The sequence below is a fragment of the Neofelis nebulosa genome, chromosome 3 (assembly GCF_028018385.1).
Source record: "Neofelis nebulosa isolate mNeoNeb1 chromosome 3, mNeoNeb1.pri, whole genome shotgun sequence".
Lineage (NCBI taxonomy): Eukaryota > Metazoa > Chordata > Mammalia > Carnivora > Felidae > Neofelis > Neofelis nebulosa.
In genome coordinates, this window is record NC_080784.1 from 185,073,379 (window position 1) to 185,145,467 (window position 72,089).

The 72,089-nt window shown below is 38.9% G+C and overlaps 1 long non-coding RNA gene across 1 annotated transcript; it reads right to left on the minus strand.

Moving 5' to 3' along the window:
• Window positions 1-26,540: 26,540 nt before the first annotated feature.
• On the minus strand, window positions 26,541-46,944 carry LOC131507718 (uncharacterized). Its single transcript, XR_009259646.1, has 3 exons — window positions 46,859-46,944; window positions 37,195-37,328; window positions 26,541-26,684 (listed from the first exon to the last, which is right to left on the minus strand). It is a non-coding gene; the product is annotated as an uncharacterized LOC131507718 (long non-coding RNA).
• Window positions 46,945-72,089: the final 25,145 nt, after the last annotated feature.

Below are 72,089 nucleotides of genomic sequence, written 5' to 3' on the forward strand. Positions count from 1 at the left end.
CTGGTGTGTCAGTTATCTCTTCAAATATTCAAATTCTCTTTCCCCACAGCACTGATGCATGTATGCCATTCTAAAAAGTTGTAATTACATTCCGCTTTAAAAAGGAGTTTGTATGTAACACTTTCTCTTCCGAGTACTTGAGCTCCCTATCTGTTCGTAGCTTCTGTGTATCCCCATTAAAGGAACTATAACTTATTTTTTCTTTATAAGCCTTTAGAATGTTATACACAGTGAATGAAAAAAAAATATTGTAAACCTTGATTATATAATGAAGGGGAAACACTGAGGTATTCAGTTTTAGTGAGTATGCAGTTTTGACCACACCCCGTGTCCTGCAACATTCTTAGTAGAAGATTTAGAAGATGTGATCAGTTCTGGTGATTACGTAGATGGTGCGTCTTACAAATCCAAGCTTCTCTCTCCACCTCTGCCATCATTACCTTGGTTCCAGGCTCCAACTTTTTCTATTCAGATGACTGCAAAGCCTCTATGATGGAGTGCATTTTCCAAAGATGGCTGTAAATTCTCCTATCCCACACATGCTTTTCTGGAACCTTGCTACTTACTCACCAACAGGGGCAAACCATTTCCCCCTTGCTTGAATCTGTGTGCTTTTTTGACTTGCCTATAAGCAATAGAATGTTATGTAAAGAACCCTATGTGGTTTCCAAAGCTGGATCATAAAGCATGACTCAGCTTCCACTTGTTTGCTAAAATACTCACACCGTACTCGGAGCCCTGAACCACCCTGTTCAGGGTGGAAGTCACACTGTCCTCAGGCAGCCATACTGCAAGGAAATTGAGCCTAGGGAGAAGCCACAAATAGGTACTCCAGTAGGCAGTCCTAGTCTTTTATTCCTCACGGTCCAGGGACTGGCGATGTGAGTGAACAAGCTTTCATGTGACATCAGCTCCCTGCCATCGATTCACCCGCGACACCTGCAGCTTGCAAATTTTTGAAGCCCAGATGTCATGGAACCTGACGGAGCCATCCATATTGTACCCTTTCTGTATTCCTGACCCACAGAATCCATGATTATTTTAAGCTACTGTGTTGGAGGGAAATTGGTGATGCAGCAAGTGTGACAGGAACAGCTTCGAAACAAGATGCAATGGACTGAATGTTTGTGTTGCCTCAAAATTCGTATGTTAAAATCCTAAGCCCCCAGTGTGACGATATTAGCAGATGGGCCCTGTAAGAAGTGAATAGGTCATAATGGCAGAGTCCTCCCGAATAGGATTAAGGATCTTAGAAAGTGGACCCTAGGGGCACCTGGGTGGTTCATTTGGTTAAGCATCTGACTCTTTATTTTGGCTCAGGTCATATCACCGTCATGAGACTGGCCACCACAAAGGGCTCCATACTGAGTGTGGAGCCTTCTTGGGAATCTCTCTCTTCCTCTTTCTCTGTCCCTGCCCCATTCGTGCTCATGCACATGTGGGCTATCTCTCTCCCTCTCTCCAAATAAATAAACATTAAAAGAAGAAGAAGAAGAAAAAGAAGAAGAAGAAGAAGAAGAAGAAGAAGAAGAAAATAAAAGGGACCCAGAGAGCTCTGTCACCCCCTTTTTACCATGTGAGAATACAAGGACAAGTTGGTAATCTACAACCTAAAAGAGAGGTCTCACCAGAACCTGACCTTGTTGGCATCCTGATCTTGACCCTACAGCCTCTATAAATGTGAGAAATAAATTCCTGTTGTTTATAAGGCAACCAGTCTAAGGTTATTTGTTGTAGCCATCCAAACTCAGATACAGGAGGTCCTACTTCTGATCCGATCTCCCTGTGACTTATTTCCCACAAAGTTGTCAGTACCGTCTATTCTTCAATGATGAAAACTTAACCACGCTATTCCCTACTTGACTTTCCTTTATCAGATCCTCATTGCTTGCCCCTGTAAATTCTTTGTCTTCACCTTCACTTGGATCCTCAACATGGAGCAATAATCCTTCATTCCTTCCATGGTCAATAACCTGTCTCATTGTCCCAGGGTTATTCTAAATATTTATCATGATCAAGTCACGATTTCCATAACTATCAGTCAGGTATATTGCCATTTACCTCAGCAAGAAAGCTAATGAGGGGCACCTGAGTGGCTCAGTCAGTTGAGCATCCAACTCTTGATTTCGGCTCAGGTCATGATCCCAGGGTCATGGTATCAAGTCTACATCAGGCTCCATGTTGTACATGGAGTCTGCTAAATATTTTCTCTCACTTCCTCTCTCTCTCCCTCTGCTCCTTTCCTCCATTTGCATGTGTGCTCTCTCTCTCTCTTTCTCTCTCTCTCTCTCAAATGAGAAAGAAAGAAAGAAAGAAAGAAAGAAAGAAAGAAAGAAAGAAAGAAAGAAAGAAAGAAAGAAAGAAAGAAAGAAAGAAAAAGAAAGAAGGAGGGAAGGAAGGAAGGAAGGAAGGAAGGAAGGAAGGAAGGAAGGAAGGAAGGAAGGAAGGAAAAGTGAATGACATTCAGGGGATAATCAATTGTCAATGCCCCATCCAAATTTAGTTACATACACACATATCTTTGTTTCTTTCCTGACTCAGTAAGTAGTCTCTTTCCTCTGCCTAATGCAGGATAATCAATCCTGTGCCTTTGATCCCATTTTCCACCATTACTTCTGGAAACTTGTTCCAACCAGTTACTCTATTGCCAAAACCTTCTAACTCTCCTTAACTCTTGGCCCTTTAGGTGAATCTTTAAAAATACTCATATTTCTCCCATCCTTAAAAAAAAAAAAAAAAAAAAAAAAAAAAAAAAGGAAAGGCAAATGCCCCCTCAGGACAAAATAGATAGCCTAGAAATAAGCCCCACATTTATATGGTCGATCTACAACAAAGAAGGGAAGAATATACAATGGGGAAAAGACAGTCTCTTCAACTAATAATGTTGGGAAAACTGGACAATAACATGCAAAAGAATGAAACCGGGCCACTTTTTTACATCATACACAAAAAAATTCAAAATGGATTAAAGACCTAATTGTGACAACTGAAATCGTAAAAATCCTAGAAGAGAGCACAAGCAGTTATTTCTCTGACATGAGACGTAGCAACATTTTTCTAGATGAGTCTCCTGAAGCAAGGGAAATAAAAGCAAAATCAAACCAAAATAAAATCAAATAAAAATAAAAGTTTTTGAACAGTGAAGGAAACAATTGACAAACGACAAGGCAACCTACTGAATGGGAGAAGGTATTTGCAAATGATATATCTGATAAAGGGATTCTATCCAAAATATATAAAGAATTTATACAACTCAACACCCCCTCCAAAATTAATAATAATAATAATAATAATAATAATCTCCCTTAAAGATCAACAGAGGACCTGAGTAATATTTTTCCAAAAAAGTGATAGTGATAGCAGATAGACACATGAAAAGATGCTCGACATCACTAATCATAAAAGAAATGCAAATCAAAACAACAATGAGAAATGATTTTACACCTACCTAGAATGGCTAAAATCAAAAATATAAGAAATAACAAGTGTAGGCAAGGATGGGGAGAAAAAGGAATTTTGTTCACTGTTGGCGGGAATACAAATTGGTGCAGCCACTGTGGAAAACGATGTGAAGTTTCCTCAAAACATTAAAAATAAAACGGCCATGGGGCAACTGGGTGGCTCAGTCGGTTAAGCGTCTGACTTTGCCTCAGGTCATGATCTCACAGTTCGTGATTTTGAGCCCTCTTTGCTGTTGGTGTAGAGCCCTCTTTAGATCCTCTAGCCCCACCTCTCTCTGCCCCTCCCCCATTTGTCCTCTCTCTCTCTCTCTCTCTCTCTCTCTCTCTCTCAAATAAACATTAAAACAATTTTGTTTTAAAGAAAATTGCCATATGATCCAGTAATTCCAATACTGGATATTTATCCAAAGAAAATGAAAACACTAATTTGAAAAGATATATGCAACCCTATATTTATTACACCATAGTTTATAATAGCCAAGATATGGAAGCAACCCAAGTATCCATCGATAGATAAGTGTATAAAAAGATGTTGTATGCATATACAGGGGAATGTTACTCAGCCATAAAAAAGGATGAGATCACCACTTGCAACAGCATGGATGGACCTATAGGGTATAATGCTAAGTGAAATAACTCAGAGAAAGACAAATACTATATGATTTCAATCATTTGTAGCATTTAAGAAACACAATAAAAAAAGAGACAAACAAAAAAAGACTCTTAAGTACAGAGAATAAATTAGTAGCTGTCAGAGCAGGGTGGGGGTAGGTAAAATAAAGGGGATTAATAATACCCTTATCTTTTTGATAGCTGAGCAATATTCCACCAGATATATATACCACATATTCTTTATACATTCAACATTTGAAGGACATTTCAGCTGTCTTCATAGTTTGGCTATTGTTGATAATGCTGCTATAACCAGTGAGGTGCATTTGCCCCTTTGAATCTGTCAGCCACCAAAATGATCAATATCTTGCCATTTGCAACGATGTGGGTAGAGCTAGAAGGTATTATGCCAAGAGAAATCAGTCAATCAGAGAAAGATAAATACCATATGATTTCACTCATATGTGGAGTTTAAGAGACAAAATAGATGCACATATGGGAAGGGGAAGGAGAAGAGAGAGGGAAACAAACCACAAGAGGCTCTTAACTATAGAGAACAAACAAGGATGATGGAGAGGGGGTGGGTGGGAGTTGGGCTAGATGGGTGATGGGCATTAAGGAGAGCATTTATTGTGATGAGCACTGGGTATTGCATGTAAGTGATGAATCACTGAATTCTACTCCTGAAACCAACATTGCACTGTATGGTAACTAAATAAAACTTAAATAAATAATAGTAACAATTTTTTAAAAAGCAAAAAAAAAAAAAAAAGAGTACCCTTATCTTGACGAACACTGAGTAATGTATAGAATTTCTGAATTACTATGTTGTACGCCTGAAACTAATACAATACTATGTTAATTATACTTCAATCCCTTCAAAGAAATAGACAACAACAACAAAAACAAAAACAAAAGAACTCCCCCTTAAAACCCTTCTCTCTTCTCTCCTAGATATCAATCTCTAGTAAACTGTAGAACTTGACTACCAAATGTTCCCATGATTGCATGTACATCACTTTGCCATGAGATTTTGACACTCCTCCACCAGTAGAGAGAGTCTACATAGAACAGCCTTCTCTTGCAATGATGTCATCTTGTGAACACGCTTGATTGTCTTGAGAATAAGAGACTCTGTGTGAAGACAGAAGTCTATCTACCCCAAATATCCTATACACCCGAGCTGATGCTCCAGGCACAGGAGTAGCCTCAGCATCACAGGAAGCAAAAAAGACCCATCTTGTCTGAGCACAGCTCAAAATGTCAGCCCACAGAACGGTGAGTAAATTAAAATTGCTGTTTTACGTCCCTATGTTTGCGGATGATTTGTTATGCACCAATAGATAATCAATACAGTCCTTCTTTGTATCTGGTAAGACTAGCGTCTTAAAAGAGCTTTATTTTAAATCCATTACTTTACTTCCCTTTTTCTCTGCTTTGTTTAGAAACTTGCATCCACGTGCATGGTTTCGAAGCTGCAAATAATAATATCGTATCCAGATGTCAGAGAATCCATACCTCTAAGCACTCCACTTTGAAAAACTTGTTTTTTTTTCCTCCTGTGCAATGGGACGCATGATGGCAGTGCCTATCACATACAATTTATCTTGAGACTTAATTGAACTAATACATAGAACATACTTTTAAAAGGTACCTAGGGCATAGCAAATGCACGAAGTATGTTGCATATTGTCTACTAATCATTATTATCCTTATCGCTAACCTCGTCCTACTGTTAAATTGTGTATTTTAGTATCATCCATAATCTGAACTTTTTAACTAGTAAAGGAAGTAAATTAAAATATAATACTAGAAATCGCGAAGTTTATGATAGTCTAGGAGAGAACTTTTGAAAAACGGAGAATTTTCTTAGAAGGATCCTAAATTAGGAACTAGATAAGAGCCAGTCTGCTAATAATTTGTTTCTGCATTGACTTGTATGCTAGTCAAAAAAAAAAAAAAAAAAAAAAAAAAAAAAAAAAAAAAATCATTACTGTTGTCAAGCTAGAAAGGACTCTAGAGATATCCAGCCTAAATCGGGCAGGCTGATATCCAAAGAGAATACATGATTTGTTTGAGAACACGCTGGAAGTTACTCTCAGGCTTGGCACTGAGACACAAGTACCAGCTGGGGACGCTGTGCACGATGGTCTGTTTCTTTCACTGCCCTAAACCCAAACACCGAACCTCATGCGATCATCAGAAGTAGTGTCAAGGCTAAAACATTTCTGCGGGGTGTTCTAGATTCTGCTCGAGATGCAACAAGTTGCAAGCACATCTCTCCCACTCTTACAAAAAGAAAGCAGCCTGGATATATGAATTCAAAATTTTCTTGACCCTCCTTGAGAGCTGAGTTCACAGGGCAACCCAGCTAGCGGGGAAATCTCAAAATAGACAAATCCCAGCAGGGAGAGGCAAGACAGTTGCTTACCAGAGACACTAATAAACATAATTCAGCTGGTAAGGACAAAATGTTGGCTACTGAGAGAATATAGAACTGTTGGAGGGAGGTGCAAATACAAATGGAATTCCCAGCTACTTCTGGGTCAACACAAACATGTGGAACAAGAGACCTGAGAAAGTGTCTCCCATGTCACAGTCTGGTTGTAGGAAAACAGTCACCATGAAAAAGGATCAGAACCCTACTCGGTGGCTTCTCCCCTGTGCCCGCATGGAACAAAAGCCTTAAACTGATGGGAAAGAGGCAAATATTTCTGTCTCTTGAGGATACTAGTGAAAACTCATTCCAACAGGGGCAGAAACAGAAAAAAAACCCTCAGTACCCGGAAAAGGGATAAGTTGTCCAGAACTACAGCCAGGAAAGGGATAAAAGCACCGATCTGATTACATCCCCAAGATCCAGGGGTGCCTGCTCAGGACTGAGGCTTCACTAGGAGAAGAGAAGAGAGGTCCCGCCAGCCTGCACGTGAGTCTAACCAGCATCCAGCAAGAAAGAGAGGAACACCACCCACCAGCCATGGTGCAAGACCAGAAGCAAAAGTGAATCAGAAACGGGGGTTCTTAAAGCTGAGGGTAGAACTGACATGGAAGGAAACCCCGTGAAAGGGCCACTGCCCCTAGGAAAACAAGGGAGAACCAGCGAATTTGATGGCTGTAATACGCTGAGATTAACCAGAACAACCAAATATCTCAAATGCTGATTAACTCCTGGCTAAGTTGCCCCATACTCCACAAGTAAAGGACTAGAAGGAGAGTCATGCTCATTTCCAGGCATAAAATCTATTTACCTCCGCATCTAGTACCCTGCATAAGATTCTTGGCTGTATTTTCCCGGGTTCTCCAGAGAAACAGAACCAATAGGGTGAGCGTCTGTGCGTGTGTGTGTGTGTGTGTGTGTGTGTGGATAGGTAGATAGATATAGATAGATAGATAGATAGATAGATAGATAGAGATAGATAGATGATAGATAGAGATTGCTTATAAGGAATTAGCTGATGCAATGATGGAGGCTGACAAGTCCCAATATTTCCAGGGTGAGTCAGCAAACCGGAGAACTAATGCTGTAGTTTCAAGCACAAAAATTTACAACCTCAAGACCCAAGAAGAGTTGATGTTTCAGTTATAGTTTGAAGAAACAACCATAAATTTTCCAAAATTAATGGCAAACACCACACCCCAGATATAAGAATCTTAGAGGACACCAAGCAAGAAAAGTACCAGAGGGGGAAAGAAAGAAAAAACAAATAGACAATAATAATAATAATAAGCCTTATGTGGATATATCATTCAGACTGCTAAATCCAAAGACAAAATCTTAAAGACAGCCATAGAAAAAAGACACGCCGTCCATAGGAGAATAAAGATGGGAAATACACAACACTTCTTGTCAAAAACTAAACAAGACAGAAGACAACGAAGAGATATCATCAAAGTGCTAGAAGAAATAAATAAATTAATGAAAATATCTTTCAAAAATAAAAGAGAAATCGAGACTTTCCCATATAGACATAATGAAGAAAATTAGTTGCCAGGAGATCTGCATTACAAGTACTGTTAAAGGGAGTTTTTTTTTAAGAAGAACTATGACAGGAGACAGAAATCTGGGTACAAAGAAACGACAGGAAATGGAGCAGACAAAGTAAAATAATTTTTTTTTTTTTACTCAAACTGTCTTAAAAGATAACGGACCATTTAAAGAAAAAAATGGTAGCGATGCGTCGTGTATTTATAGCATTTATAAACATAAAACGCGCAATAATAGCACAACAAATGAAAGAATTTGGAACACACTGTTCTAATGGTTCACACTACATGTGAAGCATATAAACCATTTGAACATAGACTCTGATTAGAGATGTGCATTGTAAATCCTAAGGCAACAACTAAAACAACACAATTCAGTGTCCTTCCTATCGTTTTTGGTTTTGCCACAATAATAAAGTATTTAAATATCTAGGCATAAATGGATGACTATATGCCTAATTTTTCTACCAGATATTTACTGCTTGTAGGTATTGTTTATTTGTATAAACTTCTTAACTATATCTAACTCGTGCAAATGCTTCCAATTAACATGCCTATCTATACCAAATAATTAAGCACTTATTCAGTTATTATCTAAGGGGGAATTGTCTTTTTTACAAAGACTGTAATTTTCCTGATATTAGGAGCCTTGCTTTGCTTTTTAAATCTTAAATCTACCCAGGGTTCTCAGCACATGACATGTGTTAAGCCAAGTGTTATTTATAAATGAAAGCCCTGATGGTAGATGGTGGGTTTTTCTTTACTTTTTTTTTTTTTTTTTTTCTTCTGTGTCCATTCTTAGCTCTGCCCAACCCTGACCTGTAACCCCCAGCACCAATGCTAACATAATGCAGTCTCATCTGTCACAGGGCCATACATGTCAACCCTAAATGCAAATTCAACTTATATTTCTCATCTTCGCCCTACCTTGCTTCCTCAACAAAGAAGATAAGCTTTTGTTAATGGTATCAGTCCACTTTGTTTCCTTTTGAAGTCCAGCGGGGAATCAATAAAACAAAACTGGATGTCAAGGAATGTCGTGATGCTCTTGAATGTAAGCGGGAAGCTAGTTAGACTGGATGAACTGCACAAGCGCTTTTATGTCTAAAATTCTGCAATTTGCTTTTTCTATGTCCATCCAAAATGGCAACCCATGCCACGAAGAAAATCTCGCGGTTGTAACGGAGACAATGAGCTGTTAACAAGGTCTATCCTTATAGCCAGGGACTTGACTGATGGCTGAGTTTTTATTTGTTTGTTTGTTTGTTTGTTTATTATTTATTGGCGGAGGAAGTCAAATCTTCTCCAAGTGGAGGCACATGAAACATACTCAGTTTTTGAACCTCGGGTGGCTTATACAATAGATGGAAACACGACTGGGAACCAAAGACAGAGGATAGAGAGTTTGGGGGCTAGGTTGATACATTTTATTATCTAACACTAGAAAGGAATGCTGGCAGAAACCAAAAAAGGCAGACTAAAATTTTCATTTGTCTATTGAATGCAAATACTGAAACAAATGAATATCAACTGATGAAGGAAATACTAAGAAATATGTGAACTTAGACATGCTTTTCTCCACCCTGGCTGTGAAACCACAAAATGAAAATTCATATTTTCAGGAATGAATAAAGAAGAAGAAAATAAAAGCTCTGATTTTTAGAGGAGCAAACTTCTTTTTTTTAACATTATATTAATAAGTTAAAACATTTATCAGCTTCTGATATATTACTCTAATTGTGGTTATTTTAAGACCACAAGTTTCTAAATTACTCACATAAAACAGATCTTGCTAAAACTTAACTTTCAAAAAGTAAAGCCGTTAAATCTCTCAAAATGCATGTTTTTTAATATATTAATGGCCCATTCTTCTATGAATCTTACTATGTTTGACATCTTAATGATAATGAAATCAATTTCCTAAACTTGTTTTCTTTTTTACTGTGTATTCCAAGACCATTCTAATGAGATATGTGAAAGATACAGAGATAAAATGTGTCAAAACGGAGAAAAATTGTGTTCTATGGTTATGCCAATTATCAGTTCTCCAGCTACTATCTTTGTCACTCCTTTGTATTATCAATATTACTTTGGAGGTATTTAGACACATAATATCTTAATAAAAAATAGAATTCTAATATAGCTTCCCCTGCTATCTGAAAATAGAGCATTCCTATGAAAACTTTCTTATGCTAAAATGGCATAAAGTGAAGAGTATTCCCTGCTTTACACCCCCTCACTTTTTTTTTTAATTTAAATTTTAGTTAACATTCAGCACAATATTGGTTTCAGGAGTAGAATTCAGGGATTCATCACTTACATACAACACCCAGTGCTCATCACAACAAGTACCCTCCTTAATGCCCATCCCCCATCTAGCCCATCCCCCACTTCCCTCCATCAACCCTCATTTCGTTCTCTACCATTAAGAGACTCTTAATGTTTGTTCCTCTCTTTTCTTTTTTTTTTTTTCCCCTCCCCATGCGTTCATCTGTTTTGTTTCATTTCTTCAATTCCACATACGAGTGAAGTCATATAATATTTATCTCTCTGATTTACTTATTCTGCTTAGCATAATACATTGTAGCTTTATGCACGTCATTGCAAATGGCAAATTTCATTATTTTTGATGGCTAAGAAATCGAATGTAGATATATATATAGAGAGAGAGAGAGATAGATCTCGGGGATCATAAGATAGTCCTATTTTTAGATTTTTGAGGAACCTCCATACTGTTCTGCAGAGTAAGCTGCACCAATTTGCAGTCCCACCAACAGCGCAAAAATTTTCCCCACTCTGCATCCTTGCCAACACCTGTTGTTTCTTGTGTTGTTAATTTTAGCCATTCTGACGGGTGTGAGGTGATATTTCATCATGGATTGGATTTGTATTTCCTTGATGGTAAGTGATGTTGAAGATCTTTTCATGTGCCTGTTCATGTCTTCTGCCCATTTCTTCACTAGATTATTTGTTTTGGGGGTGTTGAGTTGTTAAATAATTTAATAGATTTTGGATACTAAACCTTTATCTGATACACAAATATCCTCTCCTATTCTGTAGGCTGTTTTGTTGATTGTTTCCTTTACTGTGCAGAAGCTTTCTATCTTGATGAAGTCCCAAGAGTTGATGTTTGCTTTCGACTCTTTTGCCTTAGGTAACATGTCTAGTAAGAAGCTGCTATGGCCAAGGTCAAAGAGTTTGCTGCCTGTGTTCTCTAGGATTTTGATGGTTTCCTGTATCACATTTAGGTTGTTCATCCATTTTGAATTTATTGTTGTGCATGGTGTAAGAAAGTGTTCTAGTTGCATTCTTTCGCATGTTGCCATTTTTTAAAGCCCTACATTAGTACCTGGTTTTTGCTAACTGAAGGGGACTTTTGCTTTTGTTAAAAAAAAAGGGCCTTTACCCTACTAATGTCAGTACCTAATTCTAAGTATAGTTACCCACTCTTTAGTAGCACAACGTTATAAAGAAGCCCGATTAATAAATTCCTTTCCAGAAAGTGCTTGGTGTAGTGTTATATGCCTAAAAATGTAAAGAAATACTCTAGCAAGCTTCCACACACACAACACCCACACATAACTTTGTCAAGGCTTGCCTGTACCCTTATTTTTGTTGCTATCAGTATGAATTCAATCCAAAATTTACATCCCTATAAATTCCTGTGACCAGTGGCCTCAAAACAAGAAGTTACAATTGGATCTTCAAGGACCTCCCACAGATACATTTCCTCAGAGATGCTTTTACAATATGTATTTAGTTCCTATAGGTTATTTCTTTGGTAATGGTGGTTTAGAAATTAGCTCTAACATTACTGTTACCTCACTGATCGGTAATGTGATTTGGGCCATTAGCAAAATCATAATTGTGCTATTATTTACAGGTTGATTCAGCTACTCTTTACTAAATGCCTATGATGCAGTCAGCACTATGTTAAGCAATTGAAATACAATGTTAACCACATAAGACGTTTTTTCACGGTCTCTGATCTTACACAGGATGTGTGGTCAAAAAGACAATAATGCTGAGAAAAAAATGTTAGTTTTTTGCTAGATAATGGAGCATATATCAGTGGGGACCCCATCTAGCCTAAGAGACCGAGGAAAGACTCTCAGACAGTGTGATATTTAAACCGACATATTAAGAATTTAGCTAGGTGAAGGGATCAGGGGAGTAGAGGAGACAAGAAAGCAATACATTCTTAGCAATTGAAAAAGTATTTTAGCAGGATCAGAGACAATACGAGTTAAATACACTAAAAGGTGGGGAACACAGAAACAAGAGTCTATAAGAATGAACCAAAACAAACTATTTACTGTCATGTAACTCATGCTAAACAGTGTTTTATGCTAAGTAAGAGTACTGAGTGGCTTCATTCAGAAGGATGATATAATTAAATCGACATTTTCAAAAGATTTTTCTCTGTGCATCAATTTTTCATATGCAAAAGGGCTAACGTGGTCCCTTGTAGCTTTCAAATTCTGTGAGACACAAATTACAAGTCTTGGCAGATTTGTTCAGCAATCCGTATATTGGAGTAATTGTCATTCCAAAAGACCATTGGCTTGGGTAACAAAATCCATTATCGGAGAATGCCTATGGTGAACTGATTCTGGAAAGAGACATGAGCTCATCTCCCACTTCCCTTGGGCAAGACAGTGATGGCAGGAGAGTGGATCTGTCCAAAAGTAATTCTGTACATTGTCTCCCACCCTATTCTCATTCCTATTTTGGCCTTGCATGCAGGGTGTATATTTTTGTTTTCATTAAAAAACAAGAGGCTATGGTCCTGAGTCCTTCATACCAGGGAGATTATAAATGAAGATCATAATGATAATATGAATAATATTTTAGGGCAATGTGCCAGGCACTTTGTTAATTATTTTTTGATAGAGTTCTCATTGGAGCTCATCAACCACTGTAGGCACTGTGCACTGTCATTATTCTTCCCATTTTAAAGATAGGCAACTCATACATAGAAAGTTACTTCTGTTGCCCCAGTTCATTCCTTGTGAGGTTCTAGCAAAATCTGCATCCCAGCATTCTCTAGCCCTTTGGAACTTTATGCTCTAGGGCATCCAATAACAATAGATGGGGTTCCTCACATGCACACTCTTGTACCATTTAAGTTATGTTTTGTGGAGTGAAGCAGAGAGGAGTGCAAAGGTGTCTCTGAAAACATGGGGTCCATCAGGCCTCACCTATATGTACAGAAGCCACTGCCTTTACCCTCGTGATCCCTGTTCCCAGCTCTGCACCTCAGTGTTTATTAGGAAAAAAGGCACATTTAGGGATCTGACTAGTATTTACATTCCCAGTAATAAGCTGGTTTACAAACAATGAAGAACAAGCCCTCCTTACCATAAAGTTCAGAATTTTATCCACCCGAATCATTTTCTTTTATCTGGAGGGGACTTCTCACTGGTTTTCCAGATGCTGAAGCGATTTGTATCGGCTCAGGTTTTCCTGCGGGTGACAGGGTAGCATCCTGGCAGAGAAATGGTGAGGAGGAAAAGAAATGCTCATTAAGAGGAAATTCTGTTACATGTGTCACACGCATGCTTTCACATCCACACTGAGAAATTTTAAAGTCTGAACGAGGATACTTTGCCTGCTTTATCTCTGCTTTTCCTCATCCATCCCTGCCTCTCTGAAAATACAAGTCAGTGGGAAAGTAGGGACTTCACATGCGCTACGCAGCGTGAATTAACGCACTGTCGCTTATGGGTAAAAAAATACAATTTTGATAGGGAAAGAGGAAACGGAGACTTGGTAGAAAATTAGGGCTGTAAGAACCGGAATCTTAGAGCAATGAAATTCTTCGCTTGCGGGATCACAGTTGTCCCATCTCTGACCCTTTCTTCATTCACAAATTAGGAAAAATAATAGTACTGTCTCCCAGGTAGTTTTAAGGACCATATGAATACTAGATAGAAAACAGTGAACATAGTTCTAGTAACTATAATTATATAATTTTGTATTTTATATATAATATTTCAAAATATTTAACACAGTTCTATATTCTATAATACAAGATATAAAATTACAAAATGTTTACAAATCGCAATCACAAAAATAGCTGTCTAAATTAGGTATAGAAATGGTACTCTAAGGGCCCCTGAGGGGCTCAGTCGGTTAAGCGTCCGACTTCGGCTCAGGTCATGATCTCGCCGTTCATGAGTTCGAGCCCCGCGTCGGGCTCTATGCTAACAGCTCAGAGCCTGGAGCGAGCTTCAGATTCTGTGTCTCCTTCTCTCTCTGACCCTCCCCCACTTGTGCTCTGTCTCTATCAAAAATAAATAAGTGTAAAAAAAGTTTTAATAAAAAAAGAAATGTTACTCTAAGATTTCTTTAAAATCGGAAAATAATTAATGATTATAATAATGCCTTTCACTCACTTCTTTTTTACCCCATTAAAACCCTCACACTTTAAGCCATGATTTAACTAGGATTATGGTAAAAATTAAATAACGTGCAAAGTGACAAAACAATATATTTTATGTAGCAAGTGCTTCATAAAAATGAACTGTCGGTGCACCTGGGTGGCTCAGTTGGTAAAGCGCCCAATTCTTGATTTCAGCTCAGGTCATGCTCTTACAGCTTGTGAGATTGAGCCCCGTTCTGGGCCCCGTGCTGAGCATGGAGCCTGCTTAAGATTCTCTCTTTCTAGGGGCCTCTGGGTGCTTCGGTCGGTGAAGCGTCCGACTTTGGCTCAGATCATGATCTCACGGTTCGTGAGTTCAAGCCCCGCATCGGGCACTGGGCTAACAGCTCAGAGCCTGGAACCTGCTTCAGATTCTGTGTCTCCCACTCTCTCTGCTCCTCCCCTGCTCACGCTCTGTCTCTCTCTCTCAAAAGTAAAATAAATTTGGGGCGCCTGGGTGGCGCAGTCGGTTAAGCGTCCGACTTCAGCCAGGTCACGATCTCGCAGTCCGTGAGTTCGAGCCCCGCGTCAGGCTCTGGGCTGATGGCTCGGAGCCTGGAGCCTGTTTCCGATTCTGTGTCTCCCTCTCTCTCTGCCCCTCCCCCGTTCATGCTCTGTCTCTCTCTGTCCCAAAAATAAATAAAAAACGTTGAAAAAAAAAAATTAAAAAAAAAAAAGTAAAATAAATTTAAAAAAAAAGGTTCTCTCTTTCTCCCCAACTCTGCCTCTCCCCCATCCTCACACACAGGGTCTGTCTGTCTGTCTCTCTCTCTCTTCCTCTCAAAAAAAAAAAAAAAAAAAAAAAAAAAAAAGAGCTATTGAAAGACAGTATAGAGCTAAGTGTCGCTGTCTAGAGTCACAGTAATGGAGTTTGAATACTGGTTCCATCACTAACCAGATGGGTGACTTCTGTTCCTCTATGTAACTAATTAGATAATCATATTTAGTATAGCATATTGCAATTACTAAATAAAGAGAAAGACAGTTACCTCGTAAATTATCAAAACCAGGTTTAAATCCAAGCCTTCCAATCCTTGGTCTGATGCTTTCTGAGACTACAAATAAAAAAATCTCACTTCGTCATTTTTCCTTTTTTTTCCAACCCTCTATAAAAACACAGAGGAGGGACATAGTCAGCTGAGTGTCCAGCTCTTGGTTTCAGCTCTGGTCATGATCTTGAGGTTTGCGGGTTTGAGCTCCACATCAGGCTCTGTGCTGACCATGCAGAGATTACTTGGGATTCCCTCTCTCTCTTTCTCTCTTTCTGCCCCTCCCCTGCTCATGCACTCTCTATCTCATAGTAAATAAACTTAAAAAAAAAAAAAACACAAAAAACAGAGAAGCATCCTGCCTTTGATGAAATAGCAGGGAATCAAAACCACAGACATGTGTAAAAGGGTAAATCCAAGGCATCACTCCCCAACACCTGAATCTCTCCTCATTGCTCACTGGTGGCTGTTGACCACACACACATTCTTCCCGAACTCTCTGCCCCACACAGAGACTGGGAAACAATGTCACTTTGCTTGGAAGAAGGGTGCTCATAGCCCTTCGCTGCATTTCTAATGTGCTACCTAACATTCCCAAAGGATCGAGTCAAACCTATTTACTTCTATTTGTTTAAACCCACCTAGCTCAATTGTCGACCTTGAGCCTTTATTCAGAAAAAATAAATGATAAACCAAAATTCTCACGGACAAAACTCTTTGGAGTTCAAGTGCTAGGAAATATAACACGGTTGGTCTTTTCATTTTCGGTTCCTCTGGCAACAAATGCACCACAAGAGTTCTCCAAATTCCTCAGTCCTGCCGCTCTGAGAATTTGACTGGCCATTTTGAAGATCTTGAGATAACAAAGGATTCTAGGTTTATATGTTTCAGTTAATGCAATTTTCAGGAATAATATCGCCGAGCATTTATACCTGGCGGTGCTTTTTGTCCCTTCACTGAAGCATTTAAGCAGATGCCAGGCTACTACTTCCTAAGAATGCAGGAAGTCTGGTGGGCGCCATTGCTTTGCCTGCTGAGAATCCCTCTCCGTGTCTTCCATAAGGTGCTTTTCCCGCACACCCGGCAGGCTTCCAATGGAAGCATTCATGTTCTTACTCAACTCTGGATCTCTGGATGAAGATTATGGGTCTATGAAGAGGCAAATAAGTCAAAAGGGACCACCAGGGACTTTTCCTGATACTTTTCAAACTAAAGGAGAGAACGCAAAGGTGTAGACTTGAAGATTCGGGGCTGTCAAGCCGGAATCCTCATGTTCCTATCAGGTCCTTCACTTCAAGTTAAAAGTCATCAGACAGGGTGCCTGGGTGGCTCAGTCCTTTGTCTCCACCTCTTGATTTTGGCTCAGGTCATGATCTCACAGTTCATGGGATCAAGTCCCTCATCAGGCTCCAGGCTGACAGCATGGAACCTACTTGAGTTCTCTCTCTCCCCTCTCTCTGCCTCTCCCCTGCTTGCTCAAATGCTCATGGACTCTCTCTATAAATAAGTAAGTAAGTAAATAAATAAATAAATAAATAAATAAACTTAGAAAAAATAAAGACAGAAAGTAACCAGAGAGATGGAACACAGAGAATTTTTAGGGCAGTGTAAATACTCTGTATGCTACTATATCGACGAATACGCGTATCATTACACATTTGTCCGAACCCATGCAATGACAGCACCAGGAGTGAAGCATAATGTAGGTTATGAATTTTGAGTGATTACGATGTGTCCTCATAGGTTCACCAATTGTATTAAATGTAGCACTGTGGTGGGGTTTGCGGATGATGGGAAAGGCTGTGCATGTGTCAGGGCCTGGGCCATATGGTAAATCTCTGTACCTTCCCTTCAATTTTGCTGCTTACCTAAAATTGCTCTTAAAACACAAAGTCTTCATGTTTTAAAAAAAAATGTAAAAAATTGCATAGCATTAATATCTACAAACAAATCCCAGTCAGTACAAGTACAAGGATCACTCTTGTACAAGGATCACTCTCGTGCTACTCAACCCCTTAACGCTCATGAATCTGTAGGGAACAGATCTGAGTGATGAAGAAGGAAGGTCCCTGATCCTTCAAGACTATTTCTAGTTACCCATGAACCAGACGCGTCTGTTCTTCCAATAGATTCTCCTTTTTTGTGCCCCCCTCCCCCCCCACCAAAAGTAAATGATTAGATCATGAACTTCGAGTAATAGCAAATGGGACACCATGGAGTTCTATTCTTTAATGATTCTGGGTCTACCTTAGACTAACCATGCATGTTGCCCTTTGGTGTGGCTTTTGCTATTTAACATTGCCCTGCTGTGACTCCCGAGTGAAGAGGGAAATAGCCAGTTTGGGATGTGTAAATCCCTGCGACAGAAAAAGGAAATTGAGTCCTTGCTTTCCAGGGAGAACCTGATAAGATTATGAGAAGATAAATGTTAATACATGGTAGAAAGACACCACCCCCTCAGGATAAAATCCGAAGTCATTGTTTTTCTCTTTACTTAGAAAACTTAATAGATGTCTTCATCTTGAATTCATTCTCTCTCAACCTCTGGGTTTTACATGCCCTTTTAGATGGCATTAGCCTTTCATTTCATTTTTTTTTCCTTCCTGAAGAATACAACAAAGATTATTTAAAACAGGGAAACTGGGTTTATTGATCCTGAAGTGGTACTTTATTGAATTGTCCTTAAGTCTAGCTATCTATCTCTCTAGCATCTAACACCTATCTATCAAGTAGGCTTCATTGCTCCCCAGATTAAAGAGTGGGTATGGATTAAGTTAGAAGCCAACCAGTGAGTATAGAACTAGAGGAACCTAGGAAACTTCATGGACTTCCTTGTGGGGAGATATTTTAGTGTAGGTATAGCATAAACTTGTAAGTATCTGTATAAGCTGGAAAGGAGGGGCATAAAATGCATTAGTTGAGAATAGATTTACCTAACTTGTTGAAATTTTTCTCAGAATTGTAAGTCTGTTCGTGTTTATGTGTAAACAATCATTGGCTAAAAGATAAAATTATCAGGGTGCCTGGGTGGCTCAGTTGGTTAAGCATCCAATTCTTGATTTTGGCTCAGGTCATGCCTTTCACCGTTAATGAACTCAGGCCCCACATCAAGCCCCCCTCCCTGACAGCAGGGAGCCTCTTGGGATTCTCTCTCTCCCTCTCTCTCTCTGTCCCTCCCCCACCACACTCTCTCTCTCAAAAATAAATGAACACTAAAGGAACAAATACAATATAAAATACAAGGTCATGACAATCTAGCCCTTGCTTATGTCTCCTGCCACTTTCTTATCATATCGTCTAGTTGTAGTAATGGTGCCCTTTTGAGTTCATGAATTATTGTTCTAATAAATTGGGGTCTTTCCACATGTTCTGCTCTATGCCAGGAACTCTCCTGCCTTCTGTTCCTTTAGCTCTATCTTACTCAAACTTCAGGCTCATTCTTTGTACCGTTTCTTGCAGAATGCCTTCCATGATATCTCACAGATGGGGTTGGGTGCTTCTCCTAAGTGCTCTTGTGATTGTGATATTGTGTATGTGCTTGCTAATATAGTACCTTATTCAGTGCCTTCTAATGACCTGTTTCCCCTATTCGTTTATAAACTCTCTGCGAAGGAAGCCTCTGTCTTGTTCAACTTTACATTCCCATAGGAGAACAAAGAGTCATAGAGTAGGCGCTCAAGAGAGATTTATGGAATGAACTCTGGTGTATTATAATTAAAACATTAGAAAATGAAAGAATTTCCCGTTTTATTTATTATTTAGGACCAAGTCTGCAACAAGTGTAAGTGACTGGAAGATGTTTAGTCTTAAAAGATTGAATCTGAGTGGAAAAGAGAATTTTAAAATATGATTTCTTGTCACCGTGATGGATATATTTGTAATATGACATTAAATTCAAAGTTTCTACTGAGAGGCTAAAATACAGCAGATAGCAGATATCTCTGAATGTAAGACAGATTTATCCTCCCAGAGAAATCTTTGAAGTCACTACTTGAGAACTAGCTGCAGGTCTCTTGGAGCTGTCCTCTCAGATTGAGCGTATCAAAAAGGCACAAAAGGAAACTGTGAGAAGGGTTCCTTAGCAGAGAACCAATGGAGTACTTAGTTTCATGCTGAGAACTGCTCTCTCTCTCTCTTATTCTCTCTCTCTCTCTCTCCGTCTCTCTCTCACACACACACACACGCACACACACACACATACACACACACACACACCAGCACCTGAGGGAGGCACTGGTGGGGGAGACTCAACCTTCTTCCTCTCAGGCTTAAAGCTGAAGGTCTTCAATGGGCTGTCTCATAAAATTTAATATTTTTTACCAAGTTTAGAAAGCGGACATGTGTGTGATCCACTTGTGTGAAATTCAGAAGGCAAAAGAGATGATCTGGCAGCTGATTAGTGAGGGAGAAGTGACTCAGAAGGGTAGTTCTGCACCCCCCTCAGTTTTCAAGGTAGAAGACATGTGAGCATTCCCCATGGGTCATGCAAGAGAAAGAGAGCCAGTCAGGGTCCAAGCTCATTGTCTTATCTTCAAGAGGACTGCTTGGAGGGCAAGACAACTCCGACAGGGAGGGGTCTGTGTGGAGTGGACTTCAAAAGGCAGTCAGCCTCTAGAGGAAAACATATTGTCCACATCCAAAGGTCCAGGAGGGAAACCACTAAACAATTAAGGAAAGCACCCCCAGAGAGTCACTGCCCAATATCTGACAGGCCCAAACTACACAAAGCCATTTCAACAGATTGCCATATCAGCAAAAACACCTGGACACCGTTATTCTCCTTTCCCCCAAACTCCAACCTCCATGTCAGGGTGAAGTAAGAGAGACAGGAAAAATAAATAAATAAAAAGCCACCCAGATTCCCTTATGCAAAGACAGGCGCCCTGCATGTGCTTCAAAACCCAATGTGAACATGGTTTATGGAACAAGACAAAGGCAACAGCCTTCCAGAAAAGTATGAGGAAGAGATTTATAGAGGAAATATACCCACAGAAACAAAACAAATTAAAAAAAAATATTTTTTAACCTTTGTTCTTTGGTTTAGCTGTTTTTGCTCGAGTTACACCCTAAGGACAATAAGGCAGTCTTTAATCCTAACTTTAGTTTGTAGACATATCTCCGGACATAGAGGCAGAACACCAAGCTCCACTGCATCTCTGCAGGAATAATTACTGATGAAATGGTGTGAGCACCATATGGCAATGCTAGATTATCCCTCGTCCCAAAGGGAGTTAAAAAATTTAAATGCTACTCAGCAGCAACACAATCAAGTATTCAAATTAAATCATTTTCATTCAATTCACCGAGAAAAAATGCAATTTTACCCAATTAATAAAAGGGAAAGAAAATAACGACACAAAAAGACTTCTTAGGACAACTGACTCCAGAGAGAAGACAAATATGGGAGTAGAGTTGATGGACAGGAAAGAGTAGCTCCCATGGGAACAAAGGGATAGAAATTGGTGAGAGAAGGGTGGGGGTAGACACAGATGGGGTTCATTGGACTTTAGGATATCATGTCATACGTGCCATAGCTACAAAGGAACTAACCACTTTATTTTACAGGTAAGGAAGAGAAATTAATTTCCAGGTAAGGGCACATAATGTGTGTCAAAACTGAGACTCACGCCTAGGTTTTTTCACTGTAAATATCAAGGTCATTCCTCTTCGTTTCTCTGATCCTGCCTTCCAACACAAGCACCAGTGTGATATTCTTAGAGGACATCGGTAATGTTCTTAGAGAAGAACATTAAAAATAAACCATAGGGGAAGAATCCTAAAGGACATAGGAGTAGAAAGATCAATACTCATGAATAAATAGGAACAAAAATGTTTCCACTGTGAAAGATTTAGTGTCTGCAGGCCATAAATTTCAGGGGTCTGAGAATAAGGAAAGAACCAATAGAAGATGGAACCAATAGAATAATGGAAATAACCATCCCTTAATACATGGTTCAAGAAGTCTTCATTAAGGCATGAGGGGTTGGAGGTTGAGGAAAAGCCTATTAAAAGCTTTGAGCTACTGGGGTGCCTGGGTGGCTCAGTCAGTTAAGCGTCTGACTTGAGCTCGGGTCATGATCTCACCATTTGTGAGTTCAAGCCCCACATCAGTCTCTGTGCTGACAGCTCAGAGGCTGGAACCCTCTTCGGCCTCTGTGTCTCCTCTCTCTGTCCCTTCCCTGCTCATACTCTGCATGTGGGTCTCTCTCTCTTAAGAATAAACATTAGGGGCGCCTGGGTGGCGCAGCCGGTTAAGCGTCCGACTTCAGCCAGGTCACGATCTCAGGGTCCGTGAGTTCGAGCCCCGCGTCGGGCTCTGGGCTGATGGCTCGGAGCCTGGAGCCTGTTTCCGATTCTGTGTCTCCCTCTCTCTCTGCCCCTCCCCCGTTCATGCTCTGTCTCTCTCTGTCCCAAAAATAAATGTAAAAAGTTGAAAAAAAAAAATTAAAAAAAAAAAAAAAAAAAAAAAAGAATAAACATTAAAAAAAATTTTGGAAAAGAAAAAAAAGTTTTGAGCTACTTTGAAAGAGGGAAAATTCTAAATATAAGGAATTACTATAAATTTTCCTTTTTCTGGAGAATCCAGGACCTGTGATTTATTGTGTGACTTTCACCATAAGAATGAAAAAGACATTGCCACTTTTCCTCCCTCATGAGGTGTTTACCATAGGGAGAAAGACATAGGAACCCTTTCTGACTCACTTTGTATGGCCGTCCCTTCCTATTCATTTTGCTGCAAGAGACCATTAAGTCCAGCTGTGCACAGCAGTGCTAATGGAAATAGATGGTGAGCGATTTGATGGATACGACAACAGGGTGAGACTTCACACCCCAGATTTTATGCTGACGAGTTAGCAAGAAAAGGATCTCTTGACTCAGAGCGGAGGACTTCAAGAGGCACCTCTTGCCTCCGCTTCGTCCCTTAGAGATTAACGGGCAATGGGGTCAGGAATTCTCTCTGACAAAGGGTTAGCACTCATAGACTGGCTGAAGAGAGTCCAAGAGCCTCTCCATATACCACCTTTACAAGAAACACAATCTCAGTGTTCTCACTAACTATGTTAGGTTAATCCTATTGGAACATGAGAAAATAAATTGCAACTGGCTGAAGAACGCAAGTGAAATGGCTTGCTTCTTGCTTAATTTCTCAAACCTCTGGCCTCTGCTTCATAGAATAAGAGTTCAAACCACTGAGAAACACTATGAGTCACCTATGGACTTACAGCCTGATTTGGATCCTGTAAGCACTTTTCAGGGAGAAAATGGCACCCTTCGACTTGAAGACCTTGCAATAGAATCAATAAAATATTCCACCGAAGTGTATGACATGGGGTGAGTCACCAGGGTAAATGTCTCAGTCCAAAGTTTAAAGCAAGTCAGACAAGAGGGGACAGTCATGCTTGTCATGGTCGTGTTTCCGTGTAAGCATGTGTGGGAAAAGAAACACAAATGCATGGTACATTTAAGTAGTTAAGAATCACCACCAAATAAGCACCTTCCATGTGGCTCATACAGTCTGGATGTCAAATCAGAAGCATGAGCGACAGGTCTCCAACTCTTGAGATGCAGTCGGGACCCAATCTCTGCTTATCCCCAGTGAATGCCAGAAACTCATAATGTAGATAATAATTACAAATTAATCTGGTTTGACACAGAGGTAAAATATGTTTGCCCTGACGCTCTTTTTCATCATGTTTGCATATGATATACAATGACATTGAACTATCTTTCAGATCAAAATTGACATGAAATAATTTAAGGCGATGCACGGTAACAATATGAGCACTGGACAGAGAGACCAGTGGTTTAAGTCCTCTATTTCTGCCTATAGAGCCTTGGACAAAAGGGCTCTCTTTCTTCATCTATAAAAATCAATAATATGCTGATGCTTGCTTTATCTACTTCACAGTATTTTTTAGGAATATCCTGGAAGCAAAAGGCCAGTTAAATTGCATGGGAGGCCAGGGGTCTTGATATGGTACCCTAGCAGTGACAGGACATATGGTAATAGGGTCTGGCTCAGGGCTGGAAAAATGTGAAAAGAAAAGGACCTTAGGGTCGAGTGATTTTTTTTAATGCTTTGTTTTTAATTATGAAATAATTAAACACATAGAAAAATATGAAAAAGAATGTAACCAAAATCTGTGTATCTACCAACAAAAGAAATTTAAATATCAAAATTGTGTCACATTTGCTCAAGGATTCTTATGGAAAGGAAAGAAGAGAAGGAAGGAAGGAAGGAAGGAAGGAAGGAAGGAAGGAAGGAAGGAAGGAAGGAAGATGGAAGGAAGGAAGGAAGGACAAAAGGAAGGAAGGAAGGAAGGAAGGAAGGAAGGAAGGAAGGAAGGAAGGAAGGAAGATAGATGGAAGAAAGGAAGGATGGAAGGAAGGAAAGAAAGAAGAATAAAAGAATAGAAAACTTTCCACGTACAAAAAAATGTATCATTTTTCTTCATTTCCACTTCAGATGTCACCGCTGTCCCCTCTTTGAATGTATTATTTCTCTGTATTTTTATAACTATATTCATGGATAAGACTAGCTTCTTGCCTTATAAATCGTATCATTCTCTACCTATCCTTTGGTGACTTCTCTTTTTTACACAATATTATGTTTTCATATTTTTTTCAATGCATGTAAATATTTGAATTATTTTTTTAAGTTTATTTTTATTTATTTTGAGGGGGGTTAGAGAGAGAGGGAGAGAGAATCCCAAGTAGGCTCTGCACTGTCAGCAGAGAGCTCGACTCTGGGCTTGATGTCCCACACCAGAAGATCATGACCCGAGCCAAAATCAAGAGTCGGAGACTTAACCGACTGAGCCACCCAAGCACCCCCTGAATTATTTTTAAATGTATTTTTAAATGTCCTCCTTTGCGTGAGTATAGTAGTCCCCTTCTGTGGGACAATTACACTGTTTCCACATTGTCACTATTAAGACTGCCATAGTATGCATCCTTCTACATGGAATTTATGAAAAGATAAGCCATTCTCTAGGATAGAACCTCATGTACTAGTTCTGGCTAAAAAGACCATGCCTTTATTATTGTACCAGCCAGCACCCACCAACAATATTCTTTTCTCCCCACATCTTTGCAATCACTTGGCTTTATTGGGTGTACTAAAGTTTGTAAATCTGTGAATAGTATCTTATTGCTATTTTAATTTTATTTCTTTATTTTTTAAACTTTATATACTTAATTATTTTGAGAGAAACAGAGACATTGTGAGTGGGGTAGGGGCAGAGAGAGAGAGAGAGAGAGAGAGAGACTCCCAAGCAGGCTCCATGATGCCAGCTCAGAGCCCGAGGCACGACTCAAACTCAAGAAATCCCCAGATCATGACCTGAGCCGAAACCAAAAGTTGGATGCTTAACCGATTGAGCCACCCAGGTCCCCTGCTATTTTAACTTTAATTCCCCTTATTGTTGATATGACCAAGCATTCCTTTAATCTAATTATTGAGTCTTCCAGTACCTTCTCTGAGAATTTCATGTTTCTATTGTTTGTCCATTTGTGAATTAAGCTATTTTTTGTTATTTTTATGAGTTTTTATATATTTCAGATATGATTTCCAGTTTCTATTTTTTTTATTGATTACTAATTTTATTATATAGGAGTGAGAGAAGATATTTGATCAATCAACTCTGGTTCTCAATTTTTTTTGGTAGTTCTGTTTTGTGCTCTCTTACATAGACAATTTTTACAATGGTCTTGAAAGGACTGTATGCTCACGAACATTGAGTGCAATATTCTATGCATGTTTGTTAGAGCAGGCTCGTTCTGTGTTACTTAAATCATCTATGGTCTGCATAATTTGACTGCTCAATTTTTTGGAGAGAAGTGTGTTAAAATTTTAAAAACCATACTTGTTGATTAGTCAATTTCTCATTGAAATTCTGTCAGTTTTTGCTTGACATGTTTTGAAGCTATATTGTGAGATCTCTACTGAAAAAATTTGGGTTATTTCTAAATACTTACTATTACCAATCATGCTACACTGAACAGTCATACACCTAAATTCTCAGACATACATGTATGTATATCCATAGGGTTAAATCCTAGAAGGAACCAGATCAAAGCATATGTGTGCATTTTTAATAATCAGAGAGACTTCACCAAGTGATCCTTCCTACAGTTTAAACTGAAGAAACCGATTGGAAAAAAAGTGCCTCATTAGAGCTGCATAAATTTTGAGTTAATAATGACTACCATTGGAGAATAAGGACCTTAGTCAAACTTGGTGAAATCTTTAGAAAGTTTTACCTTCCACTTTTTCAACTCCAGCTCTCTTCTCTGCATCTTGATAAGGTGGCTGCCTTTGCTACAGAATCTTAAAATAAATCCATTTCCATTTTCAGAAAACTTTGATTTTGTTCTAATACCTATATATATATTTTTTTCACCTGTTTCTTTGGCATTCGCGGGTGTCACTGTTATATACTTGGATGAAAAGACTGAACAGTCACATCTGCTATCTTGCGAATCAGAGTATACTTCTCGAAATGAGAGCATTAGAGATAAGCTGCCCCTGCTTTGCCAGCCACTATGAAAAACACATAACAAAAAAGGAGCCCAGAGTCTTTGAAGAATATTCTTGATAAATTTTGCAAGTTCCAGTTTTCGTCTTCTTGAAAAATGTTACGATGTTCCCTCTGAATCACCGATAAAGTTGTTACCAGTAAAATTAAGCAGACATTTTGTCTACTTGTTAAAGCTAAAATGCAGGCATCCAAACTGTGCACAATGGCTATGTCTTTCTTCAGAAGACACACAGCTGATTTTTTTTCCTTAAAAACAGGATGCAAAAGCGTAGGGAAAGTATCATTGGTTTATTAGTAGATGATACTCACTTTCAGGGAAAATTATTTCTTCCGGGGGAGGCTTCCATGGGTTGAGGAAGAGGCAGGAAGTCAGACTGAGATCATCGGAATCCCGACTTAAGACTTAAAACATGTGTGCTCTTAAATAATCAATTTCTCTCTGCTTTGGTTTCATTACATACAAAATGGGGATAATCAATTTACCTCAATGGCCAGTGTGTGGTATAAAGTACCTTACACAGTACCTGGCTCATATCAAGACCAGAGAATTTTATTCGGTTGCTGTCAGTCATGGAAAATCAGCATCAATAGTGGTGGTCGTATAGCAATTGTCGTGTGACCCCATCTCATCTCATTGGCCAGTTTGATAGACAAAGATGGAATTACTACTCCCCTGTAACAGAAGAAGTGAAATGCAGAAACGTTAAGTCATAGGCCTAAAACCACAACTCTTATTATTTGATAGGTAGACCAGGAAGCTCTAAGCCAGGTGTGCTGGTTGATGCCTAAGACAGAAATAGTTAAACCAGACAAAGTTCACTCAACTAGATGACTTATTTTAATGAACTCAGGCTTACTGGTGGAGGTTCTAATGGCAAGAGAAATGTGAAATTTTTATGATTTCTGATGACACAGTAAAATACACACACACACACACACACACACACACACACACACACAATCTTAGACACATCCTTTAACCATGCTGAGCCTCACATTTCACACTTGGAAAATGAAGGTAATACCTTTACAAAAACCCCACACTCTACCTGGGTGGCTCAGTCCAATTGAGCATCTAACTCTTGATTTTGGCTCAGATCATGAGCCCAAGGTCATGGGATCCAGCCCCACATTGGGTTCTTTTGTACTGTACATGGAGCCTTCTTGACATTCTCTCACTCACTCTCTCTCTCTCTCTCTCTTTCTCTCTCTCTCTCTCTCTCTCTCTCAAAACACACACACACACACACACACACACACACACACATACACACATTCATTGTGAAGGTCTATGTAAGCACCTAGTCTTTGTAAACTCTACGTAAGGACCTAAAACAGGGCAGGCATCGTTTTAACGAGAACAGTGACAGAAACAGTTAACACAGTCACAGTTGCTAGTGATAGTAACCAGAAGTACAGTCACACAAGCAGGAAGCTAGAGGGGCTGGGAGTGAAGGGGCAGCCAATTTCACACCAGCGGTAAACATGGAGCCACACCCCAGAGTCGTCACTGGGTGCCATCTCTGAAATGCCACGTGAACTTCTCTGCACTTTCAAATTCTTTTCTTCAAGCCCTGCTCCACGCTGTCTATTCCTTGAAGCCTTTTGGATGAATGGCGGCTTTTTTTAACCCCACTAATTTTTTCTCAAAGATAATCCATCTTGTTTCCCGCTCTCTATCTGGTATCAGTTAAGCAGAGTGAAGGAAAGTGGAACGGAGTAAAGGAAAAAAGCACAGGTCATTGCTTATTTCCTGGACTTTACAGTCCGGTCCTCTCAAAAGCATGTGCCTTCCTGTACTCTGCTCTGAGTCACTATTTCCTGCTTACCCTTTAAAAATCATCTTAGGAACCAACTCCACAAACTTGTCTTGATGCCTTACTCCTTCTCTTCTGCTCCAAGTTAGGTGCTTTGATGGTCAGTTTCATGCTTCAATTTGGCTTGGCTACAGTCCTCAGTTATTTGATCAAACACTCTTCTAAAGTGTCGCCATGAAGGTATTTTGTAGATGTGATTAAAGTCGTAATCAATTGACCTTAAGTAAGAAAGATATTCTAGATAATCTGGGTAGGCCTGTTTCAACTAATTAAAAGGCCTTAGCAGCCCAGAGCTGGGACTTCTCTGTGAAAGACATTAGGCATTAGTACTCTCAAATTATAATTCTTCCTAGTGTAATTACTTTTTGGATGCCTAATAGGTAAACTCTCTTTGATAGGAGAACACCTGCCACATAGTAAACCCTCAGTATGGGTTTGCCTAATTAAATTAAATGTCCAATGGCGCGCCTGGGTGGCTCAGTCGGTTGAACCTCCGACTTCGGCTTTCATGGTCTCACAGTTCGTGAGTTCAAGCCCCGCATCGGTCTCTGGGCTGACAGCTCAGAGCCTGGAGCCCGCTTCGGATTCTGTGTCTCCCTCTGTCTGCCCCTCCGCTGCTTGCACTCTGTCTCTCGCATTGTCTCAAAAATAAATAAACATTAAAAAAAGAAAAAAAAAGAAAAAGAAATAAATTAATTAATTAATTAAATGTCTGATGACCACCCAATTTTTGGAGTCCTCACATGACAGAAGGAGGAGGGGAATGCTCTGGGGTCTCTTATATGAAGACACTAATCCCATTCATGAGATGTCTGCCCTCACGACCTAATCACCTCCCAAAGGCCCAACTTCCTAATAATATCATCAAACTGGGGGTTAGGATTTCAACGTATGGACTTGGGGGGATGTAAGCACTTAGTCCTTGGCGCTCACCTCTCTTTCTGCAAAAAGGTAATGATTATAGTGCCTACCACATAGAGTTGTTTTGGGTGATAGAGAAGTGCATAAAAATCCCTTAGCATATTGTCACATATTAAGAACTTAATAGATATTTGCTAGTCTTGTTCTTGCTACTTGAAATTCAGAATAACTCTTTGTAGACTTTTCTTGAGACATATCCAATTAAATATCCAAAAACAATTAGTCTTCATAACTCTGCCTCACTCCTGGGGCTGGAATGCCTCTGGGAGTAGCAAGCGAGTTTGGCCGTGGTGCCTGCTGACCTAAAGCTCTGAGACGGGCAGCTGATAACTAACAAGGTGTAGATTTCTCTTCTAGACATTTCTCACATATAGATGCATCCGGAACTCGATGAAATCTCAAGTCAGTATCTTTGACTTTTCATAAAAATACCAAATTCATACAAGATTATGCAATGCCTTGCTTGCTCAACTCTTCTCTGAAAAAGCCAGAAAGGAAAGGCACTGCGACCAAGGGTACCCACATCTGTGTGGCCCTATCCCATATTAATATAACTTATGTATACCTTGATCCTCATAGCAATCTTATAAAGCATGTAGAGCATTTGCAGTCTCCCTTGGACAGTTCACGAAACAAATTATTTGCGTATCGATCTATCAACTGCGTAAAGGAATTAAGAATCCATGCAGCCTAGATAAAACATTGGGGACACTTCCTACTTACAGATTTTGTTTACTAGTGTCTCTGCCCTGCGAACCTAGATCTTATGTACTCGAAATTATTATTGGGCTTCAAAAACATAGGGACAAAATATTTCCCTTTTTTTGTGTGCGAGTTCCAACCCCAACATTATGAGTTGTACCTTGTTGAGCAATCCATTTTACATTTTCTGAGCCTCAATTTTTTTGACCATAAGGTTAGGGATAGTAATACCTCCTTAGAAGATTGTGACAATTGCTAGTAACAACACAGAAAGCAGTTCATAGAACCCTTCCATGAAATGTCAGTGACATCCTTTACTTTCAAGAGGCCATTGTATGATGTAAGGACAACAGACTGGCCAAAATGCTTGTTTCCCCAACCAGATTCAATAGGCATATATAGGCGTATCAAGCAAAATAGCCAAACAGTAAAGGGAGAAAGATTGTGGGCCATCTTCTATATTCTTCAGTAACCAGCATGGTCACTGGGTCATTTTTACTTTACCAACTTTCATCTGTGATTAAGGAAAGCAAAATGTACTTCTGTTGTACTTTCATCAAAATATCAGTACCTACTCATATGGTCTTGTATTCTGCTGAACACAGGGTTGTCCTTCAGGAATATCATTAAGAAGAGAGTTATAAAATAGTAAAAATCATCAAATTTACAAATTTCACTTATTTCCTCTATCTCCTTTTTTTTTTCAATATATGAAGTTTATTGTCAAATTGGTTTCCATACAACACCCAGTGCTCATCCCAAAAGGCGCCTTCCTCAATACCCATCACCCACCCTCCGCTCCCTCCCACCCCCCATCAACCCTCAGTTTGTTCTCAGTTTTTCTATGTCCTAAATTACAATCCTTTTTCTCAAAGGACAGATGCCTTGATATATTATTCATAAAAACAGATAAAACATACTTAACCCTTCTCTGCTTAACGGTATGACCAACACTGCCACTTGCCGAATTTACTTCTCTGCCTTATACCCAACCCCAACTCTGAGCTCTAAATAACTTAATAAAAATGATTTAAAATGTAAGTTAATGCTATTTATTTCCCAGAACCAACAGCATACTTTATGTCTCTCAGCTGGTGTAACATATCAAAAATTCTGATAAAATTCTTAGGATCCTAAAACATCTTTATGAGATAGAATATTGAGCACTTTTATTAGTCATTATGTCTCAGGCACTTTGGTTTTGTCTCATTTTGGAAAGAACAGAGCACTCATAGAAGGACTCCCAGGCAGAGGCTGTTACTTCTCTCAGCTGCAAAAAGAGAAGTTATCACCCTGACATTAAAGCTACCAACTCTGTTTACTTCTATGATTGCAGGAAGCTCAGACACTCACTCCTTCTGTTTCTTATCTTCACCCTTACCCCAATCTCCACACTTGACCATGCGTTCCACTAATGGACCTGATCTCCCCCACCTCCCATACCCTTCCACTGTCCCCTCGGATAGCTACCAACCGTCGTTTAAAAAACTGAAATTAAAAACCTCAATCTTAACTTCTTTGAAGTTTCTATTAACTTTCTTTATTTTTTTCTTTTTTCTTTTTTTACTGGACTGAATGTGGGCCATCCCATGAAGATATCGCTTGCCTTGAGACCTTCTCAAGTGGAGAATGATTTTTCTCACCCCCCAAATATCTCAAAGTCATTTCCCGTTTCATTTCCAAGCCATTTATCATCTTTTTCCCATAAAAAAAATCTTAGCTCTTAGATTTTCAGGTTGTAACAATCACTGTCCTTCCTTTAAAAAAAATGTTTGGGGTGCCTGGGTGGCTCAGTCGGTTAAGCGTCCGACTTCAGCTCAGGTCATGATCTCACGGTTCGTGGGTTCGAGCCCCGCATCAGGCTCTGTGCTGACAGCTCGGAGCCTAGAGCCTGGAGCCTGTTTCAGATTCTGTGTCTCCCTCTCTCTCTGACCCTCCCCCGTTCATGCTCCGTCTCTCTCTGTCTCAAAAATAAATAAACGTTAAAAAAAAAATGTCATTTCCTTACCTCCTGACATTCCTCTCATTACTTTTAAGATGTTAAGATGCTCATCATCTCTGTCTCCACCCCTTATCTCATCACTTCCCTGAAGACACTTGAGATACTCTTGGATCATCCATCCCTGACTCTGATTGCTTTTTTTCTTCATTTTCACATTGACAGTTATCTTTGCCTCCATCCCAATTCAGCCTTCCGTTACCATCACCGATGTCATCCTCAATATTTGTGCCTTTATAAATTGCAGCTTACTGATTCAAGAAACTCCACTCAAAAACTCCATCTTTTCCTCTACTGCCCAATCATTAATTCAAATGTTATTAAGGTAAAATTTTATACATCACAGTATGTAGATCTTAAATATTTAGCTCATGTAAGTTAGGAAAATGAACATCCTTTTTTTTCCCACTTGGCCATCATTTTTTCTGGGTTTCAAGTCACTGTAATTTAATTTAATGTCTGGTTGTATTTCTCCTCCGTGAAAGTCTTATATTACATTCCTGATACTTCATTGTTTTGTTTTTCATATATGGGTCTTTAATCTCCTTGGCCCTGAGTTTTATGCGTGGGATGTGCAGATACCCAATTTTCGCAGCATAATTTTTTATAGTGCTATAATTATCTTTTTACGGGGGTAAAATACATATAACATAAAATTTACCATTTTAATCATTCTTCAGGGTTCGGTTCAGGGGCATTAAGTGCATTTACATTGTTGTGCAACCATCACCACTGCCCATCTCCAGAACTTCTACATCTTCCCAACCTGAAAAAGTACCAGTGGACCCTAACTTCCCATATTTTCCTCCCACCGGCCCTTGGCAATCACCATTCTGCTTCCTGTCCATATGGATTTGATTCCTCTAAGTATTCCATTGGAGCAGAACCATATAATGCTTGTCCTTTTGTGTCTGGCTTCTTTCGCTTAGCGTTCACGCTGTAGAATGTATCAAAATTTTCTTCCTCGTGGGGCACCTGGGTGGCGCAGTCGGTTAAGCGTCCGACTTCAGCCAGGTCACGATCTCGCGGTCCGTGAGTTCGAGCCCCGCGTCAGGCTCTGGGCTGATGGCTCGGAGCCTGGAGCCTGTTTCCAATTCTGTGTCTCCCTCTCTCTCTGCCCCTCCCCCGTTCATGCTCTGTCTCTCTCTGTCCCAAAATAAATAAAAAATGTTGAAAAAAAAAAATTTTTAAATAAAAAAAAAATTTTCTTCCTCGTTAAGGCTGAATAACATGTCGTTGTATTTTTATACTACAGTTTTGTTTTTTGGTTTTTTTTATCCATTCTTCTGCCACTGAGCATTTGGGTTGTTTCTACCTTTTGGTCACTGGGAACAATGCTGCTAGGAACCTTAGCGTTCAAATATCCATCACCTTTTATTACGTGTTAATATACATGCATGGGTGTGATTCTAGATGTCAGTTATATTGCATTGACCTATCAATCCCTTGACTAATATCATACATTTTAAAAAATCTTGCAAAAATAAGTCTTCGTATTTAGTGGAGAAAGTTCTTTCACCTTCTTGTTCTTCTGGAACAATGGTCCAAAAAATTAGCCTTTCTTATTTTCATATAAATTTTACTATCATCTAATAAGGTCCTTCCCCCAAAAATATTGACGACACTGATTTTGCTGGGATTACATTATACCTATCAGTTAACCTGAGTAGAATTTAATTAAGCGATTGAGTCTTCAAATGCATGAATGTGGTGTGTTACTTATTTAGTGATTCTATAGATCTTTAATAAAGTTCTGTTATGTTCTCTGTAGAGGTTTTGCATATTATTGGACTTATTCTTAGATAGTCACTATTTTTGTTGCAACTGTTAAGAAAATGGTTTTCACTTTTATTTCTACCTAACATTTTGCTGTTGTATTGAAATTCAATACATTGTTGTACCTATTGCAAAAATGGCAAAAAGATGCACCTAATTGATTTTGTACCTGTGGCTACTGCTAAGCTCTATGAGAAGCTATCGATTCTTTTGTATTTTCTATATTAACAATATGTAACTTGAAAATAATGAGAAATTTGTTTCTCCATTGTTTTTATTATTTTACTTTCTATTTGTTTTCCTCCCTCACTCTAATGGCCAGGATCTCTAGGTCAATGTTAAATATTTATCCTCAAAGGGAAAATTTCACAACATTAGCATTATTTATTATGTATGTTTCAGGTTTTTTGAATACATCTTTCCTCACTTTAAACAATTTCCTTTCTTTAGTTGTCTAAAATTTTTAAACATAAATAAATGTTTAATTTTACCAAATATATTTACTTATTGATTGAATAAGATTTTTGTCCTTTCACCTAATTCCTTTCTAATAATTGCTTTTGTAATGTTAAATTAAACTTATCTTTCTGCAACAAATCCGTTTTCCTCATGATACTAATCTTTTATATATATGAGATTATATATATATATATAATAATATATACAGAGAAAAGATATATATAAGAGAAAAGTAATATATATTACTTATACATATAAGTAATATATATTACTTATATATAAGTATATATATATTACTTATATATATATTACTTTTCTCTGTATATATTATGATATATACAACCACACAGTCTCTTTTTAAATTAATTAATTTATTTATTTTGAGAGAGAGAGAGACCAAGAGAGAGAAAGAATCCCAAGCAGGGGCCACACTGCCAGCACATAGCTCTGACGCGGGGCTCAAGCTCACGAATTGTGAAATCATGGCCTGAGCTGAAACCAAGAGTCAGACGCTTAACCAGCTGAGCCACCCAGGCACCCCGTTAACCACACGGCCTTAATGATCCCATCAACTGTCTCTACAAACACTAATGTAGGATCCACAGTAGAAGAGAAAGTTGAGAACTATGGGGATGCCACATATATCACCCTAAATAAGAAGACAGTACTTTGCTGTATGAGAATAGGGCTTTATATGATCTCTGGAATAAAAAGCATCTTTGGAATCTGTTATCTGCACACTTATTTTTTTTAAGTGCTGCTTCTACTCATTCATGTAGAATATGGAGTCTGACTCATCCCTAAATTCTATAATCTTAGCTTTGAACTTCACCACTCGCCCTTTATAGACTGGCCATACCCATAGACTTTGGTAAAAGTTCCTTATTATTGGAATTTTTTGATGTTTGGTCCTTTGTATTTGGTCATTTTTAATTCTTATAATATTATTTGATGTATTTCTACAAATTACTCCATATTGGAGTCCATACAATGCAGTCGAGGATGGGAAATATTCTTCTGCACTATGCCATCAACAAATATTTACTGGATTCCCAGAGGGGCTGGGAACCACAGTCAAAATGAAATACTTTAAGATATCCTTCATGTGTTTCTCCAGTTAGAAGGAAAAAGTTATATTCTCACATGTACACCTTGACACAAGAAAACAAGAATCCAGTGAATGGAACAGATGAGTGTTTCTAAACATGACTGGTCATCAAAATCATTGGGGTAGTCTCAATTTCAAACGTCTGGGACCAACCCCCAAAGACTGTGATCAGTAGGATTGCACGAAGCATAGGATTGTATGTATGATTTTTAAATAATTTTTGAATACATCAGCTACACATCCAACATGAAATTTAAAAACCACAAAAGAATAATCAAATGAAAGGTTTTCTCATATCCTGTTCCTTTGCTTGTCTTCTCAGAAGCAACCACTCATAAAAATGTCTTAGTCCTTCTGAACTCTCTCTCTGTCTCTGTCTCTATCTCTGTCTCTCTCTCTCTTTTACAAAAGCAAGCATTATATACACATTGTTCTATATTTTGCTTTTTCACTGAATAGAACTTGAGATCGCTTTATATCCTCAGGAAAAAAATTATCTAGACAAAGCATGTCAATATTGAGACCATTCCTTTTATATCCAAGTAATTGAGAAACAAATTGCCATGCTAGAATGATTCTCTTTTAAAAAAAAAAAAAACTAGAAATATCAAAGTATGTCAGTTTTTAAATTTTGACTGCAAACTACTTGTATACTTTAGGAGTTTTCAGCAACAGCAAAATGCTATAGCCAATACAGCTGTGACCATTCAGTCTTGGGTACGAGGTTGGATATGAAAACGACAAATAGCGCGGAGACCTTCCCACTAAACGTGAAGTTATTCACTACCTGTTTATTTTTTAGAATTCCCATAAGGACCCTTTTATTAGTTATAACACAATTGTTTGCAGCCAAAGCAGAAAAGATACAAAACTACGTTTACATCAAGAGAAGAAAACCTGGACTATTTGAAAAAGAATATAAAATGAATCAAAGCAATATTTAACCTGAAAAGAAAAACGTGGAAGATCATGCACTCTTCTACATTGAAGACAGTGGTCAATGAAAACTGAATTTCATTCCTTTCTGGTTGGCACAATCTAGTTGTCTTAGTCTTTTAAGTTTTGAAATTAAATTCCATTTCATCTGAGAGGCAAATAATGGTGTTATTGTTATTACCTCCGACTTTAGACCCAGTTTTTACGGTAAAATGAAGAATTAGGAATCATATCAAGGGAACTGGCAGGAACTCCAGCTTGATTTATATGAACTTACCTTCAGCATCCCAACTGACAGGGAAGATGGAGGAAATGTAATGCTTTTAACAAGAAACACATGTGCATGGCATGCAGAATACTTCTTTTTTCTGCCAGAGTTTTAATTTTCTTTTCTATAAATTTGCAATGTTGGACTAGATCAGAAAACCTTGGCTCATGCCCCAAATCCAGTTTGCCACCTGCATTTGTATACTTGTATATAAAGTTTTATTGGACCACAGCCACATCCATTTGTTAACATATTGGTTATGGCTGCTTTTGTTCCATTTGTTAACATATTGTTTATGGCTGCTTTTGTTCCACAACGTCAAAGTTGAATAGTTGCCATGAGACTATATGGCTGCAAAGCTAAGAATATTTGCAGGAGTAGGGGTGCCTGGGTAATTCAGTCAGTTGAGCATCTGACTTCAGCCCAGGTCATGATCTCATGGTTCGTGAGTTCAAGCCCCGAGTTGGGCTTTGCGCTGACTTTGCAGAGCCTGCTTCGGATGATCTCTCTCCCTCACTCTGTGCCCCTCCCTGGCTCACACACAAGTTCTCTCTCTCTCAAAAGTAAACAAACATTTTTTAAAAATGTATATAAAGGAAAGAATATTTACATAAGTTTACAAATCCTTGAACTTGATAATAATGACTAATAAAACTTCACATTGGTGGAGCACCTCCTCTATGCTAAAAACTTCATATGCTTTACTTCACTTACATTTGTAAAAATGTTTGAGACGGATGCCGAACTTTGAGTAGTCCCTAAACTCACTTGGGGGAACTGATCTAAACTCAGGTTCAATAACTTTCAAGTCCTCATTCTTAAACAATAAACGCCCATCTAGTTCTAAAGACCAGATATATTTGCGGAATGTGTATAGCCTATGACAAGATATGCAGGACGTGAGAAGTAAAATGTAGATTTATCAAATAGGCTATTTGAGGACAGGCATGATATCTTCCTTTTTGTTTCCCTAGTAACTGTCACAGAACTGTTATATAGTTAGCACATACTAAAAATTGTATGAATGCATCAACTCTGCAGGCTTGAGGGAAATTAATATTGTATAAGATGGGGAGAGGCAACATAAAACCATGATAGAAGTCAGATATATTGTGGAATATTCCTGTAAAGGACATAAGAAAAGTAGCATGTTCTATTTCAAGCAGGAAAGATCAAAGTTGAAACTAGCCATAATACCTTTGAGTGAGGGAGCAGATCAGAGTGGAATGAAACTTGGACCCAGCTGAAGAAGATGTCTTCCAAAGTACAGCTTGAAATTCCAGTTTCTTCTCCAAGGCATGGAATACTTGTTGTCATCAATCTAGAGAGAGCTGTCAATACAAGTTGTAACTCTTTCTGCACACTTTCTTCTGTGAGCAGACTTCCTAGACGAGGGGTTCACTGTCTAGCTGGAAAATATCATGATTATTCCTCTGGTCACATCTCATTCAAAACACATCATTCAAAACATTCGCTTGAATAATTCCTAACTTCCTGTAGTGAGTCTCTAACCAGCCCAGCCCAAGAAAAGTTAGGTCCTAGCCAGCAATATAAGTGATGTCACCTAAGTGTCAACACAAAGCGAGCAAACATTTTAAAATTTCTAAGAGAGAGACAGAGAGAAATAAAGAGAAAGAAAAAAAGAAAGAAAGATAGAGGGAGAGTTTTATTTAAGTGGGGACAGCTCCCCAAATACAATCTTTACAAAGAGTGCTCCAGAGAAGGAATGCTTAATACAGGATTATCCACGTTTTTTTGTTACATCAAGCATTCGGAATCATCTGGCCAAGGACATTTCATACAATTACAAACTTTATCTTCTGCTTTTTGCATCTGTAAGGTTGCAGGCTTCAGAATATTCTCTTTATTTGAAATGTTTCCTTTAGGTTATTTGCTAACAAGGCAGATGTATAGTGGGTGCTCGGTGAAGAAATAGAGCCCATGCTTTGAAGTTTGGTGAAGTCATTCCGATCTTGATAAGAGTATAGCTTCCCTGGGAGCCCAGGAGAAGAGCCCACAGACATTAAAAGTTGAAAATTTCCTTTACTGCAAGTATCATGTATCAGGGTGGGAAATCGCCAAGACAACCCAGAGAATCTAGGGATGGCCAAGATTGGCCCAGTATTTCCTTTCATGCATCCTCCAGGTTTACCCACCTATCACCTTTAAACGTTTTAAACCTTCATGAATGGAAGGCGTCTGTCCCTATCTGCAACAGTCACCCTTCGGTGACTCGAAAACTGTTTACCCTTTATTCCTGACACACAACTCAGCTCGATTCTTTTATACCGAGGGGCATATGTTATGAACACGTTGTTATGGAAGGTAGAGACCACTTATTCTCTTCTGTCCAGTCTCCAGAATTTTCTCTTATGTCTAGTAGTTAACACAGGAATGAAGGCCAATGGTCACTGAACTGCTATGAATGCTGGAAGGAGGAACGACTATTGAGGGCCCTGTCAGCCCATGATGACATCCTAGGATCATAAAGCCTATTGTTTTAAAGGCAGGATGGGCTATGCTTATCAACTATTATACATGTGGAGTGAGGATAGAGCCAGAGCAAATAAACAGCAAGCAAACAAACAAAAAAAAACAGAGCCATGTAAATGATTGACCTAAGAAGCCAGAATACAAGTGACAAAAAATGACTCCCCACAGGGTCATACATTGAAATTGTGGAGGGGCACCTGGGTGGCTCAGTTAAGCGGTCAGATCTTGATTTGGGCATAGGTCATGATCTCACAGTCGTGAGATCAAGTCCTGAGTAGGGCTCTGTGCTGGGTGTAGAGCCTGCTTGAGATCCTCTGTCTCCCTCTCTCTGCTCCTCCCGACTCACTCACTCCCTTGTTCTCTGAAAAAGAAAAGTTAAAAATAAAAAATAAATGGGGATATGAAAGGATTTCATTCCTAATATCCTGAGACAATGGAGGTCCTGGACTTCACAAAATAAAGCACAGTCAGTTACAATATATACACTTGGATGAAAACCACATCTCATAATGGAAGAAGTTCTAGATTAGTTTTAAATCTTCACATATACCCGAAACATCTTCAAAATGGATTTCCTTTCTGGTCGTTCCCTCTTAAAACCACATACCATCCCAATATTTTCAGGCTCCTTAAAACAAAATGGTATTGTTCGTCCCCTACACTCAATTTTGAGAGCTGAGACCACCTTCATCCACACAGCTTTAACTGTTGGGATGGAGATCTGAAGCCACTTGTGTCAACATGGCATTCCTCTTTGTTCCAGGAGATTCCTGGCCAGGAAGATAAGACTGTAAACCAATAAATAACATTACCATTGGTGCCAGGACTTTTCTAAAAGCCAAAACATTTGAATGAATAGTTTGCTCATCTAAACAAGCAGCCCTGCTGTGGGAACAATGGGTTGTTCGTTTAGCCAAACAGCTCACTTATCAAACATCTGTTTATTTATCAAAACTCCCTGCAAGATGCTTGCTTCGCTGTGCCCACCAAAGCGAACATACTATATCAAGAACTTGACCCAATCCCAGTAAGATATGTGCTTTGAAAGACCTGCCTTGAAGTACTCCTACCAAACTCCTACCAAAGTCTACGCCTGGCCTCTCCTTCCCGAGACGCTACCAAGACTACCAAAGTCATGCTCTATCTCATAGTAGGTTTAATCGGCCTAGCTTTGTTTGAAGAACAAGGTTTGCCGGTGGTCTTTTGCGGAATTGATAGTCAATCCGCATCTATATCCAACTGTCAGCTGAAGTGTCTCCTGATCTTTAAGTGGATAAACCCCAGTAATCATGGAAAAAATACAGACGGACACATGCCTGGAGAAATATGTATGGGAAACTTACAGAACCCTCAAGCGTTTTAAGATAGCTCGTCAAAAACAAATAAGACCACAATTTTATCTATGGTCCAAAGGGAGTTTGTTGATATATGTATTTACTATGATAATACTACATATACTAATAGTATACTATACTATACTATACTATATACTATATATACTATACTATACTATATATACTAATATAATCATTAATCATGAATCATTAAATACCTTTAAAAGACTATTGTGAGATTTTCTGATTCACATTCCAGATTCTTCAATAAGAAGTAATAACATCTGGGGCGCCTGGGTGGCGCAGTCGGTTAAGCGTCCGACTTCAGCCAGGTCACGATCTCGCGGTCCGTGAGTTCGAGCCCCGCGTCAGGCTCTGGGCCGATGGCTCGGAGCCTGGAGCCTGTTTCTGATTCTGTGTCTCCCTCTCTCTCTGCCCCTCCCCCGTTCATGCTCTGTCTCTCTCTGTCCCAAAAATAAATTAAAAATGTTGAAAAAAAATTAAAAAAAAAAAAAAAAAAAAAAAAGAAGTAATAACATCTGATGAGATAGAAAAAAAGAGAAAGAGATAGCCCAAGCACAACTTTGTAATGTACATTATGTTATTTCAAATGAGTTCTTCAACGCTTACTCCCACCCTCTCAAGCCTCTTTCTTCTTCTCTTGGTAAATGATTTAATTGACATTCTAGTATCCAGCAATGCTGCCCATGTTATTTCAGGACTTTGAATCCCTGATGTTGGCTCCGTTGTGTCAGCAAGAAAATTTCCTTCCTTCCTCTGTTCTTTCCTTTTCTGCCTTGCCTTGCCTTTCTCTTCCTTCCTTCCTTCAACTTCCTTCTTTCCTTCATCTTTCTTTCTTTCTCTTTCTTTCTTTCCTTCTACTTGAATTGCCTCTTCTGTTGGTTGCAGTATATAAATAGTTCTAATGATGCGGTGTGATTCTATATCTATGATTACCTGGAGATGTTGTGTCAAATATACAGCATTATAAATGATACACTGAGAGGCACCCAGGGGGCTCAGTTGGTCAAGCATCCAGCTCTTGATCTCAGCTCAGTTATTGATCTCAGGGTTGTGAGTTCAAGCCCCATGTTGGGCTCCACACCCAATATGGAGCCTACTTAAAAAATAAATAAGGAGTAGGCACCTAGGTCTGACTGTTGATTTCTACTCGCGTTATGATCTCATGGTTCATGGGTTCTAGCCCCACATCAGACTCTGCGTTGACAGCACAGAGCCTGTTTAAGATTCTGTCTCCCTCTCTCTGACCCTGCCCCCCCCGCCTCAAAATAAATAAAAATTGTAAAATAAGTAAATAATACATTTACAGAGGCATTTTAAATTTTTTTCTGCTCATTTTTGTGTCATTTGATCTCACCATCCACTATTACTCTCCTACTCTCCTGGTAGTCGCATGTTCTGAGTCTAAGAGTTCTTATTCATGACTAACGAATTGATCGATTATTCATTTAAGTCTTCCTACCCGATCCAAACTATGGAATTAACTGTGTCTTACTTGCAGCTGTTCAAAAGAATGGTCCATAAAAGCATCTCGGCGTTAAAAGTCTACTTGCTTTGTCGCGTTTTAACATGTGGGTTTTATTATTTTCAGGCACGGTGAGGCCAACATATCAAGAGAAGCTTACCATTGAAAACACAGCTTGTTAGTCACAGTGCCCCAGAGAAGGAAGCAGGCCATGCCACAAAGGGCCACAAGAAGAAACACAGGAGACAGAAGGAATGAAGGGAAAGTATCTGTGGAAGCCCTTATTGCGGTCCCACGGGAAAGTTTTCGCACAGCAGGGAAGCAGGCGTGGAATCAGTTCGTTTGAATCATTTCTGGGTATAGCTTTTCTGGTGCACAGCAGCTATCTCTAGTTGTCTGCTGCCTGGCCTTGGGATAATGAGGGCAGAGAAATATTGCCTCCTGAAGCGCAAAAGCCATCTGGAAGAGGTCGTTCAGAATATAGACTCTGGGTTGGTCTGCATATGAAGGTAATGCTGGGGCATTCATTTGCCATCCCCAAGAATTGAGGCAGCCTCTCCAAGTCAGTGAGGGCTCAGATGCCAGATCATCAAGAATATAGGTAATAAAAATGTATAGTTAACACATTGTATTGAATTACAATTTACATATGGTAAAATTCACTAAGCTTAGGCATACAGCGTAATACATTGTTTATATTTGGATACACTCATGTAATCACCCCCAGATCAATGTTAAAACATTGCCATTGCTCCAAAAGATTCTGTTGAGTCTCCTTCCGTTTAATACCTGCCTCTCCCAGCAAGGAAGGCGATATTGTGACTTCGATTAGAATTCCCTGATCTTGAACCCCATAGAAACAGAATTGTACATTATGAACCTTTTTATGTCTGTTTTCTTTCATTCAAATTCTCTTTCTGGGGTTTATCCATACGGTTGCACTTACCAAGTTTGTTACTTTTTAGTATTGTGGAGTCTTCTTAATATGAATATAATGAAATGTGTCTATTTACTCTGTAATAATTGAGTTGCCATGAAGATTCCTGTACATGTCTTTCACGGACACGTGTACTCATTTCTCTTGTGCATACCTAGGAATAGAAGTGATGAATCATGGGACTGGTATTGTCTCTAGTTTTAGTGCATACCACCAAAACGTTTTCCAAAAGTTAAAATAATTAACCATCCAATCAACATTATATGCGAATTTCCATTTCTCTGCATTCTTGACAACATTTGTAATTGACAGTCTTCTTAATTTTACCATCCTGTTGGTTGTGCAGTGGTTCCCAATCATGGTTTTCACTTCCATTTCCCTGATGGGCAATAATATTGAACACTTTTACATATGATTATAAGTACCTCTTCAAGATCTTTGCCACGTTTCATGTTGAATTCTCTGTATTTTTCTTATTTAATTAGTAGAATATCTTTATGTATTCCAGACATCAGTCCTTTGTCAGATAAATATTTTTAAAATATTTCCTCCCAGTCTGAAACTTGTCTTTTACCTTCCTTAATGATATATTTTGATAAACAGAAGACCACTTTCTCATCTTTAAACTTTCAATATTAATGCTCTTTTGTTTTTAGTAATTTTCACTAATCCCAGGATTAGGAAGATATGTCTTCTTCCAATAGCTTTATTATTTTACTTTCCAGTGATTGGTCTGTGAGTCACATTAAACTGATATTTGTGAATGATGTGGAATAGACTCAGTATCACCAAAACTTTCTTGCTTATGTTCGCAATGCAAATGAACAATTTCTTCTTGAATTAATTGTGAATTCGACTGTAAACCTCTTTGTGTTACCATAATCAATAGTTTCTATGATTAGAGGAAGCCAAGTTTTAGAATTCTGTAATCACAATTTATGCATGCAATTCAGAACAAACCCAACAAATAAATTCATGAAAATGAAGCCAATAACCTAAATTTATGATTCAGATAAGCTGAGACATCTAATTTACCAAGCTTAAACCCTGCTCCTTCTTAAAAGTTCCTTTTGGAGTTCTTTTTTTTTTTTTTTTTTTTTTTTTTTTAATTTTTTTTCAACGTTTTTAATTTATTTTTGGGACAGAGAGAGACAGAGCATGAACGGGGGAGGGGCAGAGAGAGAGGGAGACACAGAATCGGAAACAGGCTCCAGGCTCCGAGCCATCAGCCCAGAGCCCGACGCGGGGCTCGAACTCACGGACCGCGAGATCGTGACCTGGCTGAAGTCGGACACTTAACCGACTGCGCCACCCAGGCGCCCCCTTTTGGAGTTCTTTAATGCAGTTGTCTACATTAGCTCAAAGTTTTGTTTTGTTTTACAACATTTGTTTTTAGAAAAAGTACTGTGTAAGCCCCAAATCCATATACTTTCTTCAATATAGTCAAGAAATATGCATCTCATTTACTTTATGCTTTATTTATAATCAAACAGCCCCCTAAAGGTTCCCCCTTAACTGTAATAAGACAGACCTTAGAAAATCTACCTAAATTAACTTGCTAGTGTCTAAGAAAACTACAAAAGTAAAATCATGTTAACAGAAGAGAAGGCAAAGTTGTTTTTGATTAGAGAACTTGAGATTTATCTAGTAAGCTCCCCCTGACATCGAGAGGTGAATATGATGACTTCTGCATTCCAAGAATCTTTGGTAAGGACTAAATGTGGTTCATGAGAATAATACAACCACAAAAGAAACCTACATGGCAACTGTTTTCTCATAATCCTTCATTCTTCAGCCCATATCTATTGAACATTTAATATTTCTCTGGGACTATAAAGCTCAACAAAAAAGCCATGGTCCTAAACATTCATGGAGCTTCTAGTGCAGTTGGATAAATAGGTCAAATCACAGACTGGGGGGGAAAAAAAAAGTAACTGCATATTGTAATAAGGCGAGGGGAGAGAAAATGCTTACACAGAGAAGAAGGGGCCAGATGAACTTTCAGGTTAACGGTAGATGAGCAGAAAAGGTCTCTTCAAGGAAGTATAGAGCATCTAGAGAAAAACTAAGCCAGCTTTACAAACCATGCAGGCCACCTCATGTGCAAAGTGCTCACAGAGACAGGTGAGAGAGCAAACTGACATGAGCTAGGTCTATTACTTTGCTTATGTTTCTGCCTTTGGAAGTAGAAGAAAGAAGACTAGAACCTACGAGCAGATTCCGAAACTACTGCAAGTGAAACGCCAAGATAACCTGCCCGTGGTTCTCAACAAGAGAACCAGATATGCCAATGTCGCCAAGAACCCTCTAAGCTTGCTTGTCCCTCAATATTAATAGACAAAATAGAATTCATTTCCAGCGGGCCGTGGAGACCCCGCCCATAGCCTGAGAGAAAACGTCCAGAGATCCAGAGAGAATGTTTGCCCTTGTGGGCTTGGATTTGCCCTTGGACTTGGACACGGATTTGATTATTTTAACCTTTGCCACTGATGTGGTTCATTGTCCTTAATGTGTTCCATGCAAGAGTATGACATATTCTTCAGATTGACAAAGTCTTGGTTTGCTCCACAAGATAATTCTACTTCTTCAAGAGATTCTGCAACATGCTCAGCTAATATAAAAAGAGCTTTGATAGCTGGCACACTGCATTATCATCTAAACAGTTCATATTTACAGCATATAGGCATTTTCCTCCTGTAGAGAAAACACCAAATTTTCCTTTCTCTTTGATTAGGCATAAAGTAGAAAAATAAACACTTCTAAGGAATATTTTTTAAACTTTTTCAGGTTTTTTTCTGTGAATTTTCTCTGCTTCTTCTCTCAGAATTAAATAGAAAACAAGACAAACATTTTCCATGAAGATTCTGGATTCTTTTCGCCAAAGATACCCTGAACTTAATGCATTTCACGATGTTGAGATATATAAACTACGATCTCTGTTGACTAGATCTCGTGCCCCTGGGATCAAAACGCAGCAAAACTTTTACAAAACCTGCTTGGGAAGATGGCATCTTGGTGTCCAATATCCAGCTATGACAGATAGAAAGAATGCTAGATTTCCCTTCCACTCCCCATTTCTTTCTTCAAGGGTAGAACTTTGAAGAAGTATCATTAAATAGATACTGTTCTTTTAGGAATGATACTCTCAGCAAAGACTTCAAATCACTCTTTGAGAATGAAAACCAAGTGTCTCAGAGAATGCAAGAAGAGATTTTGGAAAACATGTCTGTGGAGCTAATGTCAGCCTGTTAAATTGCTTAGTCCTATCCCGGTTGGAGATTATATAATATTATATACAATCATATTATATATATGAATATATAATCGTTATTATATATATGAATATACATTATATATGATTATATGATTATTGTGTTAAAGGATTATATATATGATATACATATAGATTATATATGATTATATATATATATATATATATAAGATTATATATAGAATATAAAATATATGGAGAGGGAGAAAGAGAGAGAGAGACACTCAGTTATGTGCTCAATTGTTTCCCCTCAAAATTCATACATTGGAGTCTTAACCCCAAGTACTCAGAATGTAACTGTTTTTGGACATAAGATTTTTAAAGAGGTAATTAAGGTTAAATAAGGTCCCTAGGGTACACCCTAACCCAATATGACTAGTATTCTTGTAAGAAGAAGAGCAGATTAGGACACACACACAGAGGAAAGACCAGGCACCATATGAAGACACAGCAAGGAAAGAGCTATCTGCAAGCCTAGGAGAGAAAAAGAGAAGAAACCAGCTTAGCTGACACTTTGATCTTGAACTTCTAGCTTCCAGAACTGCAAAAAAAAATAATAAATTCCTATTGTTTAAGCCACCAGTCTGTGATAGCTTTTATGGTGATCCTAGTAGACTTTTTTTTTTTTTTAGATGTATATACACTGTAGAGGTATACATATCTCTCTCCAATACAAACACAACTTACACAATATCTACACACACTGTTTTCTAAAGGTGGTGGTGTTTGTGCGAAACTTATGGGAGATATCAATTACGTTTACAGCAGCCCCTATTTCTTACAGAATATCTGGTAGATACTCTGGAATTTTTAGATCTTTGGTAGTTTTTCTAGATACTGTTTGAAAATTGAATAATTCATTTTTATTATTTTTTTTTTCTTTTTTAGATCAGTTCTCTATATCCTATCTTATAACACTCAGATAAAGGAAACCGGCTAACCCATTTGACATTCTTCTGGGACTATACTCAGCAAATCCAGCAGTTCAATGACAAGATTATCTACTTTTTACATTCCTATAGGTGACAATATTTGAGGTTTTTAAGTTGCTATGTAACAAGGGTCTCCTTGCCCCCAGGTTCCAATAACATTTTGCTCGGTCTTCATTAAGCCCTCACCAATGGCCTTCTTGAGGCCTGTCAGCCATCCACTACCAAACTCAAGACCTTCCAGGTTCCGCTACCATGAATCTCGAAGCCACGTGTCTTCGGTTTTTCTTACGGCAGCATGATGCTTCTGATATCAAATCGTGCCCCCTTTGCTACTTCTGCATTCAAAACCCTCTCCAACTGTAATGGAAGAAAATAACAATTTCTCACCGAAAATAACAATATGCTCACCGATTCTGTGGGTGGGTCATTCAAACAGCACAGTGGGGATGAGTTATATTCCAAGGGATCTGGGGTCTCCATTGGGGAGACTTGAATGGGGACAGAAGACTCAAAAAGCTGAGAGTTCTAATAACTGTGACTAAAGGATCCATCTCCATGGTGCCTTAATTGTTGATATCTGGTCCCGGAACTGGGGTTATTAGAAGGCTTAGCTGAGCTCAGACTGTCTTGTCACCTAGAGTGCACGAAAACCATCTCCCTATGGCTTGGGCTTCCCATGGCGTGGTGACCAGGATCCAAAAGGGAGCACCCAAGAGGCACCTTCCAGAGAGGGAATGTTCTAGAAGAACCAGATGGAAGTTCATGGTCTTTTATGATCCCACCTCATCAGTCACATAGCATTATGCTTACCCTAATTCATTGGTCAAAGCATTCATGAGCCCCCTCAAACTCAAGAAAACAAAAATATAGATCACCAGTCAGCAGTCTGGGCAAGGCAAAAAATTGGGGTCATGTTTTAAAACTGCCACATGGTTTCTTAAATTCCTTATGCCACAAGTCATTTCTCTTACTAATATTCATATAATTTGATATTTCTGATATGGGGAATACATTTTTTTTTTAATCTGTTCATGACCAGTTTGAAAATGTACCCAGTTAATCTATAATGATCAGTAGTTAATTAAGCCAGGAATCAATGCCTGCTTTGTAGGTGAGAAAAATAAAAGAAGCAAGCTGAAGTGATTTATCCATGGTAGAGTTCTGGGTGGTGAGAATAGAAAGTAGAATTCCTTATCTGTGGGGCGCCTGGGTGGCGCAGTCGGTTGAGCGGCCGACTTTGGCTCAGGTCATGATCTCGTGGCTTGTGAGTTCGAGCCCCATGTCGGGCTCTGTGCTGACAGTATCATAAAGATGCCAATTCTACAAAAATCGATCTATAAGATCAATAAGATTTCAAACAACTTCCTCAAAATGGTTTTTATGGATTCTGCGTCTCCCTCTCTCTCTCTGCCCCTCCCCTGCTCATACTCTGTCTCTCTCTCTCTCAAAAATGAATAAGCTTAAAAGAATTAAAAAAGGGTTAGAGTGGGAGAGAGAGCCAAAACATAACAGACTCTTAAAAACTGAGAACAAACTGAGGGTCGATGGGGGGTGGGAGGGAGGGGAGGGTAGGTGATGGGCATTGAAGGGGGCATCTTTTGGGATGAGCACTGGGTGTTGTATGGAAACTAATTTGACAATAAATTTCATATAATAAAAAATAATAAATAAATAAATGAATAAATAAATAAATAAACACTAAAAAAACCTAAAAAAATTAAAAAAGAAAAAAAAAAGAATTCCTATTCTTCTCCTCCTCCAAAACATCCAGCGCTATAGTAAATACGTTGACTGATCATACCACTAATTTCTAGTTTAATGGCATTGTTTTTAAAAATTCTGTAACTATTTTTTTCTTTTCATAATAAATTGAGTCATATGAAAAAACATAAACATGTGGGCTTTCAGAGCAAATAGACGTCATTTCAACAACTTACAAGTTACCCTTTTGCATGTTATGCCATTATGCATGTTTGCATGTTATTCCCATCCTTAATGCTTATTCCATCTATAAAATGTGAATCATAATAATAATAATACATCTTCTATAGTAGTGGTGTGGAAATTAGAAATAATATATGTAACATATTAAGCAATAAGTAAGTGCTTAGGAAATAATTACTTCTATTCTTAAAAAAAAATGCTTTGAGGTCAAATTATTTCATTTTGCCCTGTGGAGTGCATGCGTATACCGTAATTACTGAGTTCATTCAGCTTATTTTATTCCTTCGTTATCATGCAATACAGTGACTAAAGCATGATTTTGAAATCAAACTGCCTAGGAATTGGTTTTGAAATCAAACTCGTGGCTCTAATAGTCAGAGACTGTGTGACAAGTCACTTAATACCACTGAGTTAGAGTCTTCATAAAAGTGTTATTATCTAGGAGTTAAATAAAACATCTCTCGAAACAAGACATTACAATTTTCAATAGTTTAAAGCATTTATTGGCAAATGCTGAAGATAAATAGATATATTTGTCCACCAAAAGGCCCCTGTCCTCGAAGAACACAATTCCTGGGCATGTCTAAAGCAAATTAGATGCTTTGATTAAGATTAAAATTCCTTTGGCGAAGGAGTGGACAGTTCAATTGGGAATGGGAATGAGAAAAAGGACACCGAGTAGGAGACCAGGAAATCTGGGTTTTGACGTAGTTCTGCCGCTTATAGACTCCCCAGTCCTGAGTAACTCACTTTGCTGCTCTGGGCCTCAGTTTCTTCATCTGTAAAATGGGTATCATAGTATCGCCAGATTTATTTCACCAAAAGTTGTGAGGCCCAGATGAGATTGTCGAGAGAAATATGCCTTGAAAATCCTAAGTCGCCACAAAAATATAACTTACATTTTTTAAAAGTTATCGTTTGTGCCCAAATAGAGAAAACAAAGCTCATTAAAGCAAGTGCATTGTTTTTGTGCAAAGGTATTTACACTTGGTTCACAATATGATCTTGTTTATACCAAGAGCATTTTCAGACTGGAGGGAGGATACTAATTAACTATCTGCAAAAATGAAAGGGTAGACTTTGCATTTTATTATAGAAACTCTGCAATTTAAACCTCCACAAGTACATTTATGTTAAATTCCTACCAGCATTGTGTTCTCTGATTTTCTGCTCACTGATTGTGGATTGTAGCTACACAATTAAGATAAATGTGTAAATGCGTACTGTTCAGAAATAGTTTATTTCTCATTTAAGGCATGGTGTAGTGTGACTTTCATTTTCTTTTGGATATAGCTATTAAATTTGGATTACCCCTTGTGTTACTGAGAGGAAAAGATTTTTTTTTTACTAGACGAGAGGCGTATTAAGCTACAGAAAAACATAATAGCACGTCCATGTAAGAGAATTTTCCAAGTTCTTATTTTCCATTAACTAACTAAATAAACAAATAACGATACTTCCTCATACAGAATTAAATAAATAAATAAATAACGATAAATAACGTTAAATAAATTAAATAAATAAATAAATAAATAAATAAATAAATAGATAACGATACTTCCTCATATAGAATTCACCCAGCACGTAGTCATGAAACATGCTGCAAGTGTCTCCACAAAGCCCTAAATGCTCCAATTTTGGACAAAAATGATGATTCACAAATACATGGTGAAACGATCATCCTAATTAATATTTGGGATAGATGATTATGTGCCAAGCACTGTTTCATTCCCATGCCTTCACTCAGTGAATCCCCAAAACAAACCTACAAGGTGTGCAATATTAAGATCCGACTTCTACTGATCAAGAAATGGAGTTTAGAGCGTGTCTCTGTCAAGGTTCACCACAGAAAACAAACAGAAGCACTCCTGGTGTTTCCAGCAGAAACTTAAAAGAACATCCTGCTAAACGATGTCATAGGTTAAAAAAAAAGAAATACTAATGGACATTTAAATACTAATGGTCCATTTAAATAAAATGGACATGTTTAACAGCAAACATGACATATGAAAATATGTGGGATGTTGGGGCGCCTGGGTGGCTCAGTCGGTTAAGCGTCCGACTTCGCTCAGGTCATGATCTTGCAGTTCGTGAGTTCGAGCCCCGCGTCCGTCTCTGTGCTGACAGCTCAGAGCCTGGAGCCTGCTTCAGATTCTGTGTCTCCTTCTCTCTCTGACCCTCCCCCGTTCATGCTCTGTCTCTCTCTGTCTCAAAAATAAATAAACATTAAAAAAATTTTTTTAAATAAAATATGTGGGTTGCAACTATATAGTTGTTTGAAGGCATCTAGAGCCTTAAATACTTGCATGAGAAATTTCAAAAGCTTCAAAATTAACGAGCTAAGCATTCACACTGAAAAGTTACATGGTCTACCCTAAACCACAGAATACAAGGAAAGAGATAATAAATATGAAAAACAGAAATTTATATTTTGAGAGGCACCTAGGGGGCTCAGTCAGTTAAGCATCTAACTCTTGACTACAGTTCATGAGATCCAGCCCCAAACTGGACTCTGCACTAATAACATGGAGCTCCTTGGGATTCTCTCTCTCCCTCTCTCTCTCTGCTCCTCACCTGCCCACACGCTTGTGTTTTCTTTCTTTCTCTCTCTCTCAAAATAAATAAATAAATAAACATTACAAAAAAGAAATTTATATTTTTTAAAAAGTTGGTTCTTTTCACAATTATATAAAACAAATTAACCCCTATTAATTGCTTGAAAGAATAGAAGCAATGTAATGAATGAGAAGGGGATATAATCACATATAATGCAAAAAATAAAAAAATGAAAGAATAGTGTTGTCAACTCTGCTATTCCAGCAGGGAAGGGGACATTATTCATCAAGAAGAAATTAAAATCTTAACTAGCTGTATAATAATGAAACCAAAACAGTGGTCAAAAAGCTTTCTTGGAGCGCCTGGGTGGCTCAGTCGGTGAAAAGGCCAACTTTGGCTCAGGTCATGATCTCGTGGTCCATGAGTTCGAGCCCCTCATCGGGTTCTGTGCTGACAGCTTTGAGCCTGGAGCCTGCTTCAGATGCTGTGCTTCCATCTTTCTGCCACTTCCCCACTCATCCTCTGTCTCTTTCTCTCTCAAACATAGAAATAAAGATTGAAAAAATGTTAAAAAAATCTTTCTTTAAACTTAAAGCCAACCCCATTGGTTTTAAAGGACAAGTTCTACCAAACTTTCAATAAATTTCTGGACCTATGTTCCTAGACTAATTTCTGTACCTATATTCCTAGGCAGAATTGGATTTGAATTGACGAGTAATCCCTCAAATCAAGCTATAAGCCCAATATAATGCAGATACATAAACAGCAAATCATTATGGGCCTATTTCACTCATAAATACAGAACCAAAATTTCTGAAACACAAAACAAAACAAAAAGAAAAGAAAAAGAAATCCAATCGGGCATTGAGAAGCAATACACTATTACCAAACTGGTTTTATTACAGGTGGGCAGAAATGATTTATATTATAAAATCCATTAGTGTAATTTTCCATTGTAACAGATTAAAAGAGAATATTACATAATGGTCTCAATAGATAAAGAAACTTGATACAATGCAAAACCCATTCATGGCAACAAGCTCTTAGTAAATTAGGAATAGAAAGGAACACCTGATCTGATAAAAAGTCTCTATAAAAAAACATACCTTATTCTAAAGCATTTGCTTTAAAATCAAGAACAAGGCAAGGAAGCACATTTACCACAAATTCTAATCAACAATAAGTTGACTGTTCTAGCTACTACAATTAAGCAAGAAAAAAAATTGTCACGAGAATTAGACAGGGTAACATAAAACTGTCAGTAGTTGTAGATATTATCATTTATCTATGAATCCCAGAAAATACACAGAAAAAAAATGTTGAAATAATAGCAGCAGTTAGCGAAGTAGATGGATATAATCTTAACACAAAAGTCAAATACATTTCTATTCTCCAGCAGCACCAATCTAGAAAACATATTTAAAGACAGGACTCCACTTACATCAAATAAATATCAAGTACATAAAAATAAAATCCAAAAAATAATGCCCCAGAAAACTATAAAACTTTATGACAAGGTATTAAAAATTACCCAAATGAAAAGAGATATAAGCCATGTTTATGGATAGGAAGACAGTACCATAAAGATGCCAATTCTCCAAAAATTGATCTATAGGATCAATAAAATTTCAAACAGCTTCCTCAAAATGATTTTTATGGGACTTTAGCAGGATCTTTATAAAATCATATGGAAAATAAAGGGTCAAGCCTAGCCAGGACACTTCTGAAGGAGAGCAAGGAGCAAATCTTACCATATATCAAGGCTAATTATGAAACCATGGTATCATGGATACATAAAACAACCATGATCTTTGGTATGACAGATATATTATGTAAGATCAGTGAGGAAAGCAGAAATTGGTCAATAAGTAAAGCAGGAAAAGAAATGATTTATTCATTCGGGAAAAGAATGAAATTGGATCCCTCCCTACAATACGCAAAAACCCATTCCATTAGAAGTAGAACTTAAATATCAAAAATAAAATAAAAAATATAAGTTACAACTGTTTAATCTTTGGGATATGGAAAAACTTCTCACGATGTTTACTGCAAAACTTTTAATGGATAAATTATGTTACATTAAAATTAATAATTTTTGTTTGAAAAAGAAAATGAGTTTTTTTTTTAAGAAATTGAAAATACAGTTCACAAACATACACAGTGATTTACATTGCACAAAATGGACCAAAGTCAATGTCAAGAAGGTATGGTACAATATAAATTAGTACTAATAACAAAATTATAGAAAAATGGGAAAATAAATGTTAAATATCTCACAGAATAGGAAATGTGCGACCAATATACACTTGAAGATCTGTTCATTATATCGGAACTATGAAAATTAAGACCATAATGAGACGGCTTTACATTGCTACAATTCACAAAAATTAAAATGTCTGAACACTACAAGGGTTAGAGTGGATCCTCAGCATCTCGAATATTGTAATGGTAGGAGCATAAGTAAGCACAACCACTTTAGAAGAGGTTAGACTTCGTAGTCTGATATTGAATACCCATAAGCCCGCGGTTCGGCGATTAAACTCCTATTGTATACACAAGAGCATCTGTTACACAGCTACAATAGAAGATACATTCCAGAATATCCATAGCAGTACTGCCCATGATACCAAAAACCTAGAAGTATCCCAGTTGTCCATTGGAGACTGTATAAGCAAAATGGGCTATAATCAAATGATAGAATCTTATATTGCAGCGGAAATGTATTAACTACAGTGGCATACAGAAAACTAAATGAACCTCAGTCATGTATTAAGTGAAATTCTAGTTCTCAAGTGACTACATGAAGCATTGTATACCTTATCTTAAAAGCTAAAAAGAATGAGAAGAGACATACAGTTTTAGGAATGACTATAGGGGCAATAAAAATGAAAGCAAGGCATGAATTCAAGAGTCAGAACAAGGGGTTGACAAGAGGATAAAAGGAAAGAAGTAGCCCATGCACTTGGATATAGATCATTCTCAAGGTCTTAGCTTCTGTTTTGCATGGCAGGTGCACAGATAGGTACTTATTACATCATTAAAAATAAGGAACTAAATACAGTAAAACCTTGGATTGCAAATAACTGGTTCTGTGAGTGTTCCACAAGATGAGCAAACATTTCTAATAAATTGTAACTTGATAAACGAGCGACGTCTTGCAGTACGAGTAGTCCGTGATTCCCAAATGTCACATGATCCTAATCATAAGAGCCAACGGTTCTGGAAATGGTTCTTGAAATATACGAGTGCTTTGGACTACAAGCATGTTTCCAGAATAAATTTTGCTCGCAAACCAAGGTTTTACTGCATATAAATAAATGTGGGGCATACTGACTAAAGAGTGTATCAGAGAATCAAGAAAGAAAAAAATAAGAAAATTGTGCTTGGTCCCAAATACTCAGCAGAAACTCTCCTTTATGAGACCACATGAACAGCCAGAATTAGAGCAGCATAGCAAATAACAATCACAAAACATTAATCGTGATCTAGATCTGTTCAAAAGCTATTTCAATTTCTAAGGAATTTTGCCAGAAAAGTTTTTCTCCCTGGGCGCAGCAGCCCCCTCAGCTGCCACACGCACTTCAAAGGATCCCAGCTTATGACAATTTAAATAATATATACACAAAAAGTAAAGCAAAGCATGAAAATTTTAAGGCATCTGAAATCATTTTTCAGGTTGCAACGCATAATAAAATAATCTAAGAAATGATTACATGACACCATGGGGGTAAATGAAGCCTAGCTAATGAATTCTGATGTCTCTATCCTTTCTTAGCTCTCTATCAGAAAGTCTGCATTTTCAAAAGTTAAATAAAGGAGAATTGAAGCTAAGACCTCAGCAAAATTCTCTTCTTGGGTAAATGGGTTGGCTCCTGAATAGATACCTGACATGAAACAAAAAAGTCAAGTCGCATTTTTCAAGACGTATTCCCTTTTTCTTTTAGATAAAGGAAACATCGCTGTTTATTTCATCAAGTTCATCAGCATCTGAGAATGTGTTACCGAGTGACAAGAAATCTGTCACTGGGAAAATAATCCTACTCCTTTACTTCACATGATGCAACCTACTGTGTTATCTTCTCCAAGGGAGTGAAATGGTAACGCCATGGGAACCTAAGCAGCATTTATATATGGAAACAGGGAGACTATTTCAGGAGTGAAGTAAACCTGCTTGGAAGGGTCAGCAAGCAATTTAAAGCCTCTCTTTATCACGGTATGCTGGTAAAAGGTAAGTTTAAAACCGCCTTTCAGATTAGCAAATAGCACGTAACATGTAAGCATGTACAGGTGGGGAACGCTCAGAGGTTCATCCTGGGCGTAAGACACAAATTAATGTCTCTCATCTACACACTCTATATGGATAGGAAAAGTACCTTTCAAGTTTCTGTGAGGAAAAGAAGAATCGCAGTCTGATATGGAAGCGTGATGTCTATGGCTATAAATTGATGTCATCAACAATGAAGACTCAGAATAAGAAATAGTATGATTTAAGACCATCCATCCACATATACCCCCAAAGTGATTGTATCCGTTTCCTACTGCTGCCATAACAAATTGCCACAAACTTAGTGGCTTAAAACAACAGAAAGTTATTGCCTCACAGTCCTGGAATCTCTAAGTATGAAATCAACATGTCAGCAGGATTGATTCCTACTAGAGACCCTAAGGACCTGTCCCATGCTTCTCTCCCAACTTCTGATCATGGCTGGCAATCCTTGACACAACCATTATTCCAGTCCCTGCCTCCACTGGCACATGGAGATCTCTCCTGGGTTTCATCACATAGCATCTTCCTTACCAATCTGTCTCTGTGTTCCCCCTCTTCTCATGAGACACCAATTATATTGGATTAGCATATTGGACTATAGTACACCCTAATTGAGTAGGACCTCGTCTTTTTTTTCCTTAATGGTTTTATTTATTTTTGAGACAGAGAGAGACAGAGCATGAGCAGGGGAGGGGCAGAGAGAGAGGGAGACAACAGAATCCGAAGCAGGCTCCAGGCTCTGAGCTAGCTGTCAGCACAGAGCCCGAGGCGGGGCTCAAACTCACGGAGTGTGAGATTATGACTTGAGCTGAAGTCTGACGTTTAACCAACTGAGCCACCCAGGCGCCCGGAGTATGACCTCATCTTAACTTGATTAGTTCAACTTATATTTTCAAATAAGGTCACATTCACAGGTACCACCTTAACATATCCTTTGGCAGGGGGGACAAAATTCAACCCACAAATTGATCAGTGGGTAAGTTTGAGGAAAAAAGTAAGGTCCCTTCTCTGCCTTTTTACTCTGGGAACAAACCATCTGGTTAAACAGTCTAGGAATTAATAAGTTTCCAACTTCAAAGACCAGTAATAAATCCATGTGCCCACAGGGGCTAAAAAGGTCACACTGGTGAGTGAAATGGACTGGTTAATTTACTTATTTCATTCACCTTAAAAAGTGATTTTACTGAAATTTTAGCCCTCACCTCCTTTTATAAATCATTCAACTTTTTATCATGCATCATTTCCATATGCATTTGCCATGTAATTTTCATAATTCTCATTAGGGTTTGTTTTACATAGGCATCTTGCATTGACTTTTTTTGCATGAGACACGGTTTATTTATTGAAAATGTAGAAACACACTTAACTTCGTAAAGAAATGTGTTTTCTTCCGTTTTTATTAAAGCACTCAGCGTAGCACACATTTTCCAACTTTTGATAGAGACATAGGTAGAAAACTATGTTTCTGCAAAAAGGCAATGACAGTGAAAGCATAATGATACGCAGTGGCTGGCCAATGACTTCAGTTATGGGCAGAGTAGGTATAGTGAGGACTGTGGACTGTGGCCCCTGTCCAAATGGGGATGAAACCAAGCAGCTCCAACCAATTAGTGCCAGACGAGCACTCAAGGGAAGTCCTGAATGCAGACAATCCAGGTAAGTTTTTTCAAGAGAAGCTAGAAATCTAGTTCTGATTTTCCCTGAGAAACCGGAAGTCCAGATTTTTATGAGAAATCTCCGTTTTTTTCAAGGAGGTTGATTCATAAAAGCCAAACAAAACAAATCTGTGAATTCAAATTCAATTCAGTTCTCAGCCATTATCGATTGTGACCTTTGAATCCACAGGACAACCATTTGAATGAATGGTTTTCCCTTTAGAAAGATGGACTTCCCCACCTCCTCTCCCATCTCACTGCTACCTCCCCTTGTTCCCCCATGTACTTTCCTTCTGCCCTCTCCCACACACACACAACAATGACTAAGTTCAAATAGACTTTGAAGAGCTGAGCCCAGGTGATCAGCTCATGAAATGAAATCTTAATTATCACTGCCTAACTCATAGAAGAAAATAAGTCTGTGGATAGGAGAATCTAAATCTGAAGATTTTCTTCCACAAACTAGTCAATGCCTTTTGCCACTGACAAAATACCTGATCGTGTATAGTTTGACAGCTGTAGGTATCTGCACCCATGTTTATGGAAGGTTGTAATTTTCCATTGCATATATAAAATGTAGGCATTTTTTTAAAGCTGATACACAGGTTTTAATGGCTATTCATCACTTTTTAACTCTCCCCTTTTGTCTTCCGAAACCCTACTTTCACAAGACAAAGACAAAGAAAAGGGATCTCTTACTAAGAAGATATAAGAGTGACTAATGTGCACCAGTAGAAGCTGAAAATGCCAAATTCTCACTTTCCCAGTCTCTTTGGAACCTAGCGTTTAGCACATTGCCTACACCTCACCCATCAGATGCACCTGCCCTGACTTTGAAACTCAAGTTAGGATCACAACTTAGCAAGGTCTGTGCAAAAAAGAGTGCCCAAAGAGAGACCATCTTGCACAGATCCATCTTGCAGAGGAAGCAGGGGTAATAATGGTTCTCGCTGCAATGATTAATGTTCAGCATGAGAACTCATGATGTTAGCTTGGATACCTACACTTAGGAGTAGTGTTCAGTGACAAAGCCCAGCCAGTCCTCTCGTTCCATGCCATACTTCACGGAGGAACCTCACTGTGGAAGCTCCCTGCTCGATTCTCCACCTGTCCCAAAGATTTAGGAAGATATTTTGTATCTTATAAGTTCCCTTTCTGTTTCAAAGAACCAGACTTGGTTTCTGTTGCTTGCGACTAAGTTGCTTAATTTATATAAAAAATTAAATATGTCCATAGTTATAGTATTTTTCTCATGATGCTTAAGAGTTTTACCTCATGAACAACTATCCGAACCACTGTTCTAAGAGATGGCACTACAACATAGTGGTTACTATGAAGGACAGCAATTCAAATCCCATCTCTCCTATTTCCAAATGTGTCATAGACTCTAAGTCTAAAGTTCCCTCTTGTCTAGCAAAAGAACAGGACACACGATGAAAAGCTAAAGATGGCTCATGTCTGGGAAAAGACAAGAGCCCCGAGGAAGGGTCCTCGCCCCGTTTTTATTAGGATCAGAAGGCTTACGAACATGGTGATGGACGTGCACAAAGAGACAATGAATCTGTGAACATTCACTTGCGGATATGAGGGAAAGGGGGTCTTGAAGATATTTGGGGTTGGGGGTTTGGGTTAATACAAAGCAAAATCCTGATGCCGGGCAGTGGGGCGGAAGGTTGTATACAGCAGATAAGAGGCACCACCTCTGTTTATCTTAGCTAGCCTGGGGGATGAGACAGGTAGGACACGTGACCTCAGGGTTAACAAGGCACCTTTTGTCCTGTTAATCATCTCACCTCTGGGCTGTCTTACCTGTAGTGCAGGTGTCTATAGCCCAATTTACCTGTTTACCTAACTTGGTCCTTCCTTCCTGTGAAAGCAGCTTTCTGCTACAGTACTAAATTGGGGGGTGTTTCCACCCTGAATATCTAATCTTGGTTATTTCATAGACCTCTGTATTGGGTGCCTTTGCACCCCCCCCCCCCATTCTTGGTTGCCTTGTCTTGTTTACCCAAACTCGGGTGTGAGCATCCTATGGCTTTGTACTTCTTTATGCTTTGTTAACCCACTGGTGTTAGCCCGGGGGATTTCTAAACTTATTCCCCACACAAGTGCCTTAGTCTCTGTGCCTCAGTCTCCCCATATATAAAGGGAAAAATAATAATTAACACTTATCTCATGGGATTGTTGTGAGGATTAATTGTTCGAGACATAATGATCGTTCAATAACTATTGCTTGTAGACACGATTTCCCCCTCCGATCTACATCACACGGTTAGATGGGAATCACTCTTGGTATAGCCACGCTGTTTGGATGAGCGGGAAAGAAATGGATAAAGCCAGAGAGGAAATCCAAGACCCTGGAGCTAGAGCACTTGGGGTTCCGATTGCTTACGAAAGCAACCAGCTGACACTGCAGTCGGATTTCCCAAAAGTCGGAAGTCCTAAGAGAGAAATTACAAACAATAGCTGTCTCTTTAATGCTTCTCTTTGAATTCTTAAAAAAAAAAAAAAATTTAGGAAGTCTCACCATTTCCATTTCTACAGTTTTGTTTTTTTGTTTTTTGTTTTCAAGTCAGCCATCCTCACAAAGGCTCTTACGGTATGTATCAGTGAATAAAACTGGAAACGATCCCTGTCCATGGAGCTCGTATTACAGAATGAAATATAGAAATACATGGATAACAAAATAATAGGTCAGTAAATATTATGGTATATTTGGAGTGGTGTTAGGGAGAAATAATAGAGCAAGGTAAGGGGGGATCTAGAGTGCTCAGGGTAGAAGTCGCAGCAAATCTCAATTTTAAAAGAGGGATCAGGGTTGGGTATAACCTTTTAGAAAGGTGATATCTGAGTCAAGTTAAAGGAGATCAGGGAAGGGGCACCTGGATATCTCAGTGAGTTAAGTGACAGACTCTTGGTTTCAGCTCAGGTTATGATCTCATGTTTTGTGGATTTGAGCCCGGAGTCAGGCTCTGCCCTGACAGCACAGATCCTTCTTGGGATAGTCTCCCTCCCTCTCTGTCTGTCTCTACCCTTCCCCCACTTGCTCTCTCTCTCAAAATAAGTAAATAAATACTTTAAAAGAGAGAGAGATCAGTGAATTAGCTGTGTGTGGATATCTAAGGGAAGAGCATTCCAGGTAGAGGAAACAGCTATTGCAAAGGTCCTAAGGAAGGCACATGCCTAGCGTCTTGAAAGAACAGCGGGAGTTTAGTGCAGACCTCACCGGAGGGGGTCACTGTGATCACTCGGCATTATTTGGGGGTAGGGCCTTGCAGCTGCTACAATGACCAATGTTCACTCTGAGTACGATGAGAAGCCCTTGGACAATTTTGAGGAATGAAGCCACGTAATATAATTTATGTTCTAAAAGCATCATTCGGGCTACTCTGTTGGCAATAAACTATGGAAGGAGCAAAGGCACGTACATAAACAAGGACACCTCTTAGAAGCCTATCCTAGTAACCCAAGAGGGCGATGACAATGTCTTATCATAAGATGGTAACAGTACATGGTAAGAATTGGTCACATTCTGTTTCTAAGTTGAAGGTAGAGTCCGTAAGATTGCCTGGTACTAAATCTTCCCTATGTCTTGTCAATCTACCTTTTCCGTTTTGTCATGCCTCACACTCTCGCCCACCGTCCCTCCCACTACGCTGATGCCAGGAAGGGCTTTCCACACTCAGATGCTATCATCATACTTCTTTGAATTACCTCCCACGGCTCTCCATAAATATCATAAAAGAAACTCCTTGAGGTAGCTCATAAGACCTTTCCTGACCTGGCACCTGTCCATATCCCCAATCTCCCTTCCCTCAGTTCCTCCAGTAGCGTCCTCTTTGCTCACTCAGAGGACGCCACATGGCTTGCACTGCCCTGAATTTGTCTTACTGTTTCTCACATGTCCCTGCCCTCACACCTGTTATTCCTCTTCCCATATGCCTTTCCCCTGCACTCCGCCTGACTGGCTTTTACCATTGATCACTTAATCCACTGTTTAATGAAGAAAAGAGACTTTAGAAAAGCAAAAAAAGAAAAGTCACTATAAATAATTGATTGAGAAAGTTTTCCTAACAACAAACTGCAGAACACCCACTGCATTTATGAAAAGTTGTGAGCATAATTAGATTCCTGAGTTCGCTTGATATGATTAAGAAAGATGAAGATTTCTTACGTGCAGAGGTTTCAGTTAATTATGAGTCAGCAAAAGACAATACAGCAGAAGGGAATTCATAAAACCATTATTTTTATAAATTAAGGGATATGGGGAGCCGGGGTGGCTCAGTCAGTTGAACGTTCGACTTCGGCTCAGGTCGTGATCTCATGGTTCGTGACTTTGAGCCCCCTCACCTGACTCACTGCTGTTGGCATGGAGCATGCTTCAGATCCTCTGTGTCTTCTCTCTCTACCCCTTCCCCACCCATTCTCTCTCTTTCTCTCTCTCTCAGAAATAAATTTAAAAAAAATTAAAACCCAGAAAATAAAATAAGGGCTATTCCTTGGTTTCATTTAGTCACTGAGCGACCTTTGATGCTCCCCTAAAGCTTTCTCAAATAGTTTATCCACTGAGAAGATAGACCCTCCACCTATAACCTGAATTGAAGAGGAATTTAGAAAAATATCTGATCACCGTTTAAATAGGGAAGTGATAGAGCCTAATTTGTTTTTTTTTTTTTAAAGATTATACTGCTCCCTTTGTATCGCGTGGCAAAAAAAAGCAAGGAGTTGAAGATGTGAAAAAGCAAGATTTGAAACAAGGAGTCCAGTTAGAAAGCTACCACAGAAGTTCACGTAAGAAACATGGGGCCTTCAATTGGGATCACGGTTCTAAAGAGGGTGAGAAGCAGTCGAGTTCAGGTTCTATGTCGGAAGTAGGGTAGCTACGTCCCACTTGTGAAGGATTGGTCATGCGTAGATGCAAAAGTATAAGAGGAATCAAGAGTAGCTCCTGGCTCTTGTTTGAAGCAATAATGTAGGGACAGTGACTGGTGTCGTATGAGGCATTGGGAAATCTCTGTGAAATCAAATATCTGCTGATACACCAGCGTTTCCCCCTCTGCCTAATTCTTTGGATTCCTCCATTACCTCACTAGAATCAGTGTCTGCTACCTTCCACTGTAACATCTAGTATAATGTCCCATCTGCCAGATTAGACTTTTCCCCAACCTCTGAAATTGCCCTGTTAGTGCCCAGTGTAATCAGTAGCTAGACATAATTTCAGAGTATGAGCTCCCCAATATGTCCAATCATTAACTAGACAAGTCCAGTCCATAATCTAACGCATAAAGACTATTAAAAAAAAAAAAGAAGAAGAAGAAGAATTCAAACCATCTACAAGGGTTTTCCAAATTTACATAATTATCAAAATAACTTGTTAAAATTCAGATTCCAGGACTTATCCCTGATCTACTGAATCAGAATTTCCCAGAGAGGAACCTATAAAGCTATTCCTTGTCTTTTTTTCTGAAAAACAAATTCCCCAAGCTATACCAACAGTGAACTAAGGTTGGGAAACACAGATCCAGACTCAAACCCTCATTACAAAAGAGGGAACAAAAAGCTCAAAGGAGTTAAGTAATTTCCCAAAGAAGCCATTCGCTTCCCACCAGTGAAAAAGAAATTTGCTTTTTGCTCTTTTTTTTCACTTTCCTCATTTCCCTTCCAATATATAAAGTTATATGTTTTTGATCAATCTCTGAGACGTCTGCTAATGCTTCCTAATCATGTCTCTGAGGAAAAGCGACCTTGGAAGCCTAAAACAGTCTCAGAAACTGTTCTATCCCTTCCTCATGAAAAACTCACCTTGAAACAGTGGCAGCCACACCTCTCTAGGAAAATTATTTCTTCTTAATTGGGACCATCTAGAGAGGCTTGGAACCATAGATACTCTCTTTGCCAAGTTAAAAAAAAAAGGCATCCCTTTGTCCTTATTATTTTCAAGATGATACATGGGATCTAACAGCTTTTGCACACCATGAGGCTCTCATTGACATCAATAGGCATTATGCATGTAAAAGGGCAGCAGGAGCGGCTCATTATCTCCAACCCAAGCAGAGAAAAATGCAATAATCATCGTTCTCTGCCTTTCTGGAAGCTTTTAACTGGTGTTGGAAACATAAGTAACCTTAGTACTTTGGGTTAGGAAGAGTAATACCTTTTTCAGGTGGCAGATGGGGCCCAATGCCTGCTTACAGAGCACAAAGTATGGGGGTAAAGAAGCCATTGAATGGGAGAAACTATTCTTATCTCTAAAACTGGATGATTGCTTTGGCTTTGTGAAGAACAGGGACTCCCCATTAATACTTCCCAATACGCCCAAACTGTTAGATAGGGAGGACGTTATGAGGACTTTATGTGTCTGCAGGGACGAGAAGTATCTGTATCAAAAAGAAAGGATGACCAGGGAAAATGTGGCACCCACTCCAAAAGCATAATTAAGTCACTATGTTCATGAGGAATCTTTTACTCTTTTCCCAGTCGAAGACACTGCTGTAGAATTGATGAAGTTTCCCATCAGAGAGCTCACAAATCCAGTTGAGGTCTCAATTATCTGCTCCAATAAGAGAACCCTGGCACCGATCGTTTAAAACAGAAAAGGCACATACCCAGATCAAAGCCTTGGTTTGCCTTCCCTCTGAGAGGCAGTATCATCATCACGTTGAGTCCTTCTCTTTTCCTGTTCCAATTCTGACACCACCAAGAGAAGAGAGTCATCGATAAAGCTTCCTTTGCCGAATTAAAAATTATAAGAAAAATTCCAATTTTTTCCTCCTCTCCACTTGGATGGTCTCTTGAGCTGCCTACTAATGGTCTTTTTTTATTTTCCTTTGCTCTATCTCACTCTTTTTCCTTAAGATCCTTTTTAGATCACCTGGGTATCATCCGTTCAAAAAAGTGCTCTTTTAATTGAGAACTTGATTTCAGGGGGAAGATGTATAATGGATACCTGTCAGGGTCAGCCACCCAACCATTTATGTCAGCATACTCCTTCCAAGCTAGACTGAATCAGACCAGTCATTCCATCAAGCACGATAAACAACAAAATCGATATTAAGAAAACGGAGCTGAAAAAGATCTCGATTTGTCTTAGCAATTCAATGAGAACAGAGCTTCAGGTTTTGCCTTTGCATTCTAAACCACAGTGAATATTCTGGTGTGTGTGTGTGTGTGTGTGTGTGTGTGTGTGTGTTTGGGGGGGTGGGTTTCCTTGCTGCTGGTAAGAAAGCTTTTCTTTGGTTTCATTTTGTTTTGTTTTTTAGCTTCTGAAACACACTTTGGCCACAACTCTTTCAAATGTAGTGAAAGGCAAGAGGAGGCTTGACTCATTCTTGTTCTCCAGGGTGATCTCCAGAGCTCTGATTCACCACTGATTCACTACCATCCCAGCTAGTGTCTCCGTTGGAAGCCCAGGCCACTCAGCTGCACACTCATTCCATGTACTCACAGCTGACATCTCTCACCCCCTGCTGCAAATTTGCATTTCCACCCTCCTAATTCAAGATTGAACAATTGTATACAAAGCAATTGCACACCTGTGTACGAAGAGAGAACTAGAAGCCAAGTAGCTTGCCTTCTCAGGTAGGTGGAAAGTAGGAGAATAAAAGCCACGAATGAACGTAAGTATTCTTTTTATGCTTTAAGCTGTGCATCAAATTTATTTACCAAACTACCTCTCTTTCTAACAAACCGTTCTAACCCCCTGAGCTACATTATTCCTTGAGGTCAAAGACCATGACTGTTACTTGTTCAAATGACTCTCAGACCCTAGCCCAATGCCAGTCATACAGTAACGGTCAAGAAAGTCTTATTAGCGGGCAGAAAATGTGACAGGGTTTAAAAATCAGATACTTAAAAGCATTGTTTTACAAACAGTAAAATAGTTTCAGAACAATGACATGTAATCTCTAAAGTTATCTGCATAACCAACTGTTGCCTGAGGCAGAACTGAAATATAGGAATTAAATCCATGAAAATCCATGGTTTTCATGTTCCAAGAATCTGACCTTATAAACCCAGGCAACTAGATTCTCAGGATGATGAGGATACAGGAGCTGCAGTGTTCCACAATTTCAGCCACACCAACCCTAAGAGAAGCAGGGCAAAAATTCAATTGAACAACCATTTATTGAGCTCCTTGCCTCCAAAAGGTATACTGAGTATAAAACTCAGTGTTAGGCATTTGAAATAAAATACAGCTAAATGTGTTGACTCACCCATAGTTCATAAAAATGATAACCCACTTGCCATACGTAAACCACTTACCTAATAGATATAAGTGCTTAATAAATGCTAAACTGTAAGCAAGTACTCTTTAATTGATTTTTATGAAAAATAGGTAGTTCCTCAAGGGACAAATTATTTTTATTCATCCACTGATTTATTCATTTATTCCAAAAATATATATTGGGCATCACATATTTCCCAGGCACAATCCCAGACAATTATAATACAAAACTGAATAATTCCAGGTCCTTCTGCTCTGTGACATTACAGATAAACAGCAAGAGACATATACATACACACAAAGTTAGGACAATAGAATGGAAAAGATGTTATGGCAGAAATCTCTGTTCAATGGGGGGGGGGGGGGGGCATTAGCATGAAGCTCGTAGTCAAAGACAAGAGAGAAGTCGGTTCCAAGAGCATTTTAAGCTGGAAGACAGTCACTGAACAGCTGAAGGTGAGATATGTTCCATATGGAAAGAAAAAGTGTAAATCAGGGTACTAAAATCTGGCATGACATAGATGAAAATGTGGGAAAAGAAAGAGGTGGAGTGGGGGAGAGTCACAGGAACAGGAAGAGGTGGAGTGGGGGAGAGTCACAGGAATGGACAGGAAAAAAACAGATCAGAATCTTTAGGCAAACAATAAAGATTTTGAACTTCATCCTGTGGATAGTGGAAACCATTGAAAGTTATCTAGCAGAGAAAAGACTTGGTCAAATTTTGGGGAGATGTGAAAAAGCAAAGACATCTAGATGATGCCTGAAGTTGTCGATTAGTAACAGACTTTGATATATGCAGTACAGGTTTGATATGGAAGCAAGAAGAAAGTATAGTGTACAGAATCTGATAACAAATTTGATTTTGGACTTTGTGGTAAACAAAATAATGGCTCTGCAAAGATGTCTATGCCTTTATCTCTATAACTTATGAATACTTCACCTTACATGACAAGAGGGACTTTGCAGGCGTTAATAAGGTCATGGAACTTAAAATGGGGAGAGTATTCTGGATCATCTAGGTGGGCCCAATCTAATTGCAGGAGTCCTTAAAAAACATAGAAACTTTCCAAGCTTCCTTCCTAAGGTCAGAGAGAGAGATGAAATGAAAGGAGAGGTGATTCAAAGTGTGAGAGGGTTTTAACCTTCCATTTCTGGCTTTGAAGATAGAGAAAGGGGGCTATGAGCCATGGAATATGAGCAGCTTCTAAAAGCTGGGAATGTGCCCCAGCTGATAGCCAGCAAGTGAGCAGGATTTCAATCACATAACCACAAGAAATTAAGTTCTTGTCAAAAAAATGAATGAGTAAGGAAACAGATCCTTTTCTAGAGCCTTCAGAGAGAAACAGTCCTGCTGGCACCTTGATTTTCACCTGGGAAGGTCAATGTCAAACTTCTAACCTAAAGAACTACAAAATAACACATGTATGTCATTGAAGGAACACAACATACTCAAAACTCAGTCTGTGGTAACTTGTTATGGCAACAATAGAAAACAAATACCGATTTGAAGACAAAAAGAAGAATGCCCATGTGGGAAGAGGGAGGCAAAAGAAAAGGTTCTTCCAGAGAGATTGAAAACAGAGAGGTAAAGAGGAGTCAGGAGAAGTCATAGAACCAAGGAAGAAAAGAACTCCAAGAAGGGGTGATCCAAATTGATGACGGCAAGAGGTCAAGTAATAGTAGCCTGGAAGCCTTTGCAAAAACCAATCTTCAAATCTGTGAGCAGAATCTTTAAAGGATTAAATCAGAAGGTGAAAACAATGCTGTCCTTCAACCCACCCACCCCCACCCCCACCCCCCCCACCCCACCCCTGGAGCCTGTGCCCAGTAGGCTGACATCCTATAAGTAAGTCACTCATTTGCAAGACAGGGTTTGACCCTAATTTAAATCAAGAAAGGAGGGGCGCCTGGGTGGCGCAGTCGGTTAAGCGTCCGACTTCAGCCAGGTCACGATCTCGCGGTCCGTGAGTTCGAGCCCCGCGTCAGGCTCTGGGCTGATGGCTCGGAGCCTGGAGCCTGTTTCCGATTCTGTGTCTCCCTCTCTCTCTGCCCCTCCCCCATTCGTGCTCTGTCTCTCTCTGTCCCAAAAATAAATTAAAAACGTTGAAAAAAATAAATAAATAAATAAATAAATCAAGAAAGGAAATGCCCAGGGACCCCTGGTTGGCTCAGTCGGTGAAGCAACCGACTTCAGCTCGGGTCATGATCTCGTGGTTGGTGAGTTCAAGCTGAATCCCATGTCAGGCTCTGTGCTGAGGATTCAGAGCCTGCTTCAGATTCGGTGTCTCCTTCTGTCTCTTGCCCCTCCCTGCTTGCACTCTATCTCTCTGTCACTCAAAAATGAATGAAAACATTAAAAAAAAATTGATAAAAGAAAGGAAATGTCCATAGAACAAGTAAAGGCGTGAAATATGGTTTCTGTCTTCCTTCTGACATCATGTTTCACGAACATGTGCCCTATCAAGTTAAGCTTGTTATTTTCAAAGCACTTAAAATACTATTAGCAAGGATAAAAAGGGTAGTGATTTTCTTTATTCCATGGGATTGTCATGACAGGACGTGTGGCTACCAAGGAGTTCAAAAACTCTAGTTATCATTCCACTTCTCCTGAATGCATACAAACCGTTGAATTACCAGTTACTTTTTTCATTAAATGCAGTTTCTTTCAACCTACATTCTTCACAAATATACTTGTGGGAACCTGTGTTACTCATCTTTGTAGTCGTGGAACCTAATAGCAACATAGTAGGTCAGGAAGATTTCTTTCCTGACTGCACTGGCGAATACATGAAGCTTGTGATCAACTGGTGAAGTCATCATGTCCAAAACACAATTTATCACAAGACTTCCAAAGACTCCCATTACCATGTGTAATATTCATAGTATCTGAACTTAATTCTGTTAAAACTCCTACAAAAAAAAAAACACCCTTAAATTAGAGCAGAGATAATATTCAAAGTACTACATGCTCCCATATGCTTCACAGAGCTTTGTTCCAGAAAAGAACGGTTCTCAGAAGTTACCTTATCCTGACAAGACCGGTTTATGATGTATGTCCTTGACTGTATTCAAATTCACAGAACAGAGTATATATTTTCTTTTCTGAAATAGCAGAGCATTGTCTTGCCCTAAGCCTCCCTGGGAATACTTTGGTGTTATTTGAAAATCATTTTGAGATTCTCTGGGCAGCTTTTTGCAATATTTCCCCAAGTAGGTCAATTTTCTCCTTTGTCCACATCATCCTTAGTTGGCTTCTTTCTTTATAGTATGTCCCAGCTATAGTCTCCAGGGCTCTCCCACAGCCCATTGCAACAAAAGCCTACTCTCATCAGTTGAGTTTCTTGGAGTTTCCAGACTGCTGGGGAATTTAGGGACATTTAATCTCACCAAGAGAATGAGAAAACCGAGTCTAAGGAAGTGAGGTGAGTTGCTCAGGGATAAGGCTGATTAGTGGCAAAGCCAGACTCCAATCCTTATCTTCTGACTTGGTGGTAAGTGCTCTTTCCACAACATAGAAAGATGTCTACATTTCTTATAGCGTCCAGCCACTAGGCACCTGGCTCCTTTGGGGACTGGTTCTTGAGGCTCTTTCCCAGAGTATTAGGCTGAGATGTGCAGATTATTATTCAATCATATTACCCCCCGAAGTCAATCCATGATTTCTCCAATTGTGGAGTTGTGTCATTTTTTAAATTTATAATGTAATTATTTCCCTACCCAACTCTTTTCTTTCACCCATACTAAAACCATAGTCTCAAACTTTATCTATCCATTCATTTGTTATTTATTATATTTATATATTAATTATTACCTTTATTTGTTATTCAGTTATTTATATAGCATTTATATATATATATATATATATATATATATATATATATATGTAGGCATACATATATATATAATTTAATTTTTAGCAATTTATTCCTAATAACCAAAAGTAAGGATGAAAACAGAGACGCTTGTGTGTTTGTTTCTTTGCTTAGAGTAGGAGAATCATGTCACCAAGAAGATTTGGTTCCATTCTCTTTATGTGCTATGTGTTTTAGTAGTGCTGGGGACAAGCTTAGAGGCCCATATAAATAGAGAAAGGGGATACTTTAAAATACAAAAGTTTGACCAGGAATTTTACCCTTCTCGAAACACAATTCTTTTATTTCCTCAATGCAAGTGATATACAAATAGTTTAATTTGATAGTTGTCAGATGAATCCCATTACTTCCTTGTAGTGATAAGAGTTTCCTTGGAGACTGGCAAAATTCAGGCTGGGAAACAGATTTTTTGACTGACATAAAGCCACTTTCTTCTCTTTCAAACGTAGCATTCAGTCCCCTCCTTGCCATAGAGAAGAGAGAACTACTTACAAATAAGAAAGCTTAGATAGATAGATGATAGATAGATAGATAGATGATAGATAGATAGATGATAGATAGATGATAGATAGATAGATTGACAGACGTAGATATAATTGTTTCAGGGATTTCTGGCCAAAGATCCAGGTATATGTCTTTCTCTTTCCCATGTTCCAAGTAATCGATCAGTTGGTTCTTTTTAGAACGTAGATCATGAAAGAAGCCCGTGAAGGTGAGCTTCCCAGATTTCCTTTCAGGTACACCTGCTACGAGAAGCATGAGGAGCTGACAGCCTCCAGTTACGACAGCTGCAGACATGCCACAGAATTTTATACCTAGACCATGTTCTTCTCCCATGGGCTTCTCTCTATTACTGAGAGTACCGCTGGGGGGACTAGCGCGGGACAATTTGCACCCAATGCAGCTTCCCTGATGGGCAGTCTGCCAGGAGATTCTCAGCAGCCTGGCCAAAACTCGCAGAATGGCACGGCGATTTGAGACTCCTTCCTAACCATCCCTCCTTCCCTCTTTCCTTTTACAAGAGTCACGCCTGGCTGTGGTTGAGCGTCTCCTACTCGCCTGCCTCACGTTTTCAGAACCCTCGAAGATACGTGTCAATCAAAGGAGCCTTTACACAGAAGTAAAATTAATGGTGATCAATATCATCCTCACTGGTTTCTAGGAGCTCTCTTGGTAAATTATCTTTTTTTTTAATTTCATAAGCCTGAGCAGCAATGAACACCATCCCTACCCTGCCCATCTTAGGGAAGAAGAAGACGGAGAAAATCGTCTATAGCCAAGCCTGGTGGATGTGATATGAGTACTGCTTCCTGAGATGGAGGTATCTGGATGATGCACATTGATTACATTCAGTTATGGCTTTTTTATTTTAATTTGGGGGATCTTGAAGGCAGGACTTTCCTGTTGTCTAATACGCATACTGCAAAGGAGCGAGGGTGACTAATTCCTTTAAACAAAGAACAAGACACGAGTTTTTAAAAATCCGTGCTTCTGCTTCTTCCCTTTGTCATAATTATGCAAACCACTTTTAAAATAATGAAACGGCCAAAGTCTTGCAGGACTCAAGAAACACCCGTGATGCTCTGGAGGCAGACGATGCACTGAATTGTGCCCTCCCAAAATTCATTTGTTTAAGGACTAGCCCTCCACGTGACTATATTGGAAACAGGGCCTTTAAGGAAGTGATTGAGGAAGTGATGTAAGGAAGTAAATAAGGTCATAAGAGTAGGGACCTCATCCTATAGTCCTAGTACCCTTGCAAGGAGAGGCAAAGTCACCAGGGCTCTGGCTGTGCCTCCACAATATGAGCACACAGCAAGAAGGTAGCCATCTACAAGCCAAGAAATTCATTTCTCATAATTCTTTTGGGAACTCTGATTTTGAACTTTTCTGCCTCTAGAATTATGAGAAATGAATTTCTGTCATTTGAGCCACCCAGTCTGTGGTATTTTGTTACGACAGCCCAAGCTGACTAATACAACCATTGAGAACAATTATTAAATCTATCTCTTCCCAAGTATTATTATGGGGCAGGTGACCTAGGGTGTCCTGATACAGTGACATACAAAGATCCCTTTTAAGAAAGAAGAAATGAATTCTCCACATTTGGTTAATTTCCCATTAGATAACTTTTTCCTGCTATCATATATTAGTTAAAATATATAACCCAGGGCCATTTTTTTCTTAAATTAATTCAGAAACACCTACAAAGTTCTGTCAAAGCCCAAATAGCATCTCAAAGGAAAATTAATGCAAAAAGAATGAAACGTTCACAAAGAATGCCAAGGTTAGTCCAAGGACCAATGTGTATGCTGGGTAAGGGGAGAAGCACGTAACAACAAGAGACAGAGCTGTACAGATCCACAGAAGAAAAAGATACCTTAAAAAATTCCACTAATTACCTGCTTGTTTTCTTTTTAATAGAATAATTTTGGAAAATACTGAGGCAAGTAAAGTTAATTGGAAGCCCCCTACCCTTTCTGGCAAACATTTTCTCTTAAAATCAATTAAAGCAGGGATTTTATCACTAATAAAGCAAGGACATGTTTTATTTCTTTTCTGCAGTAAGTGTGAATGGGGTTGTTAGAAACTTGAGAATGGGAAGGCCACGTAATTATTGCAAATTAACTCTTGGAAAGACGATGAAGATATATTAAATGAAGTAGATTTCTCCATGTAGAGGCCTTACTAAGCATATATATTAGGATTGCTTTTCTTTTTTAAAAATTTTTTTTTACATTTATTTATTTTTGAGAGATAGAGAGAGACAGAGCATGAGCAGGGGAGGCTCAGAGAGAGAAGGAGACACAGAATCTGAAGCAGGCCCCAGGCTCTAAGCCTGACGCGGGGCTTGAACTCACAAACTGTGAGATCACGACCTGAGCCGAAGTCGGACGCTCAACCAACTGTACCACCCAGGTGCCCCAGGATTGCTTTTCTTAAGCTACGTCCTTCAGAGTCCTCAGGTTTCCTAGAGACATCTCAGGGAACCCCCGGAGAGGGAAGGAGACCCTACTGATGCCTAATGTTCCCCTCTCAGCCCCTTTCTGGTTCTCTGAAATATTTTAACACCAATCATGATAGGCAACTTAATGCCTCCCCAAAGATGTCCACCTCTTAA